Source organism: Crinia signifera, chromosome 5 (assembly GCF_055691185.1).
Source record: "Crinia signifera chromosome 5, ASM5569118v1, whole genome shotgun sequence".
NCBI lineage: Eukaryota > Metazoa > Chordata > Amphibia > Anura > Myobatrachidae > Crinia > Crinia signifera.
In genome coordinates, this window is record NC_139221.1 from 308,061,221 (window position 1) to 308,133,309 (window position 72,089).

At 44.2% G+C, this 72,089-nt stretch overlaps 1 protein-coding gene across 1 annotated transcript; it reads right to left on the bottom strand.

The window, feature by feature from the left end:
- Nucleotides 1-3,531: 3,531 nt before the first annotated feature.
- Nucleotides 3,532-44,116, bottom strand: TAC1 (tachykinin precursor 1). Its single transcript, XM_083189476.1, has 7 exons — nucleotides 43,910-44,116; nucleotides 43,445-43,703; nucleotides 18,875-18,968; nucleotides 16,789-16,812; nucleotides 13,869-13,892; nucleotides 11,048-11,101; nucleotides 3,532-4,172 (listed from the first exon to the last, which is right to left on the bottom strand). Exons 2-7 carry the CDS (start codon nucleotides 43,553-43,555, stop codon nucleotides 4,138-4,140), a joined length of 342 nt encoding a protein of 113 aa, XP_083045602.1. The 5' UTR covers nucleotides 43,556-43,703; nucleotides 43,910-44,116; the 3' UTR covers nucleotides 3,532-4,137.
- Between the last annotated feature and the right edge of the window lie 27,973 nt (nucleotides 44,117-72,089).

The window sequence follows — 72,089 nt, forward strand, 5'->3', positions numbered from 1 at the left end:
TATGGAATCAAGAGGGTGGTGCTAATTGACGCTGCAAAGCCACTTGCCATTTCTCCTCGCGACCATGCGAGGGGTTGTGTTACAGGGTACCATCACCTCGCATGTGCCCGGTGACCATCAAATGATTTCTCCTGCCTTCCCAGATACAATTCAGTGGAGACTGACTTATATTTGAAGACGCCGGGATGAAGCGGGCGGCTGTTGTCATGTGAAGGCAGCCGCCTGCCCCGGCAGACTTCGTCCCGCCCACAGTCCCGTGGGAACGCCCAGCGTTTTTATGGATACGCCCATTAAATGCTGTGCATTCCCATGGCCCAGAGTGTCGCACCTCCCCTGTCCCTCCCTCCTCGCTGTGAACGGCACATTGACATTGAAAATCGCCAAGTCCATTCGCAGTTGGGGTTTGCACATGCACAAACCCCGACCATCGTGGCAGGGGCCGAATTCAGTTCACTAAGAGGGAACCAGAATCGGCCCCAAATGAGATTTTTCTTTAGCCAGCTCCTGGCAGGATTGTTCTGTGCCACTTGAAAGGTCAGGAAATTAGACATTTGGCGGTAATTTATTAAAGGTTCTAAAAATGAATAGAGGTGATGTTGCCCGTAGCAACCAATCTGTCTGCCTATCATTTTCTAGGATGCAATATACAGTATTAACTACTATATGCTTAAAGATAGGTGGCTGTAGGGTCACCACTTCCCTTTAATTCCGGACACATATTCATTACACAGGTTCTGTGGCTGGCGGACTTCAAGATTCCATTTCAACTGTTTTTTTTTTTAAAAAGCCACAGAACCTGTGTAATTAATATGTGTCCAAAATTAAAGGAATGCAGTGGTAACCCTAGGTGGCTGGACCCATGGGGACTTTGCCATAAGCACACTGTACCCAAGATCATGCCAACCAGACACACTTGACACTTGATGTTGGCACTGATGATATCAGAGGAGCTATCGGAGTTCCAACACCTGTTGGTTGAACTAGTTCCACCTCCACCACAGCCCTGCACAGCAATTTCAACAGAAAAGCTTGTCCAACCACCCATGTCAATAGATTATGCTGGCAGCACTAGCGCCACTGATCGGCTGTAGCCAAGCTCTCCTTCCTCAGGTCCTGCCAGCTCCATGGTTCTCCTCCACCTATGGCCCACCCCTCCTAGTACTCACATGGTGTGTCTGTTAGATGACGTTTATTCCCGCCACAGATCCCAGTGGCTTCCTTATCTGGCATGGCATATGTGATGATGTTATGCCATCACTGCTGCTAAAGTTAAGAAGAGCCACTAAGAGGAGCAGACTCTGTGTATGCTGAAGACAAAATGAGATTAGGCTTGAGGGACACAGATAGTTGGGGAAGCTACTCTAGGAACACAGGGCATGATGCTGCTGGAGTAACAGGTAGTAAGCTGATGGAGTGACAGAGGCAGAGATGTGTATAAGGGGCACTACTACTTTGGTCATATTGTGCATAAGAGACACTACTATTAGCATTGTTTATTGTTTGTATAAGCGGCAATGCTGTGGGCATTATGTGTAAGAGGCACTACTATTGGTGGGATTGTGGCCAAGGAGCACTACTGGTGTTGGCATTATGTGTATAAGCAGCACTGTTACCATTGTCTATAATGGACAGTACTGTGGTATAACATGTATATGGGGTACAACAAAAAAGCATAACATGAAAAAGGTGAGATGAGTGACCCAACATGAATAAGGGGCATCACTGAGTGACATAACATGGATAAGGGGCACTACTGTTGTCTTTACTTGAATAAGGGGCACTACTTTGTGGTATAATATGAACGGGGGCACTGTGTAATGTGAATATGTACTACTGAGTGACTTCATATAAATTGGCGGTATTATGTTGTGATGACCCCCCTTCCTTGTGAGACCACTGTCCCTTTATAAAGTATGGGCGATAGGGCAAAAATTGATTTGTGGTAATGTCAAAAACCCCAGCACTGGTCCTGGCTCCACCTAATGTGAAGGGGGTATGTGGCAGGAAAAATGAGTTCCACAACTTCTCCAGGACCACTTTAAGCCCTGGGTAAGCTCACATCATTGGGTAAGGTTACATACATACAGTACTTGTGAAATCTACCTACTGGTCTTATTGTTTTTCTTGGTGCCCATTGAGCGGTTGGTTTGGAAAAGCATCAGGGCCATTTATTTCCACGTAAACATCAGTGCCAGAGAGGAAACTCCAGCTGAAGAGGTCCCAAAAAGTAAGGAATGATTGGGGCCTGTGTAAATTTGAGATAACATGTTTAAGGGTTGGAAGATTATACTATAAACCTGGGGGAAGGGTGATATGTATTTTTACAGAGATGCATCTTGGGAGAAGACTATAATCAATGTAGCCTATATAAGCCCTAGCTGTCATGTGACCGTTGGCTTCCTCTATGGACTGAGATACTGGATGCTGGTGCCTAGAGTTGACATGATAGTAGGCAGGTCCTATGAAGGTAGTGGGGCTCTCTGAGGTTACAGTTGACTCTCTAGGGTTCCCTGCAAGAAATGCTAGATGAACATCAACTGTCCAGTATCGGGGTTCATTGGACCAAGTGTTATTTCTACCTCTGTTTGAGCTATAAACTATATACATAGTACATCAATTGGGTTTTCCCCTGGATTCCATTCAGGGCCGGATTATGGTCTGTAGGGGCCCTGGACAACAAAATTGTGGGGGCCCCATGGCAGTGCTGTTATTTATATTCTCCTGAGCAGGCACAATGTAGCTCCTTATACACAACTGCTACATTCGGGTCCTGCTCTAGGCCGGCAGGCCCGCCATGCACCATTCCCCAGGAGAAGATGATAACATGGCTCTGTCTCTGAGATGCACAATAACAAAACCCCACTAGGCCTCAGTTGGAGCTGTGGACTTTCCTTATAGCTGCAACCATGCTGCATTGTGTCACCTGCGAGCGGAGCGTGGGGACCGCTAGTGAAACTCACCACTACAACACCACGAGGAGGAGGAGCCGCTGGGGAAGGCGGCAGAATCTGGAGCAATGCAGAAACTAATGGTAAGGTGGGGGCACTCCATAGCGGTGCGGAGGAATACAGCAAGGCAAGATGACGCACAGGTCCCTACAGCGGATGGGAACTAGTAGCAGTATTGCCCGACCCCACTGCAAATAGCGTGTCTATCAGGAGGGGGCAGGGCTAAAATGTAAATTCTAATGGAATCTCATCATATTGGCTTGGGGCTTTGTAGTATCATGCTTGCTTTCGGTCTTCTTTCTGGGGTGTCTGGGTACTCAGACACCCCTGTGTGCACTAGTGTACTCCCCAGCCTTGCTCTGGATGATTCCTTACTAACTCTCCTTCAGCACCTGTATGCAGTGGCGTCGAGAAGGAGGGTGAGCAGGTTACTTTTTACAGGGGAGGGAGCTGGGCAGTGGAGGCCCCACCCCCAGCAAGTGGCCACACCCCCTTCATTTTTACCAAGGCCGACCGTGCCTGTATGTACTATGAATGCATACGGACTGGTTGATTTAAAAAGAACACACTGATAACAAGGAAATGTTGCAAAATCTCAAGGTTTTCTTTTATTCAAAGTGCCACTATCAGAAAAAAAAAATCTAAACTATGAAATGGAGACTTTAGATTCACAGTCAGAAAGTAAAATAAACATGCTGCAATGATACCAATTTATTCCTGATAACAAAGGTACAAGGTCGTCTGTATTTAGTTTTATACATTGAAACATCAACTCTTTGAACTGAATTTCGGACTCTCACTAATGAATCTGGTGGATCTCCCGGGTCACGGGTGATTGGGGGGAAAGACGTCCGATGACTACAACTCTCTGCAGACTCACAGAGTGGTCGGTTACCCCTACAAATAGGGGGTGAGATCATTTTTCGACTGATGCCCTCTCAGATATTTTGCATCCTGCATTATGTTGAGGAGAGTCGTAATTGGGGAACCACAGCACAGTAAGATTACAAGTATCATTGCTACACTATTAAAAATAATAACTTTTTTGGAAAATACAAGCTAAAACAATCCATTTTAAAATTAATAAGTATTCATTGTACACTGGATATAATATATTACATTGTATCTTCTGTTTTAGTGAATGAAGTTTGACCAAGGTAACAGTTGGGGGTTTTCATTTGCATTTCCTTTAGTAATCACGTATCGTGTTCCTTTCTGAAGATCCTATGGACAAAACAGAATAGAATTGACGTTAGACATAAATACTATACACATATACTGTAATAATGACTTTTCACTCTTTTCAACAACCAAACGATAAAAGGCCAGGGCAGCCGAGAGGAATGCTGGGCCCTGGTAAAATTTTGGAGCGTGGCCTAAGTGTGGGAGGTGTGGCCACCTCCCGCACTTAGGCCATGCCCCCAAAATGTTTAGAGGGGGGGTGAAAGAAAACTCTAAAAACTCTAAACACATCATCAGCAGCACACACTTGCAACATGTGCTGTGTTATGCTGACAGCAGGCTCAGCATGAGCTCTCATGCTGTCAGTGAGACGCTCATGCTGAGCCTGCTGTCAGAACAGCACATGCTGTAGAAGTGTGTGCTGCTGTTGCAGCCGGGAGGGCCGGAGGGGGAAGGGAGGTGTTGGACCAGGGCCACTGCCGGGCCCCTCCAGCAAGTCTGGGCCTGGGTAATTAGTACCCACTCACCCCCCCCCCCCCCTCTCGGCTGCCCTGTAAAAGGCCAAAGGTATAGCGCAGGCCTGGCCAACCTGTGGCTCTCCAGATGTTGTCAAGCTACAAATCCCATCATGCCTTGCCACAGTTTTGCTATAAGGGAGTGTCAAAACGGTGGCAAAGCATGCTGGGATTTGTAGTTTCACAACATCTGGAGAGCCACAGGTTGACCTGTCCTGGTATAGCGTATCCGGGATTTCCGAGGAAAAAGCCTGTCGCTTATTTTATTATCATAAACTACATTTTCGGTGAAATGTATCAAAGTTTGGAGAGAGATAAAGTAGAGTAAAATAAAGTAAGGTATGTACTAATAAAGTGGAGAAAGATAAAATATTAAACATTTACAATAGCTCCTGTTGTTTTTGAAACACTGGGGCCTGATTCTGGTTTGCATGGGCAGGGGAACTTCCAGCATTTTATGGGTGTCCCCATAAAAAATGGTGGGTGATCCCCCTAGGAATGCAGGCGTGACGATGCCTGCGCGTGGCAGGTGGCTGACATTCCTTGACGTCAGCGTCCACCCCAAATTTGGCCATAAAGCGACTTTTATTTATTTATACGGGAAAAAAATTGCAACGAAATAAGTTAAATAAACACCATGCATCCAACATGGAGATGTGCTTCCAACTGTCCCAATTTTTGCGGGACAGTCTAGTTTTTTTAAGACTGTCCCTTGTCCCACATGGAGCCGGCAGTGTCCTGTGGCGGTGGAGCGGCAGTTGGGAGTCCCCCCTGCTGCTCAATGCTCCGTTGAGCAGATTAGCAGTGACCAGATGCTGTGCGCATGCACACAGTGTCTATTCAGTGAGACAAAGTGGCTGGGGGCATGGCCAGTAGCTCTCAGAGCGCTGACCATGTCCCACACAGTGGGGGGAATGGGGGCGTGGCCTGGTGGGAGTACCACGATTGTGAGCCACGCCCCTTGTGTTCAGGGGGCGTGCCTATGTCGCATGGAAAGGGTCCCTCCTCCAATGCCACCATTGCTGGGAGATATGGGTCTGTCCAAACTAGGACTATTACAAAATATGAGATGGATAATGAGCCACATGGGCCACAAATAATGATCCAATCAATCAAGAGCCTATTGTAGGAAGATAAATGGGTGTGGCCAGTGCCATATGCATGTGTGGGTGTGACTAAGTAACAGGAACACTCAGGGCCAGTAATAAGCTACATGTCAAAGGACAAAATGCAAGTTACTGAATTAGTCACCGGCACAAACATCTAACAGTTCTTCATTATAAAATAAAAACAAAAAATCTTCCACTTTAATTACATGGATCTTGAGGCAAAAATCCAATTATTTCTAAGCAACTATAATTAAAAAATGTTTCTTATAAGCCACACCCCTTTTAGCTTTGCATTTTGTATCTACCAACTGTTCATTTGGCCCAGTAAAATTATTTCTAACTCCACCCTAGTAGCCATAACCACTGGAGCAATTAGGCAGTCAATAGTTCGACAGTGTCTCGGTCAAGACTCAATAGGTTGACCACTAGAACTAGGTCGGCACACAATAAATGAACACAAAAAATGTGAAGTTTTTCATGATTTTTTTTTACCGACTTGTTCATACTACACCACCCCAGCGGGCATACAGCATACAGCTGGCGATATCTCATAGAAGCCTATGGGCTTCTTAACGCCACCCATGCCGCCCTGCATGGATCCCCATCGCCTCAAACTAACCACCCCTCACCTGTGTCCGGCCAGCGGCAGCACAGCGCTGTGCTGCCCGGACCAGTGACCTCCTCCAGGAGAGCCTGCCCGCAACAGCATCTGCCTGGGTAAGGGAGGGAGGGGGAGCCGCCGGGACCCGCTGTACATCTCCAGCCAGATCGCAAAGGACAACTCTTAACTCAAGAGCTGTCCTTTGCAATAATTATCACATATGTTAGGACATATGTGATAATTATCTCTGCAGTAGCCGGTAATGTGCGGCAAAGTGGGGGCGGGGCGCGGATGTTAGTGCATCCCATCCACGGCTTGTTCAGGTGTGAAACAAGTTCTACATATTCACAAACAATTTCTATATTTTCCTTAAATATTTATTGTTTTGTAAAGTGCTATTTTGTTTCAGATGTAATTTTTTTGCTGTCTTAAGCCCGATACACACTTAGCAATACATTGAACAGCGTTGCTCATTTTGACCCTTCTGAACTATATTGTTTCTAATATCGCGTAATGCCCCATACAGACAGTGTGATTCATTTTCTATTCAAGCAAAATTCAATCCGGATTGAATCACACGGTGCAGTGTACACATTGGATTTAGACGATGGGGAGTATTCAATGCCAGTGGACAAGCGGTGACAGTGAGCAGGGCTGCCTGCTCGCTGTCACCGCTCGCCCCGTCAGTATTCAACTGACACCCCGAATACGCCGATTCCCCCTCACTCTGTTTTTTGGAGCGAGGGGGAATCGGCGTATGTGGCTGCAGAAGCAGCGAAACCCGCTGCATTAGCCCCGGGTCTCGCTGTTTGGGGGAATCCTCGCCGTCCTGTGACAGCAAAGTTTTCCCTGGAACGTTGAATAAGGCGAGCAGCCAGAGAAGCTATAAATCTAGTCAGGTGATAGCGATGCCAGGGACCATGCATCACCGTCTCCAGGGGCCATACACACAGAGTAATCCATGCTTGATTTTTAAGCGATCGCTTAGAAATGGGTCTGTAATCGCCTAATGGCCCTTATTCTGGTTCACTAGCAAAGGCAAATTCCTTCTCAAATGGACAAAACCATGTGCACTACAGGTGTGGCAGATTTGGGTGGGGTTTTACTTCAAAGTGAGATCTATATTGCAGTGTAAAAAAAAAGCAGTCAATGTTTTCCCAGCACAGAAACATAATAACTCACTTAAATCTTATTATCTCTGCACATGTTACATCTGCCCCACCTGCAGTGCACATGATTTTGTCTATTTGAGAAGGTATTTGCCTTTGCGAGTGAACCAGAATAAGGGCCCATGTGTATGGCCCATTAGATGAAAATAAAAAATGTACTAAAATGTGACATTTAATTTAGTCAAATTTTAAGATTTAAGACAAAAACGTCATTGAAAATCTTTGCCAAAATGAACACGGCTACGCTCACTATCTTTATTCCCCCCCCCCACACACACACACACACACACACACACACTTGCCATCGTCCATCCCCGCCGACATTGGCAAGTGTGTATGCACTTGTCAATGCCTGTAGCTGGCCATATCCCCACCACCGCCAATATCGATGGGTACACACAGAGATGTACGATAACCTGATGGTCTGATGATGCTTCTGCGAGTCTCCCAGCCACAGCTTGATTGATAAGCTATGATGTTCGGGTGGCAGAGATGGGGTGTTCCTGCACAGCTTTCCCAGAAACAGGAAGTGTCACCATTTCTCAGCAGGGACAAGGCCAGGTTCTGTGGGGGTCTGCACACAGATTTCATGGCATTGCCAGCCTCAGCTTACGCAACCCGGCCAAACCTGCAATCATCGCATCCTACGGACGCTGCACTCCGAAATCAAATGCAATGCAGGAAGTGTCTTACATATGATGCACAGAATTGCAAACAATTGTCAACAATAGGTAACTAAAATAAAAATAATGCAATTTTATAACAATCCGGTAAGACGTCAAACATACTGACCTGGGATTAACGAACATGCTTTACGCTGAATTATGTCACTAACTGACTACCATTATGCTCCCCGACTGGACAAGTTTCTGAAGGATATTTTATTTCTTCTAAATGACTCACTGAAGCTGCCCCTGAGCCATAAGTCGTAGAAGTGAACATCAAACACCCAAACTTTAACGTCTTTACTGGCTCGTCAGCAGTAATTTCCCCTGCAGCCACTTAGCAATTTGTCATCATTTGGATTGAAGCTTTCGAAATGAGTTCTCATGGGGTAATTAATTAAGCAGCATTATATTTGTACTGTAGCGTACACTATCATATAAATAACTCAGCCTGCTTCAAGGATGACCGCCTGCAACAATGTACTTCTTGTTCCTTATATACTGTATAGTAGAAGCAGCCATGCTGCAGCTCGAACCAATTTTGCGCCTCTCTAGTGACATCATTGAAGCATAAGTCACAAAATAAGTGATATTTATCGAAGCTTGGAGAGACATAAAGTGGAAAGATAGAAAGCACTAACAGACAATGGCCCTTATTCTAGTTGACTCGGACGGATGTGTATTTTCGGACGGCCACCGAGTGTTCTTAGCCCCGCCTATCATACGGATCGCTCACACCGCCCGAATGCGGTAAGACGCCGAGCGAACGGACTGCGAGTTGATGTTTCATATGATCAACTCCTCCATCTGTGGGAACCTCCCCCTTCCTCCGATAGTCGCTGACCATCGAATGATGGACCGAGTGGTCAGACAGCTCCGAGTGCTCCAGACCACTCGGACATTTCTCCGTATGAAAGCAGGGATATGGGCAGCTGGCATCCGGCTATGTCATATGTCCGCCCCCCACACGTTTGTCACGGCCGGATTACCATACGTACGCCCAGCGTTTTCAAGGGAACGCCCATGAAATGCGGGGCGTACACATATGGTAATGAGCCCAAACAGCCCTTCACGCCCTTCTCCACCCCTTGCTAGGATTGTTCCGACCGATCAATTTCTGTACGGAATTCACGCCGTATTCGGATGTGCGCAGCGTTCACACATGCGCAGAAACGCCTCTGCACATGTGCAAACATAATACATCAGCCGTCCGACCGAACACGCAGCCGCCCGACTCAATCAGAAGAAGGGCCAATGGGGGGGTCATTCTGATCTACACGAAATAGTGCGAGGTTGGCCCCGCCCCAATGTTTTGGGGACTGCACACGAGAATGGTCTGTTATGCGCATGTGCAGCGAATGGCTTTGGCGACTTACATAGTCACCGAGCTGTTCGCAAGAATCAGGGCGGGCCGTGGGCAGATGGAGGTGGGGACGGGAATCGCCCCCATTTTATGGGCATTACCCAGAAAACAGTGGGCGTTCCCATGAGTATGCGGGCGGAAGCCATTCGCCTCGTCTTCGTCCCGGCACTTGCAAATAAAAGTCAGTTTCCACTGAATTTTATTTGGGAAGACCAGAGAAATCATTTGATGGTCGGTGACAGGCGAGGGGATGTGTTTCTGTTATACACCCCCTTGCATGTTAACAATTAGAATTGGCGTCGGTGAAGAGGCAGGCGTTTAGGCGGGTGGCGGGCGGCGTCTCTGGTGCTCGGTAAGCTGCAATCTTCGTAGCTTACAGAGTCAACCAGAATCAGGGCCATTGGGCCTAATTCAGATTTGATCGGAGGGCAAATTTGTTCTGGAAATGGGAAAAACCCTGCTGCTCTGCAGGTGAGCAGATGTAACATGTGCAGAGAGAGTTAGCACTTAGGATCGGCACTCACCATTCCTAGATTTGGGGTGCCCTATGGTTTGCGACCACATTGTTTAAATAGAAGTCACTGGGGCTCTGCACTCATTACATTAAGTAACAATAATAAACAGTGACGATATGCTACCGGCAGTGTCCCATTGTGGCAGGGGGGGGGGCAGTTTGGAGCCCCCCCTGCCGAGCGCTGCAGCATGTGCACAGCATCTATTCAGAGAAGCAGAGGGGCTAAGGGCATGGCCAGCAGCTTATGCTGTGCTGGCCATGCCACGTAGTGACAAAAAATGAGGGCGTAGCCTGCTGCCGTGGTCTACCGGCCAAGGCCACGCCCCTATGGCCCTTTTCGGGCACGCACTTGAGCATCCCGATTTTAGAAAGGAAAATTTGGGGAGGTATGAGGTAGGTGGTTGGGGTATATGTGAGTGAAATAGAGGCTAGGGCAAGGGCTGGTCTATACTTGAGTGAGATGGAGGTGGCTGTGTATATGAAAGGGAGGTGGTATTTATGTGTGCGGTTCCGATACATGTGTACGGCACTGAGGTGGAGCTGCCAAGAGGGTACTTATGTATCATATTAAGGTGGTTGTGGCAGTGCTAGTGTATCATATAATACAGGTATATTATAGATTAACTTGTTATAATAACACCCACTCCCACAGTGCAATCCCCATCGCTGCTGTACCTCCATCCACAGTATCCAGCCCATTGTGGCCCCCACAATTTCTGATTGAAGACAGGATCCATTTTTCGATGAGTTTAGCTATTTAAAACTCATTGCATATATGCTAAATGATTCTCCAGTCAATTATCTTCCAACTGTCATTTTTCAAACACATACAGTAACAAGAGATGATTGGCTGGAACACCATTTATCATACATAACAAGTTTAAAATAGCTAAAACTCATGTATAAATGGGCCCCTCCGTCTCTTAATCTTTCATTCATAAATTGTATGACCTAACAATGATGCATTTGAATGATACGTACCCGAAAATAAAGATCTTTTGCCCATAAGTCCAAAAAAGGAATCTGATTTATACCCTGAAAAAATATGCATTTGAAGGATGGTGTTTTTTTCACATTTCAACACAGATTTGTTTTTGTTTTTTCAAGTTAAAAATAATAATTTGATGAAAGACCATAGGTGATAGGAGGAGAAGTGTCCCATGGAAACCAATCAGCTGTTCTGCTTTTATATTATGCAAATTATAGATGTTACTTCAGTGCTGATTGGTTCCCATAGACCACTTCTCCTCTGGCTCACTTCTCCTCCCTTATCACTGATTCATACATCTACCGTTACTTTACCACTGGGTTGATGTATCAAGCAGTGAAAAGGGTGGAGAATGGATCAGCTGAGATCAGTTTAGGTTGGGTGATCATTTAGGATTGGGTTTGGTAATGGTGTATTTGTTTCTACGGGGTGAGATCATAGTGGGCAATCACTTTGGATAAACATCAGATTATACCAGATAGCATATTGTGATTAATTACAAAAAAAAAAAGAAGAAAAGCCAGGAAAATCACAAAAAGGTGTGTATTACGTAGACGGACAAGTGATATGTGAAAGGGAATCATGCCACTTACACACATAAATAACGTCAGCCATGCGATTCATCAAAAAGTATTTTTTTTTTTATATTAAATTACACAGACCTCACATAATACAGTAATTACTGTGTATAATTATTGTAAAGGATAATTACATCCAATACTTTAGTTGTGAAGAGAGTATCTTACATATAACCGGGTCTAAAGAGTTTTTTTTTTTCCTTTGGTCGGGTGTTCAAGTGATACAGTGGAAAATCCCAAACATTTCACACTCCCAAGACTGCTGAGCACACTCCTAATGGTGGCTCTCTCTCAGTGGACACTACAATGCCTGGATTTGCATGAACAAGATAAGCTCTGCGATGTCTGGACACTGCCCTCACTACTGCTGGACCAGTCACTGACACAGGTTAATAACTCCCCCATCCAACCTATCACACGGACAGCTCCATAGTCCCCTCTTTATAAGAGTATTCTGGATAGTAACTGCCAGACTGTAACCTAAATGTTCTATAAATTGTTTATCAAAAATAAATTAATAAAGCTTAACATCTTTTCTGCTGATGTCCCTTACTAACAGAGCTTACACATGGTGAGATATGCACTATTTTTCTATTTGATTTTGCTTATAGGATTTTGGGATTTTTTCTACATTCATAGAAACATAGAAACAGATTCGAAACAAATTCGATCCCAGTATGCGCTCCTGAGTAGTATAAATCAAAAAGAAAAATAGCAGCCAAGATATTGAAAAGGACCTCTTTCTCCTACAGGAATGTCTAGTATCCCTGTAGGAGAAAGAGGTCCTCTGAAGAAGCCCAAGTTGGTGCTATTATCTCCAGATGAACAGACATCCACCATAAGAATATTTTTTATCAAAAAATCTACTAAAAAAGCCTTTGAAAAATATAGTTTTTGCAAATTAGGATTAGGAAAAGTTTCCTTTTATCCCCTAAAGAAAGGGGATTTTATGACTTTGTTAATGGACACCATGAATCCCTATATCTGCTGAAAGATTATAACACAGTTCCCCTGATGAAGTCTGTCTAAGCGTTGGGTCGTTTCAATATTGCCATATTACCTGTGACAACTCATTGAAGGATCAAACAAACAATTATAGGATGAACTTCTCTTTCTTTCACTGAAAGTGGATCATTCTATACGGACTGTGTATTCAATATAGGCGCAATACCACTATTGGTAAATGAAATATATTGTGGTTATTTTTTCCCTAACCCTCAGGGAGAATTGTGGTTGGGCAGCCATTAGTTTATTTGTTAGCTTTACAAGCGCGTAGTGCAATATTGGGTATATACTGTATATATATATATATATATATATATATATATATATATATATATATATATTTATATACACACACACAAATATATTGTATATCACCAAGTGCAACCATTGGGGCAGATGTATTAAAGCTGGCCATACATCTACAGATTGATTGTCAGATTGGGCTGGTTGGAACAAGATCCTGTAAATGGATAAGAGCAAATGACAGTTGACCATTTGCTTTGAAATGCTGGAAAACTGCCAAAAATTGTCATTCATATACTAACCAGGCGTTTGTCTTAACCAGCCAGATCTGACAATCGATCTGTAGATGTATGGCCAGCTTAAGACTTAACAAGAGATAAATGCAATTGTGATAAAGAGAGATAAACATCCAGCCAATCACCTGCTAACTGACTTTTTTCAAACACAGCCTGTAACATAGCAGCTAGCAGGTGATTGGCTGGACGTTTATCTCTCTGTATCACCCTTACATTTATCGGTACTTATGTATTATCTGGGCTCCCATGTTAAATGCACCCCATTTTTTCATACCCCTACTATCCAACTACGCATGGATTTGATTTTATATAGTGTGGCGAGCCACCGTGCCCGAAGCGTGGCGAGCGGACGCGGTCCCATAAGAAAAACGGGAGCCCAGATATTACATAAGTACCCATTTATCTCTTGTTAAGGCTTAATACATCTGCCCCATTAGTCCAAAAAACCAGGTCCTTATCATTTGTCAGTCCAGATATAGTCTATCATATATTGATAAGTCCACGTCATTCAAGTACACTAATACATAAATAATTACCACAATTTGAAAGTGAATGATTCATTTTCATTATCACACTGGAAAGCTAATTACACAGGTAATCACACCTTCCATTTGTATAGGGGATCACAGAAACGAAATCACTGATTGTGCCGATTTTGATTTGTGTGCTAAAGAGAACATATTCTAACTTACGTTTGCGAGAAATCTGGCCAAATCCTACAGATGGAAATAAAAACAAAATCATAGTGTCCCCTTACAGGGCAGTGTCCTTTAGGGCCAGATGTATCAAGCATCAAAAAGTGATAAAATGGAGAGTGATAAACCACCAGCCACTCAGCTCCTACCCATACCCTCCAACTGTACCGTTTTAGCCGGTACAGTACCGTTTTTTAACGGTCTGTACCGGCTAAAATAGAGTGTACCGATTGTACCGATTTTTTTTTACAGCTCTGGCTGAGGGACTGTTTCTGGGAAATGTAGTTCATAACATTGCTGACTGTTCCTCAGGGAGTGTGGGGAAGCAGCCAGCCAGGACTACATCTCCCAGGGTGCACGGTGGTGGGACATGGCAGGCCCGCCTCCCCCTCAGGGAGAGACTCCGATTGGGGGGCATCACAGCTGTGGGAGGCGGCATGTTCAAGGCGCTCCCCCCTCCCGGCGCCCTCTTCCCTTAGTAGCTGCGGAACCTACCAGGATCATTGGAGCCCTGACCTGTACCTGCCTGGCCTGGCCGCCGAGCAGGGGAATCCAGGTTTGCAGGGACCGTGGGTGGGAGGACACAGTTCCCGGTGTGTGTATGTCTGACTCGTGTGCAGTGCAGCATGTTCTGTGTATATGAGGTGAGGAGCAGCGTGTGGCATGCAGTGTGTGTGTGTATATGAGGTGAGGAGCAGCGTGTGGCATGCAGTGTGTGTGTGTGATGTCAGCCCGGTTTGGGGTAGTGGAAAGTAAAAGGGTACAGATCACGCACCCTTTAAAATGGTAACACCCTCTATCTATGACCACACCCCCTGGCCTGTACTGATTTTTTATTTGGAAAAGTTGGAGGGTATGCCTACCTCTCATTTTCCAAACCCAGCCTCTAACATACTGCAGCAGCTACTTGGATTCTGTGGACAATGAAGAAGGGCGGAAGTTATCCAAGAAGCCAAATTAACTGTGGGCGGAAGTGAGGACGCCAAACTATCACACAGCCTACTTGGAACATGTTGCCGCGATTCCGGAAGTACTTTGAGTTAAGGGCAGAAGCCGCAAATGCAGATATGACAAATCATTGCATCCTATCTCAGTCTGTCACCACAATACTGGAAGTGACGCATAGTAAGGCAGAAGTGAAGGAACGCAAATAAAAGGAGATCCCGAGGACACCACAACTACTCTGTTTTTTTCCTGATGAAGCCTGTCTTACAGGTGAAACGCATTGAGCGCAGAGGCGTCGCTCTCCATGCTGTTTACACTGCGCAGTATTGCAACAGGAGAATATTCTGCCGGCAGACAAACTCAATACCTGGAAAGTTGGAATCAGGTCCATACACACTGGGCGACAATGCGCAGCGTGTATGGACAGCGATGATGACAATCATCGCTGCGAGGAAAGCCGCTCAGTACATACACACTGAGCGGCTTTCCACCTGCCCGGCGCCGATGGAGGGGGGGAGGATGTCGTTGCATAGCGGAGCGCTATGCAAAGCCGTCCAGAAAGCCACTCATCTGCTGGTATAACCAGCAGATGAACGGCTTTCCCGGCGATCTTGCGGGAGCACGCAGCAGCGCTCACCGCTCATCGCCGGGCCATACACACTGGGCGGCTTTGAGCTGAAAGCAGCTAAAACCTTCTGTGTGTATGGGCCTATACTGATGTACATTAACCCTTTCTTCTTAATTCTGGACCTCTGGACCCTTTGTTGCAGGACTATTAATTTTACCTTTATCCATACTATTGCCCTATCAAGAGAGTCATTGTCATTTGATTGGACTGCCTTGACCTATATACGGATTAAACTTATATGTTACATGTCAATTTGTTTTGTCCGTGTATACCAGTATTAGTTCACATACTATTATCATGTATGATTTTTATATGATTGTTGTTTTATACAAATAAATTAATGCTTATATATTTATAAGGTGTAATAATAATAATAATAATAATAATAATAATAATAATAATAATAATTGTAATTATATAGCGCTCTTTCTCCAATAGGACTCAAGGCGCCTAACAGATAGAATGAATGTAATACAGTACAGGAACAATGAAGTACAGAAAAGCTTTTCATAAACAATACTTAAGGGACTGAATGAAATGCTTGAGTAAATAGGAAAGTCTTGAGTCTGTTTTTGAAGCATTTTTTGCCTCACTAATATTAAACGGCGATGGTATGGTGTATCCCCCTTTTTTCTGTTTAGATAGCAGCTAGGAGCTGATTGGCTGGCTGTTTATCACTCTCCATTGTATCACTTTTTGAAACTTGATACATCTGGCCCTTAATGTGCACTGTTCTATGGGGAAAACATATTAAAATTGTAGCATGATATAAAGTTGAAGTAACTCGAGGCAACTAATAAGTTGATGATGATGAAACTGGTCATAAATAAATAATAAGTCAAATGATTTTCCAGAACAATTCAACAATGAATCTAGCACCTGATTGGTTGTTATGGATAGCAGCACCTATTACTTGGGCACCAAGTTTCAGGAATGTTGTTCATTGTATAAAATTGCAATTCTTCTTAGGCAGTCATTAGCATAATTCAAGTAAATAATAAATAATGATACAATGCAAAGGTTGCTGGATTAATTAAAAACACCTCTGATGTACTAATTGTACATCTGCTGTGTATCTCAGTTATTTCCTTGTTCAAATAAAATGCATTTGATTCAATGCAATCGGCTTCTACCTCAAACATACTGTGGGGTTGGAATGGGTTGGAAATTCAGAAGACGCATTAAAAATACATTAAAGCAGAAAAACAACACCAGGGGGTGGTAGGAGAATGTTCAAAATAAAAATGTATACAAGCATCAATAGAAGCGTAAGGTTTCTGAAGAACTACAAAAAAGGGCAATCTAAGAGAATTTTTGTAAGAGAATTTCAAATCCCCAACTTACTTTTGCGGGAAATCTGTCCGAATCCTACAATGAAATGAAAAAAAAAATTAGTTTGCAATACTTTAGTGAGTATTACCTATAAGCTGTTTTTCCTGGGTCAGTACAGTATTGTTATTCAGATCTGATCGAAGTACAAATTTGTTCTCAAAATGGGCAAAACCATGGGCAATGCAGGTGGGGCAGATGTAACATGTGCAAAGAGAGTTAAATTTAGGTGGGGTGTGTTGAAACTGAAATCTAAATTGCAGTGTAAAAATAATGCAGGCAGTATTTACCCTGCACAGAAACAAAATAACTCACACAAATCTAACTCTCTCTCTGCACAAGCTACATCTGCCCCGCCTGCAGTGCAAATGGTTATGCCCATTTTGAGAACAAATTTGTACTGTGATCAGATCTGAATAAGGGCCAAGGATTTGGTGACATCACTGAGAAATTATTTATCCATTTACTAGGAACCAATCACATCACTAGGAATGCAACCCTTCCACTCACTAGAAACTAATGACATCACTGAGAATGTAACTTACACATTCGCTAGCAACCAGTGACATCACTGGGAATGCAGACCTTCCACTCACAAGAAAGCAGTGACATCAATGAGAATATAACTTATGCATTTACTAGGAGCCAGTTACACCACTGGGAATGTAGCCCTTATATCTACAGAAAACCGGCCTGCTGCTGTGCATAGAGAGGCATCCTGGAAGGAGGGAACACCTCCCAGTGGGACGACCTTGAGTGACTGGCAGGTCGGTCTTCCAATAGGAAGCCAGTGCAGTCTCACAGACTTTTACCTGGGTGGCAGGCCTGCAGCTCATAGGTAATAACCGCCACAGTGAAGCCAGTGCAGTCTCACAGACTTTTACCTGGGCGGCAGGCCTGCAGCCCATAGGTAATAACCGCCACTGCTTGACATCACTGATTATGTAGCCCATTTATTCTCTAGAAACCTGTGACATCACTAATAATGCAGCCTATTTATTCAAGAGGTATTAGCATTAATTGGCCACCTGTTTACAACTCATAATTAAATATTAACACCTACTATATAAGAAAGAATACCCTTACAAAAGCACTAGAGGAAATTATAACTATTTTGTAACTGGAGATAATACACAGTCATTGCACCTGGTACAGGAGAGATAGTAAATGTAACCTAACTAAACATTAATCTATCTAGGCCTCCTGAATATGATATCAATTATAATCTTCAGAGGAGGGGCAGCAGCACAGTGCAAATTTCAAATAGCAGAGCCACACCCAGGGCCGCAGACAGGGGGGTGCCCTGGGTACAGCTGTCCTGGGCCCCGTGCTCTTGAGGGGCCCAGGCAGCTGCCCACAGACCCCCGCACCCAGCCACCCCCACCCAGCACCGGCGGGCAGGCACGCACAATACACAGTGCAGCCTGCAGAGCCCTGAGCCCAGGACACAGAATGGCTCGGCGCTCTGCAGGCTGCACTGTGCAGTGTGCGCGCCGGACCTGACTGTCACTGAGGACACTGAAGGAGCCGGAGGACGATGCGCCGTGGGTGATGGGAAGTAATGGGGAGGGGGTTGGGGAGGCGGGGTGCTGTCGTGCGGGGGGGCTGGGCAGAGGTATGGCGCTGTGCCGCTGGGGGCCCGGACTGTAGGGGCGGCCCTGGCCACACCCACTACTAGTGTGTCAGTTTGCAATGGCAGTTGGGGCAGTAGGTGTAGCTTCCCTATTTAATTTTTAACTGTGCTGCAGCCCCGCCTCTGGAGCACCATTGATCATGATAATTAAAAAATAAGCTAATTAATCCCACATGTAGATATAAATGATATAACATAAATAACACCACTGCCAAGATTTACCACTGTTGCACTTTCCCATTAGACCGTAAAAGTGGTCTAGTGGTGGCCCTGGCCACACCCACTACCAGTGTGTCAGTTTGCAATAGCAGTTGGGGCAGTAGGTGTGGCTTCCCTATTTGAATTTTTAACTGTGCTGCAGCCCCGCTTCTGGAGCACCATTGATCATGATAATTAAAAAATAAGCTAATTAATCCCACATTTAGCTATAAATGATATAACATAAATAACACCACTGCCAAGACTTACCACTGTTGCGCTTTCCCATTAGACCGTAAAACTGATTAGGCTTGGGTTTCCTTGCAATTCTCTGTAGGAAATTTTCAAATACTGGCAGTTCCTCCTAAAATTGAGCAGACACATATGGTCAGTACATCAGACAGATACAGTATAACCTTCAACTGTATTTTGTTTGGTTGGACTATCTTTTGCTTCACAGGTTCTCAAAGTCGGTCCTTGGGACCTCACACTGTGCTTGTTTTGCAGGTCTCCTCTCAAAGGACCTTATTCAGGTCGGTCCGCAGCGGCCGTTCGTTCGCAACGAGGACCGATGTTGTGTCACTGCAAGCCTTGAGAGTCAACCAATCCCGTAAGGCCGGGATTGGTTGACTCGCAAGGGTGCAAATTCGCATCCGAGCGAATCAACCAGAGTGACCCCCCAAATCACAAGTGAAAGAGTTAGCTCCACCTGTGGATTTTTCAATATGTGTTAATGAGTAACGAATGCACATGAAAAACGTGAACTGTGTGGGGTCCTGAGGACCGAATTTGAAAACCGCTGTTCTACCGGATGCAAATGAAACTGGTAAAAATATTGCATTTTGAGCTAGTGACATAACTGAAACACAAATACATTCAGAAGGCACCAATTATAGTATCACTATTAGCAACAGTCACATAGATAGTTAATATACTGATGGATGAATGGTCTCTCGGTTTGCTCTGACTAAATGGGCTCCTTAGTGTTTCCTACTGAGAGCTTTATATGTATATTTTATATATATGTTAGAGTGTAACACTGTATACAATTACAAATAATTGCCTTGAAATTTAATTTACAGTTACAGTTTCCCACATTACTTACATTAAATGCATTACATGGACATTCGGTGACTTACAAGTACATAGATGTGTGATAATAAGTACAAAGTGTACAATAGCAGGGTATAAATTACACACAGTAACGAAGCAATATGAGGACAGGAAGGTTCTGACCCCACCATTACTGTAAGAACGAGTTGCATTGTCCGGAAATCATTCGGAATAAGACCTAAAGTGCCATTGATTACAGATGGGTGAAATTAAAATAAAATTTGCTGCTTCCCCTATTTACAGTAGCTGAAAACTTTGCGCGTTTCGCCAGCAAAATTTGTTCTTTTGAATGGTAAAAAGTAAAAAGTACAGATGGAGCGCCTCCCGGCCAGCCTGAGGAATCGCCAGATCCCCTGAGCTAGGGATGGCCATCGTTGCAATTGCCATCGATGGTTTCCATCGATGGCAATTCTGCAACTGGCCATCGATAGTGCTAAACTATGCATTGGCTGACCATCGATTTTAACATGTCGATGGTCAGCCATTGTGTTTGGCCTGTGGGCAAATCAACATACAGGGACGGAGCTTCATGGGTGTTGGGGGTGGAGCTATGCTGTGTCCCAGCACTTTGACAAAAAAAAAAAAAGCAAAAAATTGTTTTGCTGTTCCATCGATGGAGGGAAACTATCTGGTTTCCCCCCATCGATGGCAAAAGTATTCTACATCGGCCATGAACAATCAACGATTTCGAATCATCGATGGTCGATGGCCATCCCTACCCTGAGCTGGTGCAGGCTGGCGGTCAGGCGCTCCATTTGACGGGGACACGAGAGCGTCTCACATGCTCGCGCATTCCCTTCATCACAGTGAGACAGGCAGGGTTAGTGGGGGCTGCGGACGGCAACGGGGGAGCAGTGGGGAGCCAGCGGAGGTGGGTCCTGACAGAACAGAGCACGTGGGCGTCTTGGGTATGCCCCCTTCTGGCGGATGGCGCACAGCGGCAATTGGCGAATCTATCACCTTCATCTGTAGAACCGAAATATTTGTCACTGCTGTTAATCTATAAATGAGTGTATCATTAGGTCGACACATATTAGGTTGACATGCATTGGGTCGACCACAGAAGGTCGACATGGGTTAGGTCGAACCATGACATGTGCCGACAGGAGGTACTTCATGATCTACCATCCACCAAGGCGTAGAGGTAGAATAGAATAGTGTAGTGATTCTATTGACTGGCAGTGACTTCCTATAGAAAGTCTGACCTGCCAGTCACCACGCCGTCCCATTGGGAAGTGTTCCCTCCCTCCGGGAGGCCTCCGGGACACGGGGACCATGATACCCCTTCTATGGGCTGTTGCTGAAGCAGCCCATAGAAGCTTGCCACATGCGCAGTACAGAGGTTTGTGCGCATGTGCCAGTCCCTATGCCAGTCATCATAGCACAGGCACCGGGAATGCTGCGGGGACCAGGAGGAGTGGCCGCAGCGGCAGGAGGCTGCCTGCATCAAGGTACCCCAGCGGCAACTGCGGCCAGTGGATGCCCCTTCTCACCCCAAAAGGTGTGAGCCGCCACTGACTTTGATTGGTGGAATACACCAGCCAACCATTAATCAGCATGCTAACACCCACTCACTGGGGCAGATGAATTTTCGTGCCCATAACGTTTTAGAAATAATGGTTCTCGCTTGTCCTGCATAATGAGGAGAAGTGGGCACCCATTACAGCCTGATGTATAAAGCCCCCCCACCCCCCTTGCCGATAATGAGAGCTGCTATGTTCTACCTTCATGGCTCTCCTTATCGGTGACTCCACAGCCCTGCGCATACGCTTGTAGCAATCAGCTCCCTCTCTCCCCTGGCCGGCTCTCTGGGCATGCGTGAGATCTCCCTATTATCGCAAGATCTCCAGCACAGTCCAGAACCCAGAAGCAGCGCCAGCGTTGTCCCTGCAGTGGGGATAGGACAATGCTAGCCCAGGGCTGGTGAAGCTGCCGGCATCGCACCCGGCCGCTAATTACTGGGTGGGAAATGCAGGGGATAGCCCCACCATGTACACATGGAGGGGCTCCATGTGTACATCTGCCCCACTGTCTGGCTGCAGGCTGGGAGTCAGGTAGAGAATGCTGCAGTTAGATTGGTGAAAAACTCATGAGCCGTACACCGGAAGTTGCCACAGAAGTACACGGAGCAGAAGCTGCGATCACACTGAAGCCACACAAAGGAGAAGAAGCTGATAACCCAAAAATATAAAGTAAGAGACAGATAGGGGGGCCTCCCAGCACGGGTCATTGCTGTTACAATTCTGCATAACTGCAAACTCATGAAGTTTGGCATCTGTCACTACATTACGGCAAATTACTGTAACTTAGTAAAGATTATCCAAATTTGTTTGCATGGTCACCGTAACCAACACAAAAGAGTGTAAACATTTTTTTTTTTGGTATTGCATATTTTAGTTATTTTATTTTAACTTTTTTAACTTGTGTTTGTTCTTTCTTCATTTTATCTTAGCATTTGTATTTAACTCTTACAAATTCTAAATTCTGTACACCATATAGGCGCAGGTAACAATCTATCCCCTAATCTACTTTTATTTTAATTGTAACTGCTGCCATGACGAGTATAACCCACACAACTAGGAACAAATTAAGTGACATCTTCTCTGTTAACAGCTGCCACCGGGAACCAGCGATGAAGATGAACATTTTTGTGAACACTTTTTAAAATTAGAAAAAATCTGTGTACAAGAGAACAAACAATGGTGGGAGGTTAGTACCCTAGAAGCGTACATTAAAACAGGACCTGATTCCAAGAGGTCTAAGTTTAAATAAGAACCCAACCTTTTTTTCCTTAAATGGAATGAAGCTCTGTAGAATTGCTCAAAAAAATCAATTGAATTAATTATAGAAGTTAGAAAAGCCTCTCTTCTTAAAATACATCAAAATTTAAAAAGTTTTGAAAAAAAGTGTGAAACTTTAAATCATATGACAGAATATAAAAATCTTATGGAGACTAATGTAAAAAACAAAAAACAACAACAAAAAAATTACATGGGGATTTAGGGGAAAAAAACTATTTCCCAAAATAGAAAGTAGAGAAAATGAAAATTTACAGTATACGAATAGACCAGATGGAAATAGGGTCCCCTCCTACGGGGAAACATACTGTATAGAAAACAACAACCTTTCAAAAAAGATGTATGACAGATTCAAAATAAAAGAGGCTTTAACAAACCATTAATTGAAAGAAATCCTATAGAAATCAGAGAGACACGTAAATATAGACCCTACAACTCAAGGAAGTTTGAACAAAGAAAAGACAACTGAGAATCCTTAAAAAAAAGGTATGGAAGCAACAAATATTTTGGTAAATTCGGAACACACGCAATTAATGCAAATAATAGAACAGAAGAAACAGATCAATGTGAAAGGAAAAAGACCTCAAAGAAAAAGAACCCTAGAGACTGATAACGAAAATGATGAATATGAGACCGATTTTTTAGAAGACCTCTGGGAAGAAGATGACCCACCAGACACACAAAGATATGTGAGAAAGTTATGCATAAATACATTTTTCAACAGATACACAACAAGAATAAATAGAACCAACAAATGAATATAAACATACACAATTCAAGCCAAAATCAATATTCTACCCAGCCCATGTAAAGGGAGCACACATTGAGACCTTCCAACGTTTGGTGGAGGAAGACATCAGAAATCTGCCGGAGAAGGAAAAAATTAAATACAACTTAACAAAAGGGGAAAAAGAGGCATCAAAACAACTAAAAGAAGACAAGTCACAAATTATAAAACCAGCCGATAAGGGTGGAGGACTGGTGATAATGGATATACTGTAGAACAATATCAGGCTGAATCTGAAAAACTCCTTCAAGAAAAAGAACCCTATGAAACAAACCCAACAGAGAAATATCAACGTGAACTTTTGTCAATACTAGAAGGAAAAGAACTAGGAAGGAATTCGGCTGCCTCTTCCATAAAAACCTGAAGGTTCCTACGTTCTACCATTTGCCAAAACTCCATAAGGACGAAAAAAAATATTCCAGGCCGCCCAATAGAGTCAGGGGTGGACTCAATTTAATCAAATCTGTCCAAATATATTGATTCCTTTTTGCAAGACCTAGTTTCAATACAAAAGAGTTACGTGAAAGATACTATGCACATTTTACAGTATATTGAGAACATTGAATGGACGGATACACTGATTATGTTTACTATTGACATAAAGTCACTGTCCATTTTGGGGCCAAATACCGGGATCCCGCTGATCCCGATACGTGATTGGCCACCCTATTTAGCACTTTAACATGTGCCGATTGGATGAGCTGTGGTAATATACTCTATGAATATCACCATACCTTCTAACTGTCCTGATTACAGTGGGACAATTCTGCTTATTGCAGATTGTCCCGCTGCCCCTCCCGCAGGTAGCAATGTCCAGCAGGGGAGAGAGGGCAAGTTGGGGGAATTTAGAATAGGAAGGGAGCCATGGGCTGCCCAGGGAGTGCTAGACACCCCCCCCCATCCACGCAAAATTATGCAAACAGGGGCTTCAGCACTCAGCCATGCCCCCCCTACATGAGGTGATTGGCCCCCTCCCTGTGTGGCCTCACTCCTTGTTGGCATGACAAGTTACACTCTCGCACTTACGAAGTTGGGAGGTATGGTATCGCTCATAAAGAGTAACACTGGGGGAGCTTTATATAAGTTTGGAAAGAGATAAATTGAAGAGTCAGTTCCAAACTGTCATTTTTCAAACACAGCCTATAACATGACAGAAGCTGATACTTTTGGTACTTTAAGTCTGATAAATCTCCCTCTCTGTCATCATCATTTGTAATCTATAATTGTAGCTACTTGGACAACTTTTAAAGGCAGTGGGACTGCACGGTGGAAGGTCTGCATAATTATGATATTAATATATTGGCATTAATAGGAAATATACACCTGGCGATATCAAAAACATCACTGGCCAATCAGAGGCAGCAATTAACAGACAAGTGCGTGAAACAAGTGTACACATTATGTGCTATGGTAAAGTAAAAGTGGAACTTATTAGAGGTGGGAAGAAGGACACCTATCAGCCAGTGAGGCAGAGATCACAGTGGAATATGTTTTCAATAAGTCATGATGCATGTACAGGTATGTCATGCCATGGTAGCACCCTACCTCTGGTAATGGCCATGGTACTAATAAATACATATTTGAATTTTATTCTCCACTAACCCATAATTAAATGTTCTTCTGATAAAACAACAAAGTAATTTAGGTACTTGTGTAGTTTCAAGGCGGCAGCTATGTTTCAGAATCGGCGTTGTGTTCCTGTAACCAGTGTAGTCAGTCAGAAGTAGCGTGCTGTGTTCCCGCGACCAGCATAGTCAGCGTAAACAGTACATAGTTAGCGTAGTGTCCCTGTCAGAATCGGCGTAGTGTTCCCGCGACTAGCGTAGTCATCGTAGTTAGTCAGAAGTAGCGTCCCTGTCGAAAAAAGCGTCTTCTTCTAGCGTAGTCATCAAAGTTAGTCAGAAGTAGCGTCCCTGTCAAAAAAAGCGTCTTGTTCTAGCGTAGTCATCGTAGTTAGTCAGCCGCTTAGCGTATGCAGTGTAGTGTTCCTGCAGACAGCGTAGTGTAGTCAGTCAGCTGGTAGATTGAGCGTTACACAGTTAGCGTAGTTAATCAGCTGTAATATTCTGTAAGAGTCAGACCAGCTGTTAGATTCTGTGAGAGTCAGACCCATTTCAGTCATGGCTGCTGAAAAGCTCACTCTTTTCAACCTGCCGCAAACGGAGGAAGAGTCGGTGGCTTTTCTACAAAGCCACAAATTTCTGCCTGATACCCAGACCAACCCCAATGGCCACCCTATGAGGCTAAATGTCAGGGAGCACTGCCACATCCGCAGTTGCGAAAAGAAGGTCAGCGTCAGGGCTGCGCAATGGTTCAGAGGGTGCCAGCTGACCTTTGTCACCCTGATCCGATTCATGTTCAGTTGGGCAGAGGAGCTGACCAGCATCCGCTTCTGTAAGCGACATCTGTCCATCTCGCAGAAGACCACCGTCCTCTACAAAAATTTGATGAGGGAGGCCTGCACCGTCGACCTCATGTCGAAGCCTCACCGACTGTTGGTGGCCCAGGCAAGCTTATTCGTCTAAAGAAAGAGTCATGTTGATCATATGCTTCCCCAACAATGGCTCTTTCGAGGCATTTCTAGGGAGACCGGAGAGTGCTTCGTCACAGCCGTCAAAAGACGTGATGCCAGCATCCTGATGGCCGCCACCGAGGGGCACGTCGAACCGGGGACGACAATCTTCTCGGATTGCTGGCGTCCCTACAAGACGGAGCAGCTGGAGCTAGCAGGGTATCACCAGGCTCGGCTGAACCATCGGTACAACTTTGTGGATCCGGAGACTGGGGTTCACACCCAGAACATCGAGTGGCTTTGGGGATCCTGCAAGTGGCGCAATAAATGCCAAAGATGCCCGAAGCGTGGCGAGTGCACGCGGATTACTTCACATGTATTCCGCGGCCCCTCGCCACACTTCGGGCTCGCCACACTTTATTAATTCAACTACACGCCGTCGTGGAAAGTGGGGGTATGAAAAGGTCGGGGCTCTCTGCACTCGCCACGCTTCGGGCTGGCTTGGATGGTGGAATAAACAAGGTCGACAGCTGTTACGTGGCCAAGTGTCATTGTCGACAGGTTTAATAGTGTTTTGCATGCTGCACCCCTATGTACCCCTATACCCAACTAAATTTAGACTCTAGTGTAATACACTGCCACCAATCGCCTAATGTAATACACTGCCACCAATCACCTAGTGTAATACACAACTACCAATCCTCTAGTGTAATACACTGCCACCAATCACCTAGTGTAATACACTGCCACCAATCACCTAGTGTAATACACTACTACCAATCATCTAGTGTAATACACTGCCACCAATAACCTAGTGTAATACACTGCCACCAATCACCTAGTGTAATACACTACTACCAATCCTCTAGTGTAATACACTGCCACCAATCACCTAGTGTAATACACTGCCACCAATCACCTAGTGTAATACACTACTACCAATCCTCTAGTGTAATACACTGCCACCAATCACCTAGTGTAATACACTGTCACCAATCTTCTAGTGTAATACACTGTCACCAATCACCTAGTGTGATACACTGCCACCGATCTCCTAGTGTAGTGCACTGCCACCAATCAACTAGGGCCTTATTCTAGTTCACTCTTTCTGACAAAATCCTTCTTAGATGGACAAAACCATGTACACTGCAGGGGGGCAGATGTAAAATGTACAGAGAGAATTTGATTTGGGTGGGGTGTTACTTCAAAGTGAGATCAATATTGCAGTGTAAAAATAAAGCAGTCAGTATTTACCCTGCACAGAAACAAAATAACTCACCCAAATCTAATTCTCTCTGCACATTTTACATCTGCCCCCTGCAGTGCACATGGTTGTGTCCATCTTAGAATAATTTTGTCAGAAAGAGTGAACTAGAATAAGGCCCCTAGTGTAGTGCATTGCCTCCGATATCTAGTGTAATACACTACCACCAATCACCTAGTCTAATACACTGCTACACTTTTGCAGTGGTTCTCAACCTGGGAACTCAGGGCACCACACAGGTCCTATTTTCCAGGTCACCTGGCAGGTACTTTGTGTATCACCAACTGTCACATTTTAAAAATTCACAGCTGACCTCAAAAAATGTGACCTGTCTGGGGTCTTAATGACCAAGTTTGAGAACCTGTGCCCTCTAATACACTGCAACCAGTCACCTAGCGCAATAACTCTCCAATCACTTAGTGTAGTGTACTACACTGACACCAATCTTCTTATATAATATACTGACAGTTATCCCCTAGTGCAGTGATTTTCAACTTTTTAAAACTTGCACGCCCAAAAATACTTTAAAGTTCCCAAAGCACACCATCAGTCCCCCACAGGAAAAAACATATTGGCCACAACAGTAAGTATAGTATAGTATAGTATAGTATAGTAAAATAAATAAAAAAAAAGCATACACATACAGTGCACAAACATTTACCACCACAGTAGAAACAAACACACACACATTGGCCTCCACAGGAAAAAAAAAAAAAATAGTTACATTGCTCCCAATTTAAATCATATTGCTCCCCACATAAAATTACATTGCTCCCCACAGTGAAAAATACAATAACAAATATTGTCAAAAAAGTCAGCTGTCCTCAGTGACAAGGGCGTAACTACCATAGGTGCAGGGGGTGCAGCTGCTATGGGGCCCAGAGCTGAGAGGGGCCCACTTTGCCTGTCAAAGTATCATGTGCTGTATACATTTTTCAGCATTAGGAGATACATAGGGGCCCTTACAAACTTTTGCTATGGGGCCCACATGAATCTAGTTACGCCACTGCTCAGTGACATGGGTTGCTCTCACTTCGCACATGCGCAGACTCCCAAACATTGGAACGGGGCTGAATTAGCCCCCTTATTGTAATACTCTGCCACCAATCCCCCTAGCTAGCGCAAAGCACCGCCTCTGATTACCTAGTTGAATACTCTTCCGGCGATGTCCTAGAGCAATACATTGCCTTTCATCAGTTTGTGTACAGAAACCCACTGAAAGTGACAACTACCTCACAATTGGATATATGTATATATTTATATTCTTCTAACCCACATTCCAACTTTAGAACCATTTTTTTTTGTTATTTCACTGTAAAAATTAAAACATTCATTTTTCCTTCCTCATTTCTCCCTTTAAATGATAGAACTCTGTTCATTCAGATGTATCCTGCTAATGATTTAAGTCCCTTACTGCAAGCATAAGAGCAATTCTTTCATACAAATCACCCTTCACTGCCTAATCTGTACAGGATTCATTAAGTCAAATTAAATTCAGAACTGAAATGAGTCCTGAAGGTAATTTTTTATTTAAAAGGAACCCCATGTACACAATTTAAAACAGGTCAAACATGCTGCTATGAATCAGTAATGCTATTACGTGCATATTACATAAAGGCAAAACAAGCAATTGATTATTTTTCAGATCAGTCTCTGCCACATAACAAACATACGAACAATACAAAATATAATCTTCTAAACATTTTCATAATAAAAAAAAAGCAACATCAATAAAAAAACATAGCATGGATTATATAGAACATTGAGTTAATATAACAAATTTTGAAAACATATTTTCAATTCGTATACGTTTTGTTTCTTCAAAACCAATGACATACTGTATATCGATGAGCTGTTTAAGGACCAACGTCAATATTGTGTCAAAGTAATTGATCTAGTCTCTCATTGGTGTATTTGAGCAATGATTTAAAGGTCTCTTGACATTAGTAACCGTTTTAAGATAATTGCAAAAATCTATCCAAGGTGACTTTCCGAAATCGGTAAAACGTTGGGTTTCATTCTCGGGCTGATGCTATATATCACTGGGTAAAAGCCCAGACCATTTACGCAGGAGGAATATAATTGAGTCACATTGATTTCTTAAAGTAATTAGAAAGAAAGAAAACTTTGGCAGCAGTGTCTACAGTAGTTAGCATGTAAAAGTAGCTGAGATATCATGGCAACCTCGGTGCTTAGAGCTGTCATTTAAATCCCAAGGGGAAGAACGCCAAACTGCATCTTGCACTAGATATATTTCATTAATCACAAAGGACTTACAACCTACAACAGAAATGATGACAGATGTATTTTTACATTCATAAGGTACGGCACATGGTATTTTTCTTATCAGAGGATGCTTTGAAGGAAAATAATATAATATATTCCCAACTATAATTGTATATAATTAGACATAATGCAGCTTGTAGATAGTCATTAGTTTCAATATCAGATACAGTATATTTAAGCATGTGGGGGAAAAATTATACTGTAACAGAATATAAATGGTCATTATTTAATAATGGTTATTATATTTGTGCATAATTCTTTTAGCGTTGAAACAGAGGCCGCACGGAGTGGGTGTGGGGGATGCAAGGGATAATTGGCTGACCCTAAAGAAATGTGTTGTGGTACAGTAGCTCTCTGTACAGAAGGGGTGGCCAAACCGGTCCTCGAGATCTACCAACAGTTCGAGTTTTCCAGAACACCTGTGGATCTGTAAAATGTGTCGGTTAGGAATGACTGCATCTGTGCACCAGCTAGGGGGTCTGGAAAATGTAACAGTTAGTAATGACTACACCTGTGCACTAGCTAGGTAGTCTGGAACATTTGGCAGTTATAGATGACTACAGCTGTGCACCAGCTAGGGAGTCTGGGAAATGTGACAGTTAGTATTGACTACAGCTGTGCCCCAGCTAGGACTGCACCTGTGCACCAGTTAGGTTGTCTGGAAAATGTGCCAGTAATGACTGCAGCTGTGCACCAGCTACAGGGTCTGGAAAATGTGGCAGTTAGTAATGACTACACCTGTGCCCCAGCTAGGTGGTCTGGGAAATGTGGCAGTTAGTAATCACTACACCTGTGCACCAGCTAGGAGGTCTGGAAAATGTGGCAGTTAGTAATGACTGCACCTGTGCACCAGCTAGGAGGTCTCTAAAATGTGAACTGTTGGTACAGTAGGTCTCGAGGACAAGTTTGGACAGCCATGTTCTCCAGTATTGTTAAACTGGGACCCCACACAGTTCATGTTATCCAGGTCACATGTTGAATTTTTGGGGAACGCAGTTATAGGGGACCATGCTTAGGAGTGTGGCCAGCCTCTAGATGCGATGTGGCCAGCCAAGACAGAGTATTATTATTCTAGAACTTGATCCCTATAGGAAGAGGTTGACCCGCAGACAGCAGGGCCCATCAGGGATTCCCCTGGTATTCCTGTGGGCCAGTCCAACCCTACTCTACAGTAATAGGAAAGACAGTTTGTGATGGTTGAAGCCAAGCAATGCCGCAAATCCCCATGGAGCGCTATGAAACACCATCATTTTTTTGCTGTATTGAAATGTATTCAAATAAAGTCTTAAAATCTGATTAAATTTTGCTAATAATTTTGTATATTTATAGTTTAAATTATACATAATTTAGTTACACTTGCTGCTCCACAATCATTTTAAATTAAGTAGGTCGGACTCACCGGGAATAAAGTAGCTCACTTTAATTACAAGATAAATATTTTCCCTCAAATGCAACCTGTTCCCGAAACAAGGCTAGTACTTTACCTCTCTCCAAGGCTTAGTACATCTCCCCCACAGTGTGAAAGCAAACAAGATGCCCTCCGACAGCTCAGAGGGGAGCTAGGGGGTCATGGGACCCTGGCGCTGGCTCAGGGCCGGTGCAAGGCACCAGAGCGCCTCAGGCAAGTCGGGGTGGGGGCGGCCCGGTGTCTGCCGCCCGGGTACCTGTCCTGCGGCGCTGTAAAGCTGGCGGCGGCGGCAGCGGGAGGTCCCTGCAGTCAATAAGAAATAACGAGCGCTATCCGTCGGGCTATTCGGAAGCGCTTCTGTTTTGGAAACACTGGCCACACGGCGCACGCTGATTGGCTGAATCTCAGCCAATCAGCGTGCGGCCAGTGTTTCCAAAACAGAAGCGCTTCCGCATAGCCCGGCGGATAGCGCTCGTTATTTCTTATTGACTGCAGGGACCCCCCGCTGCCGCTGCCACCAGCTTTTACGCACATATACGCCGCAGGACAGGTACCCGGGCGGCAAGGGGGGGCGAAATACCGCCCTCCAGTGGCCGGCGCCCTAGGCAAATGCCTAGATTTGCCTAGTGGTGGCGCCGGCCCTGCGCTGTCTCCTTGGTTGGGGGGGCACTAAGGGGCAAACTAAACGCGACTTTAAGGATTTCTTTCCCTACTGTGCATGAAGGCATGCTTAGGATGAGGGGGGGGGGGGTAAAGTAGCGATGCCCTGGAGTGGTCCAGCCAGACAAGCCCAAGGGGGCCCCGCACCCAGACAATTACCCCAAGAAAACTGACTATTGTCTGGGTGCGGGGCCCCCTTGGGCTTGTCTGGCTGGACCACTCCAGGGCATCGCTACTTTATACATAGACTCACATAAACATATCCTCATTTTTCTATGTATGTCTTTTTTATATGTATTTTTTCACATATTTTTTTCACAATTTTTTCTTTTACTTTTGACACACCCTTTATCACCATTAGTTGCTTACACAATACACTACATTCTATGACACTTTACACTCTATTACACTTCACAGCTATATTGTATTTATGTGATGCCCTAGGGTGGTTTTGCTGGACTGTTTTGGGGGTGCCCCGCACCCCAGACATGAACCCCATAGTGCTAGGGACCTGCTTTAAAGAGGCGACCTTAACATGGTGGACAGGTACATAGCTTTGGCCGAATGTATGCTAAAAATCTCATAAATTAATTATAAAAGGAATATATGTTAGCACTTGTTCTCACCTCTCCTGTCAGGGGCATGCTATCAAGTAACAGATCAATAGGACAGTAGGGTCTGTGCACTTTTTATAATTCAGCAAGTTCCCTACAAAAAGATATCCTGGTATGCTGAAAAACACGACGGCGCACTATAATGAACCTCGACAGCAACACAAATAGCTCAATATAACCCATTGAGTACCAAATGAATTTGTCAAAAGAGGTGTGAAAACATTTGTATTCATCATATGGACCTGTAAAGTTTACCTTATATAGAACAGCATTTTTTTAATTTGAATTTATATATCAAATGTGAGCAACGCTGGGATTTTTAGCAGATATTTTGCACATCGCCCACAGAGACGTTGGCACTCAAAGGGTCAAACAAGTAAATCAACTACATTTGTCCACTCCTCCCGACTGTCCATCAATCAAAGATTTACATTGACCAAGATCAAGGAACAGCCAGGTGTAATGGACAAGAAGGAGAATAAATGAAGAGCAGGATATTCAGTGTGTTTTAGTGTGTAGACTCCCCACCGTCACAGAAGTCTCAGGAGTTATTATTATTATTATTATAATTTTATTTATAAGGCGCCACAAGTGTTTCGCAGCGCCGTACAAAGGAACAATACAGGGAGACAAAACTTGGCATAACATTGAATAAATAGCAAAAATACAGTACAAATAAACAGCACCACAGTTCAATACACATTACAGCTTAAATGTAAGTAGTGAGGACCCAATCAACATACAACTAGAGGCTTGAGGCCAATGATGGAGATGAGTATGAAGATGGTCACTGAGTGTTGGATTAAAGGAGAGCTGTGAGTGAAATGTGAAGAGAAGTGGGCTTTGACAACAGGAGGGAAGAGGGCCCTACTCGGAGGAGCTTACAATCTAGTAGGAAGGGGAGACAGACAGATTACAAGAGGTGCAAGCGAGGGGGTGGTGGTTAGATAGCAGGATGTAAGCAGGCAAGGGGTCGGAGAACCAGCTGGTTTATGCAGTGGAAGGGTACGCTTTGATGAATAGGTGAGTTTTCAGTGCACGTTTGAAGCTTTGCAAGGTCGGGGAGAGTCTAATGGAGCGAGGGAGTGCGTTCCACTGAAGGGGTGCAGCACGGGCAAAGTCCTGGACTCTAGCATGGGAAGCAGTGATCAGGGTGGAGGAGAGACGACAGTCGTCAGCTGACCGTAGAGGGCGGGAGGGTGTATGAACGGAGATGAGGTTAGAGATATATGGAGCAATGGAATTAGAGATGGCCCTGTATGTGAGTGTGAGGTGTTTGAAGAGGATTCTGTAGGGGAATGGAAGCCAGTGCAGATTTTGTTGAGTTACAGAAGCACTCAAACCGTGCATCAAAGGTGAATTATTCAAGGCAGAAAATCAAAGCGTGAAACGCATAAAGCGGGGTTATCTAACATGTGGCCCTACAGCTGCTATGGACTACACATCCAAGCATGCCCTGCCCAAGGTTTAGCATGTCCTTATAACTAAACTGTGACAGGGCATGCTGAGATGTGTAGTGCTACAGCAGCAGCTGCTGGATCAAATATTGAATACCATGGTGGCAAACTCATCGTTCGGAATGTAGCTATGAGCATCGTTTCATCTTCAATGGAACTCCCATCTCAGTAAATAAACCCCATTGTGTATAATTCATATCACTATGTGAATACAGTACGATGCACAAGCAGACTCCTCTGATTAAAATGATAAGCGGCATTCCTATATTATTTGTGTGACCACAGTTGTATCTGCATACAAAATGCAGTGTTACACTGTTCGCTCACAGAATGTACTGTAGGCGTGCCGCACAGGAGCTGTGACACAAGGTGTGGCCATGAGTAATCTATACGTGTTCCTTTGGTGCACATCATGGACAGGGGGTGTGACTTCAGACAGAGTGGGGCTTCACATCTGAACCCCCATTTTCCGGGAGATGCAACCATGTGGTTGCGGTGTCAGTTCCTACACTGTGACAGGAGCCAGTTGCTGTCCCTGAGCAGGAGATGGCATTTTGGTGACACCTAACAAAGTACTTTTGCGGTCTGTTTGCATTGTTTTGTTAATAAGATGCATTTTAATTAATTAAGTTGCAAAAGACACTCAGCACTACTTAGTCATGAAATGGCGTATCATGACTAGAAGGGCTGTTTTACATGCAAGGAGGCTGTAAGGAGAGAATATTCTTTCTACTTCGTCTCTCTAAACCTGAGTTCAATCTGAATGGCGAGTTAGATGGTACCTTCCAAAGCATTTGGAAGATGATACAGATTCAGTAGACCAACCAAGAAACTCTTTACAGTGCTGCTCAGCAGTCTTCTACCCTTGCTTCAAGAGAGACGTACAGACTTCTGTGGCGGTGGATCAAAGGAACATGGCTTTGGACTCCATCCAAAACAAAAATTTCAGGTGTTAGGACAACACAACACTTGTTTTCACCGACGCCAATAGTGTTCATTCTAGCACCCGCTATATTTGAAAACCCATGCAGTTCCTTTTCCATACAGTGTGGTCTGTATATCAGCACTGACATGCAAACCAGACCTGTGCTAGAAACACCACAGCAGACAGCGACACCCCAGGCAGGGAAGAGGAACTGCATGGGTTTTCAAATATGGCGGGTGCTAGAATGAACACTAACCAAGCTGTATTCATTCAAGCAATAGATACTTTTTACAGTATATCTGAGTATTGCAGAGTGGAAATGATGAAAAGAACATCTAAGCAGATAGACAAATGAAGATGCACCTGCAATAGAATTGAGACAGGTAGCGTTCAACAGCTGGCAGACATTTAAAGAGAAGTGATGAATCCGACTATGGTTTAGGACAGGCAGCCAGAAAAAGCAATGCCTGGGGCAGGAATTCATTTAACATGCAGAGGTTAGGGCAGGTAGCGAGCAAGAGCAATGTCTGGGGCAGGAATCCATTCAACATGCCGAGGTCAGGGCAGGTAGCGAGCAAGAGCAAGCTCCAGAAAACTGACTAGGGCAGAAGATGGAGGTAGAGTATAATCCATAAATCAATCTAGCTCACAGCAAGTAAGGAGCAACAGAAACACAAGTACAGCATCCTTGATCAGAACAATCAACTGCACAGGTCCTATAGAGATGGAGTCTTAAAAAGTTTGAATACCAGATTGAGGTGAGATTTGGAGAACCACCTTGCTTATTCCTGCCCCCGCATACAGTACAGAAACTATACCATTGTACACTGAAGGCTTCACCAAGGCTCTACTGTGATCCCAAAAACAGAGTAATTATCTAATGCCAAAAGCCACTACAATGAAGGAGATAACAGGGCTGTTTAAAGGAGATCTCCCTATTTGCTGTACATGGGAATGGCAGGATTGAAAAACTGGACAAGCCCTTTAAACGAGACATGAGCGAGTTCTGTTTAACTCAGATTTAGGGTGGGATGTACTAAAGGGAAAATGCGGTAAAACCCCCATGTTTTACTGCATTTTCCTATGTATTAAAACCCCGCCGCCATGTTACCACATTGTAGGGTATCACCACCTTTGGGTGGCGATACCCTATAGAAGCCTACAGGCTTCTATCACCGCCCAACGCCAGCCCGACGCCTCCACCGACCCCCCTCTCCCCCTCCCCTCGGTTTACCTTAGTCCAGGTCCTCCTGGACCCGAAAGGTAAGCCCTTTCTCCCCTAGTAACACATCCGGACATCTTTCCGGCTGCAGGGGGGAGGAGGAGGCGCCGTGGACAGCCTGCTTAGCTGTCCCCGGCGTGAGGGGAGAGGCAGGCGGCAGGGATATGACAGAGACCCCCGCACACCACAGTACAGGTATCGCGGGGGGTCTCCATCACCGTGATGTCAGCCGCATATGTTAGTACATATCTGCTGCCATTGCGGCGGGCAGGCAGCTATGGGCGGTGATGTATTTTAATACATCCCGCCCTTACTTGGTTCTTATTGCCAAATTACCACCATTTATTTTTTTGCCAATTCGCTATCAGTTGTCCCGTGTTTTGGATAGCCAATAAGATCCCTCTTTGAGATCCGAGTAAATCAGAGTAAAACCGAACCTGCTCATATCTACTCTCAGAGTCCTAAAAACGAACTGTATGGCTGCTCGGAAACTATATTGGCCATGGAGCTCAGAAATGTGGACAGTCCATGTGTGTCTAAGTTCATATGGAGAAGACTGCAAAAAAAAAAAAATGATGCAAAGAAAAGCACAGCCAGGTCTGGTACGTCTTCAGGAACGAATGAAGATGTATTAGTTGATTAGGGAGAGGCAAGTCAGATGTACTGAAGGCACTGATCTGTTGGCAGCCTCTTCAAGAACAATTCATCTTGATCTATGACCCCCGGTACCCAATATGGTTCCCACTCTAATACATCAGTAAAACTGCATTTATGGAAATGACTAGATGCATCAAAGGCAAGCTGTGTAAATTCAATGTCCCCAAGCAGCAATTCTGCACATAAGGAACTGAGCATTTTACGGACAAGTAGCTTATTATAATGATCTGTATATCGTTTGTATTGCAGTTGTTGCATGTAATGAATGACTATGCCATGCGATATTAGATATACACATTCTGTTCTATCAACCGTTTCTGTCTTTCATTAAAGCATATTGTATTAATGGCTCCAGTTGATGCCAGTACGGTCTATTTCTGCCAAAAAAAACAGACGCTCTCATCACAGATGTATTGTTGAAAGATATATAATGGTTAAAAACATGTATTTGATAGTTATTTTGTATGAAGAAAACTTTTGCGGAAAAGTCTTTACAAACCGCAATCGCAAAAAGCTGTCCTTTAAGAAATGGGAGTCCTTCTTCACACGAGCAGAATTAAACGCGTATTACACTGGGGGTGCGGTGGGTGGGGGGGGGGATCTGATTGGATCCCTTTCCGATTGATCCAATCAAGAGAAGAGAAGAAAAAAAAAGTGCTCTGATAGGCAGTCTATGTTCTGGAAGGTAACACAATTCAGTACTTGGTACATAGGAAGTGTAGCCAGAATTACAAATGCTGTTTTTTCAAAATTTTGGAATTGCTGAGGGTTATGGTGCCCCACACGTTGAGAGAAAAAAAAGATGCAGGTGCAATATTATAAAGATTACAAATTAGAATTGTAATAAATTTAGCAAAAAAAAATGCAATGGATTTGGATTATAGGTTTACACACCACATTTATTTATTAACAGTTTCTTATATAGCGCACACATATTCCGCAGCGCTTTACAGAGAACATTTGAACATTCACATCAGTCCCTGCCCACAGACATTCTAGGGTTAATTAGTAGCCAATTAGCCTACGAGTATATCTTTGGATTGTGGGAGGAAACCGGAGTACCCGGAGGAAACCCACGCAAGTACAGGGAGAAGATACAAACTCCGCACAGTTAGAGCAATGGCGGGAATCAAACCCATGACCTCAGCGCTGTGAGGTAGTAATGCTAACCACTACACCATCCGTACTGCCCCACCACATCCAGGTAACCTCATCAGGTTAGTCCATAACATTCTAAGAGTTCAAGTCTAGGGCATAAGACTCCACCAAAACCAGTCCAGTTAAATGAGTATACCCCAGTTGTAGGGATTGCAGCAGATAAATCCAATATCTGACTCGATCCTCTATTTTCATCCCTCTCCATCATCCCCCAGGGCACATTGGCCAGTTGGCAGTTGTGCATGTGCTTTGGTTGCCGGGTAATTAAAATCGGGAGGCAGTTTGATAGCATTATACGTTACATATTACATATTGCTTCCAGGTCTTTCCCAGGGTGAGCTTCAATAAAAACAGATCAGCTCTCATAGAAGTCTGTCTACTGGCAAGATCGTTTTAATAATTGTGTGTAAAGGTATTCATTTTAACATTGAGAATTTGGTTGTAAATATCTATCAAATCCACATTAATGGGGTATTTAACCCTTTACAGGGGATTTCTGTGAAGTATTTAGCATTAGGCTGCTGTTAAAAAGCCAGCACACATATAATTATTCAGAAACTGTAGTTCACAGGTTCTCAAACTCAGTCCTCAGGACCTCACGCAGTGCATTTTTTGCAGGTCTCACAGCATCACAAGAGAAATAATAAACTCCACATGTTAATCTTTTAAAATGTATCCATGAGTAATGAATGCACCTGATGGGTGACCTGGAAAATGTGAACTGTGTGGGGTCCTGAGGACTGAGTTTAAGAACCCCTGCTGTAGTTTATATATACATTTATGAAAAACCATTGTGACACTTTCTAAGAAAGTTAGGCAACATGTTAAATTGTATTTATTTGTAAAAGGTCCTCTATACCCTAGTCCTCTCTATATTCCTCTACACCCTAGTCCTCTTAATAGTCCTCTACAGGCTAGTCTGTTAAATAGTCCCCTACCCCCTAGTCCTCTAAATAGTCATCCACCCCCTAGTCCTCTAAATAGTCCTCTACACCCTAGTCCTCTAATTAGTTCTCTATACCACAATGCTCTAGTTAGTCCTCTACACCCTAGTCCTCTAAATAGTTCTCTACACCCTAGTCCTCCAAATACTGTAGTCCTCTAGATATTAGTCGTCCAAATAGTCCTCTGTATCCTAGTCCTCTAAATAGTCCTCTCCACCCCAGTCATCTAAATAGTCATCTACACCCTAGTCCTCTAAAGTCTACAGATGGAGCCACAGCCATTCATAGAATTGCCAGTCGCAAGCCTCTGCCAGCTGCCAGAAGAGGGCAGGTGCGCATGAGACGCTCGTGCACCCCGTTCAGACGGAGCTCCCTGCCACTTTCCATTACCTCCCTGCCGGTCCCCGTCAGTCCCTGACGCCTCCCCACACCCCCTCTATCCCTGCCCGTTTCCCTGAAGTGGAGACAGGCAGGGTTTCCACTCCCTTCCGTCGAGTGACTGGGACACACGTGCGTGTGAGACGCGCATGGGTTTCAAGTCAGATGCAGTGCCTCTCTGCCAGCAGGGGCATTCTGGCGAGCGCTGCAGCTGCATGAGAGGCGCTCCATCTGTAGTCCTCTATATCACAGGTTCTCAAAGTTGGTCCTCAGGACCCCCCACAGTTTTGCAGGTCTCCTCACAGCACCTGTGGATCTTTTAAAATAGGTCAGTGAGTAATGAGTGCAACTGTTGGGTGACTTGGAAAACGTGAACTGAGTTTGAGAACCACTGCTCTAACTAGTCCTCTACACCCTAGTCCTCTAAATAGTCATCTACATCCTATTCATCTGCATAGCCCTCTACACCCTAGTTCAGGGGTAGCCAACTCCAGTCCTCGAGAGCTACCAACAGTTCACGTCTTCCAGCTCACCTCACAGGTACACAGGTGCACTCATTAATGACTAACACATTTTAATAGATCCGCAGGTGGAGCTAAATACTTCACTTGTCTTGTGAATCTGTGTGGAGACATGGAAAACGTTAACTGTTGGTAGCTCTCGAGGACTGGAGTTGGCTACCAATACCATAGTCCTTTAAATAGTCATCTAAATAGTTCCCTACCCACTAGACATACATTGTCTCATTAGGGATCTTACTCAAAAAATTGTATTTAAATCGACAAAAATGCTCAGTAACATCTTACATTCCTCAGGAGCACATTACACACTCTGCTATGTATTAGAAATAATGGATGCCAGCACAGAGTGATATTTTTTTTCTCTGGGGATCCTGGCTGTGGCTAATCTGTTAAATGAATGAAGCTTTTAATGGCATAGGAAGGATAATTTAGCACCGTGCACAAATGGACAGCAAATTCCACTTTACTAAGGGACAGGCTAACGGAAAACAGGATGAAGTGTTCTTGCTTTTAATCATATTGGGTTTCTGCAACTACAGTAAACTGCAAAGAAGAAAATCCAGCTGCATTATTAACTACAGTAATAACAGAGTTTAGGAGACTGACCAGTAAAATCATTCCGGAATCAGGATGCACAGTAATGTTGAATCGCTACAGCCTATGAAAGATTTATTAACTCTTAACACTGTTTAAACATTTAAATAAATCAAGTCTACGTGGAAGAATGATATGTCCAAATCACAGTTTTACAGACAGAAAAAACTTTGTATTTGTTAAAACAGAGTCATTAACTACAACCCCCCCCCCCCTGTAATTGAACAATTTAAATTAACTCTTTGAGTGCCAAGTGAATTTGTCAAAACAATTTTATTCTACATAATGACCTGTAATATTGACCTTATCTAGGAAATAGGATCTTTTTTACACAACATTTTTTTTATTTGCGTTTATATAACAAATGTGAGCAATGCTGGCATTTTTTGGCAGATGTATTTTTGTTTGTTTATTTATTTATTTATTTATTACTTATTTATTTCATTAATTGCTTACTTGAAATTAGGAAAATTGCAAAGTATATCTTAACCCATATTTTAATCATAATGTAAGAAATAATGTATAACCAAACTTGGAGATTACATGTATGAATCTGGAGTTCCGTTATAAATAAGCAGAACACACAGTGATTGGTGTAATTAATTAAGTAAATAAGTAACTTATGCTGATTTGCTCACTGAAGTCTTTCTTAATATACATTCTGTAAATCCAGTTATTTGTTTGTAGGACGAAGGATTTGATTAGTTTATACAAAATTACATCTCATTTAGGTTAACCTATAACTTCAAACTGAATTAACATATTAGCACTCATTAAATTCCGATTAGCAATTCACTGGGGGATTTAGCAAACTGCCCGGGTCATGAATATTTTACAGGTTACAGGTGCATCTACTTAAATCCGGATGGTGCAAACAGTCAAAGCAACATCCGTCAAATCTTCTCTTGACCACCACTTAAAATTAAAATATTCCTTTTGCCATTCAGGAAAGTGATTGGTTGCAGTAATAAACCCTATTAAATAAATTGCTTTACGCAAATGGGTGAAAATGGATTAACAATACAGCAACCAACATCCAACAAGAGATTTAGTAATGGAAGTTGGGATGGGATATAATAATGGATTTTTCTTACGATGGTGACTTGGTCTCTGTTCATTTTGCATTAAGAGGCAATGAGCTTAATGGGTCAATGAAATATTTATGTTTTTAAGCTATATGAACTTTTTTTTTTTTTGCATATGTATTCATTATCAACACATTTGGCCAATTTCAGAAAGGAATTACAATATTAATGCGGAAAAAGAATTCAATTCCAATCTCCCCGACTGTAGGGTGACTCTTATGCTCCTTTACTGAGCCGTGATGAATAATATTAGATGGGCATCTTGATTAAATTGCTCCTTTTTGAATATAATCCACTTGAACACCAGTCCTGCAGGATTACCACAGTAAATGATATTACATTTTATGAGATCTGATAGTATTTCTCATTTTACATTTTTTTAACTTTAAAAGACGACATTGATATCTCTAATTAGGCTTCCCGTACCATTTCCTTCAACCCGGGACACTTACGGATTACACAGGATCTGTGGCTGATTAAAACCTGGTGAGATGCAGGCTTGAAGTCAGCTAGGAACATAACCTGTTTAACCCTTAAACGTTAAAATATCCTCAAACTATCCGCTTAGAACGCCGGCATTGCTCACGGCGACTGTTCTTTTAGTATAAACAAATACACATACAGCCGAGTCAATTCATTGAAGTTTAGTTATATATTGGACCCAATAAAAGAACGGTCAATGTGAACGGCGCTGGCATTTTTAGCGGATATTTCGAGGATGTCTCACAGGAACTTTGGCTCTTAAAGGGTTTAGTAAAGAGGAATGTTTGGCAGTTTTCACACTTATTTTGAGTTTGACAGAGTGCCAAGGGAATCTAAAGTGCCAAGGGAACACTACTAAAGTAGTAGCATAGCACAAATTTCTCTGTATGTAAAACTCTGCATGTGTGTGTGTGTGTGTGTGTGTGTGTGTGTGTGTGTGTCATATTAAGCAAGCTATACACTCGGAACCCTAACATGTAAGTCTAATAAGTTATAAAACAGTGTAATTACAGTTTATTAACATGACTTTATTTTTGCCATCTTCCACTTACAGTAAGTTCCCAATGCAGCAACCGCAGCTACGGTAAGTACAGTAACTGTAAAAAAATAAGTGATTTCCGAAACACAAGTGGAAATGCAGACTATTGTGTGCAGGTAAAAGGGTCACATTGGGAGGTATTGGTGAGATCTTGGTGTATTGTGTTCAGTGACAGAGTAAACCTCTCTGAAAATGCACTTGTTAATGAATGCGGGGCAATCAGCTAGAAGTGGACTCTATTGAATGACACAGGAAACAGCGCTGTTTACTGGCAAAGCGATCCTCATCAATCATTTAAAGCCGAACATATATACTCTGTGATTCAAGTTGTGGGATTGAATACAGGTTGTTTATAACAGCCCTGCACTAACATCAATGCATATATAATATGTGTGTGTACATATATATATATATATATATATACACACACACACACACACACACACACACATATATATATATATATATATATATATATATATATATATATATATATATATATATATATATATATATATATATATAGTTCGGTCTCAAAATTCTATGGAATTCTATGGAAATTCATGTTTTCCAGATTATCCAGGTGTTTTAATTGACTAACACTAGAGATCTACAGTTGGCCCTCATTTTTACCGAGGGCATCCAGATACAACGTGCTGTTAGTGTTCCATGAAAACCGATTTCGAGAAACACTGATTTAGAGTGTAAGCTCTTTGCAACTGGAGTCACAAACTTAAATGTGTTTTCCCTACTGCATTTTGTATTATGTCTTCTTCCTTTTTATTGCAAGGAGCTGCACTTTATATGTAGTAACCTACTGTATATATAACTTTATATATTTTATATACAGTAGTAACCTACTGTATATAAAATATATAAAGTTATACATAGATATAAAAGAACAGTAAGTCTGGAATCACCTTGTACAGTAACTTTATTCCAATCGTTAGTTGGCTGTTGCAAATACACTTAGGATATATAATATATACTAATGAATCTGTTTTTTGTTAACATTATCCATCCACTTTAAATGATTAATTACATATCAAAGGTTTATTATTATATGATGTATACTTCTATACTGAGATTACGCCTCTTGCTGCTCCAGTTGTCATATAATATATGGACAATTGTATTGTACACAGTGTGAGGGTTCCACTGCTGTGACTTGCCCTATCTCGCAGCATGGAAAATAATGACTATTTACAGTAAGTAAGGAAATCGCAGCATCACCTATTACTGCTTGGGCTGTAACAAGCTCTGCAGGGTACCAGAACACATACAGTTCTTGTGTATAAATTATTAGTACTGACTTTTATGGTTAAAGAAAAGCATTCATCTAAATGACAAAGGGGATAAAAGTGTTAGCGCAGCACCGTTGCAAACTTTTCAAAGCAAGACAAATAAAACACTGGTTCAAGGATTAAGGCTCTTACCTGGATTTGGTCACTGTACGGCCAATCGGTGTCATCGTTAAGTCCCATTTCTGCCGCAAACACCTGCGCAGACACCAGCAATATTACGGCGATAGCTACAATGGTTTTCATTGTCTTCCGAAAAGAACCTGTCAGACAGCAGTAAAAGATTGTCTCGCACTGTCTCTGTGACAAGGTGGAAGGGTGATACCTTAGTGCTGGAACTGAAAAGCACTGGTGATGTCTTTAGCACAGCCCTACGTTAATGTCAGGGATGTACCTGCAACAGAAGACAAGAAGTGTCAATTAGCTAGAACAGTAATACACTGAAAAGACACACACACGTGCTAGTAATGATATCCAGTACAGTACCACAGTAAAGCAGCTCTGCAGATAACGTAGGAGAAAGAATCGAACACTTATCAGTGGAAGTTTTCCCTATTAAACTACAGTAGCTGAAGGCTGCAGAGCAGGATGATTACTTACTGTCATAGAAGGCTCAGCAGGCACTGTCTCTCCAAGCGTGTGTGTGTGAGTGCGTGGTATAGTACAGAGCACTCCTAGGAGTTCTACACTATATATAAGAGGAGATGGGCAGGACCAGAGAATGCTCCTGTTTGCTAAATCTAATTACCCAACTGTAACCAACTCTATTTACCATATGGGGACTGTGTGACGTCTCTACAGCAGCGTTCCTTATCAATATTACATTATACTCGGAGGCTTTCCCATGTCTAATTATTTTTTTTTCCAAGCCTCCCTCTCCTCTTCTTTGTACCTCAGAGATGAGAAGACAGTGCCCCAAATAATTGACCCGTGAATGGAACGTAACGACAGCACTTGCAATTAAGTCACGGTGACATCATTCTCAGAGAAACGATGCCCAAGTATGCCAATTTATTGATTGCATCCTACGGCGGTCTTTTGGTGACATGAAATGCGTCACCGTGGATAAATTACTGCAGAATTACTGCACCTCTTTATGCTAATGGAAGGCTATTTAAATATAATAGTATGAGTGAGAGTGATTCATCAAGGTCTATTAGCGATATGCAGATTGTCCAAGACTTAAGTGGGAAGCTCAATTGTGACACAAGTGTTACCCCAAAAGAGTCTGATTAATCATTATACCCAATCTAGACATGAATGGAAATCGTTAATAGAAAAAAAAAAAAAAAGACATAAATCCTGGCATAGACTTTTTTTTTCCAACCTATATATGGAATAAATGAAAACTATGAATTTATAGAGGGGTATTCAATCCCAGATTGCGATTGTTGGGATGTCCCAACAGTCAGAATCCCGGCCCTTTCCGGTGGCTTACGACAACACATCAACAGTCGGTATTTAATGTACCGACTGTCCAGTGTCGGAAACACCGTAAATTGTTGGAAACTGACGCAGATTGTTGGCAAAACGGCGATGAATTCGATAGTCCGTCAGGGATTGAACGCCGGCCACGGAATTTCAGGGAGAATCCATAATTAAGAGTGAGAACCTTTCAGTATAGAACAGGTAGTTCTCCCGAAAACTGTAAAGTCGGTGGGGCCATGATGCCAATTGCATAAGCAAGCCCCGCCCTCTTCAGTAAGTCCCAATGCGTAGGTGTGATTGATATGAATTTACACTACACAATGAATTACGCAGATACCTGATCATAGGCGTTTACAGAAATGAGGGTGTGTCATCCCGGGTGTCCAGGTGTGGCAAGGCCAGGGTCTGCTTCTCTGGACTCATGCTTCCTGGCCTCGCAAGGTGGCCTGCAATGGCCAGCTTGAGTAAGCAGAGGCTTGCTCAGCTGGTTGTCTGCGGGAAATGTTGTAACCAATGGGAGCACAGGTGCAGCAAGGAGTTGCCTGACACCTCCTTCTGTATTTACATTTTAAGTGGACAGATTTTCAAATCTGCTTTGGTGTGCCTTTGCATATCCCCCCACTGCTGGATGCGGCCCATAGTTCATGGAAGACCAGATTGCAAAATCAGATTGCATTGAATTATATGATCTGTGCGTGATACACTGTAATCAGTGCTATTTTTCAGTTCCTAAACCTCGAATTAAATATGACATCATCAGGATCTGGGTTCCAGAACTTGTTCTGGGCCAAAAGATGAATGTCCCCTGTGATTGCCTTCATTTCTAAATACACTTTGGGGGTTATTCTGATTCACTGGGAAAGGCACAATCACTCTCTAATGGACAAAACCATGTGCACTGCAGGGAGGCAGATGTAACCTGTGCAGAGAGAGTGAGATTTGGGTGTTTTATTGTTTCTGTGCAGGGTAAATACTGACTGCTTTATTTTTACACTGCAAAATAGATATCAATTTGAAGTACAAACCCCACCCAAATCTAACTCTCTCTGCACATGTTACATCAGCCCCACCTGCAGTGCATATGGTTCTGTCCATTAGAGAGTGATTGTGCCTTTCTGAGTGAATCAGAATAACCCCCTAAATCTCTCTCTCTCTCTCTCTCTCTCTCTCTCTCTCTCTCTCTCTCTCTTTCTCTCTCTCTCTCGGACTCCTGGACCTATTTTTCCAGAAATATAGTACTGACTGTAATGATTTTTAGAATTATAAAAAAAAAAATGGGGGACATTTACTAGGATGTGTATTCTACTTCACATGTGATGTGACTAATCAGAATCTAATTCTTATTTATTTAGCACCCTCTAGAAAATAGTAGACAGGATATGATTGGTTGCCCATAGCATACACATCTTAGTAAATTTCCCCCATTATGGCTAGCTCCATTCGTAACAGGTGGCTAGTCCGTGTTAAAAGAGAAAAAGATCCTAATAAGTAAATTAGATTGAACTACTTTTAAATTGAATATCTTCATTTCCCACATTTGTATCAATTCATATTTTTGCAATAATCACTTGTGAAGGCTGAGAACTTCCCTGAGCAGAAGACTCTAATCTAGGTCATTACGTGTGATGGAAAACGATTATTCTTAAACATCCTACGACCAGGGCAGCCGAGAGGGGGGGGGGAAGCGGGTACTAATTACCCGGGCCCAGGCCCAGGCCGACCCCTCCCTTCCCCCTCCGTCCCTCTCAGGTAGCAACAGTAGCACACACTTCTACAGCATGTGCTGTGCTGATAGCAGGCTCAGCATGAGTGTCTCACTGACAGCGAGTGAGCTCATACTGAGCCTACTGTCAGCACAGCACATGCTATAGGTGTGTGCTGCCTAGTTTAGCATTTTTAGAGGTTTCTTTCACCCTCCTCTAAACATTTTGGGGGTGTGGCCTAAGGCGGGAGGGGGCCACACCTCCCACACTTAGGCCACGCCTCCAAAATTTTACCGGGCCCCGACATTCCTCTCGGCTGCCCTGCCTACGACTGATGTATGACATTGAGGTTTGCATGATAATTAACACTTACTTAATTTAAACTAAAATAACGACTCAGAGACTTACAGTAGGTTTGGCAGAAATGTTATCTGTAATTTATTTAAACCTTTTTAACTTAAATGCTTGATTAATAGAATTAATATAAGACCCGAAGCCAATTAACCTGACGTTCTTTCCAGCCATACAGCCAACGCAAAGAAAAAAACACCCGACATCTTAACAAAAAGGGAGGGAGAGCTTAAAGATCTGGAAAAAGAGGGAGTCCTCCTCTTCCTGAAACCTATATGATAACTAACTGCTACTGTAACTATTGGATGCAAGCAGTACTATTTTTCTGGAAAAATAGGTCCAGGAACTCCAGGTCTGCGGGTGGATTAATTAAAAAAAAAAAAAAAAACTTATATAATAGAGAGAGGGAGGGAGAGATAGATGTATATATTGTATTTAGAAACAAAGGCACTCACAGGTGACTTTAAAATAAAACTTATCTTATAAAAAGTACATTTTCAGTTCATGATGATGTCATATTTAATTGGAGGTTCAGGAACAGAGTTCCTGCAGGTTCCTGCTGAAAAATAGCACTGGATGCAAGTCACATGCTTCCCCAAGACCATAACAGCCTCGAATGTTAAACCCACTACATGCCTATTTCAGCCATTCCTGTCACATATGAGGCATGGTTGGAACCAGAAGCCATGGGCCTAGAGGTTAACTCAAGAGAGGACTCTGAGAACTTGAAGGCATGAACCAGAATATGGGGTACTTATGTAATATCTGGGCTCCCGTTTTTCTTATGAGACCGCGTCCGCTCGCCACGCTTCGGGCACTATATAAAATCTACTCCATGCGTAGTTGGATAGTAGGGGTATGAAAAAATGGGGTGCATTTAACATGGGAGCCCAGATAATACATAAGTACCAAATATGGTAATTGGGCAGGAATGCAGAATACAGGAAGCAGGTAAGTATAATACAACGTCTTTACTAAACACGCAGAATGGTAAATGGCAGTGAAAAGACTTGCAATTGGTAACTTGAATAAATGCAGTAACGTAATAATATCACACAGTCATTGGCATGGCTTGAGATGTATATACATTGATGGTCGGAGGCAATGGGTGCAGTGTAAACACTGATGCAGTTCTTAATGCAGGTATTAACTGTGAAGCTCAATAAATCGGAGGGTTCCTTACTGTGGAGTTGGTTCAGGAACAATGATGGAACTGGAAAAAGTCCAAAGAACAGCAACAAAGCTAATAAAAGGGTTGGAGGAATTGAATTATGAAGACAGATTGGACAATTTGGGATTGTTTACACTAGAAAAGACATTTAAGGGGGGGCATGCTTAACATGTATAAATATATCAGGGGCCAATATAATGAACTGTCAGCCACCCTCTTTGCTTTGAGGAAGGACTCTAGGACATGAGGGCATGAGTTTAGACTATAGGAAAGAAGATTTCGTACCCATAAAAGAAAAACCTTTTTACGGTCAAGGGCAGTACAATTTTGGAACTCTCTTCCCGGAGAAGTGGTGTCGGCAGACACAATAATTTTTTTTTTTAAATAAGTTGGACAATAATCTATTGGGCAAAAACATTCAGGGGTAAAAATAACCATTCAAATCTGTGTATAATTAAATCAGATTTCAGTTATATAAGGGATGAAGCAAATAGATCATGCACTTTAATAATCAACGTTCAACTTGATGGACGCAAGTCTCTATTTAGCCTTAACTACTATGTAACTATAATGATGGAACATCGATGGAAGTGAGTATAAATGGTGGAACACCAATGGAGCAACAGCCTAGCTGGGAATCTATTGGGAGATTCAGGAGTTTGGTTGGAACCATTGAGGCATTGATATGGAATCAATGGTATCAATGGTGGAACACCGATGGAGCTTGGAATCAATGGTAGAACACCAATGGAGCTTGAAATCGATGGCAAAACAAGGATGGCACGGAGGTATTAATGGCGAAACACCGATGGAGCTTGTTATCGATGGCGGAACACCGATGATGTGGAGGCATCACTGGCAGAGTACTGATGGGACTTGCAATCAATGGCAGAACACCTATGTAGCTTGCAATCGATAGGGGAACAGTGATGGCATGGAGGTATCGATGACCACCGATATTGCCAGGCGAGCTGCACACTGGAATATACACAGGTCCTTGGAAGGAGCAGGGTCCACTGGAGCAGGAGCACAGCAGGGGTTTAATGCTGGTGGGTAACAGGAGTGCAATGAATCAGCTGGAGCTAAATGAGTTAATCCCAGGAACACTGGAAGGAGCCAGACTGTGCAGCTGAATATGACTAGACAGTCTTTGGAAGTAAGGCAGGGTTACCTAACTGACCCTCTCCTTCAGAGAGAACATGCTCTGCTCCTGGACTCCACTGGTAATGTAGGAATGCCATCACCGGAGGGGAGCTAGGTAATTGATAAGAAAGGTGTTTCACCACAGGTGCTGGCAATCATACATTACCAGGGAAGTCAAGGAAGAGAGCATTTTCTTCCTGAAGAAGAGTGTCAGGTAGGAAGTAAGGCTTGCAGGTAGCAGCTACGCTGCAGACATCATTGAACTGGCAATTTCCCAGGTCTCACCTCAGTATACTTATAGCAGCCAGTGTGTGGTGATTGGTTGGGCAATTAGCAAGACATGAATACACCCAGGATTGGCTATGAACAAACAGGTGACTATAATGGACATTGCTGCTCCCATGTCCAAGGAAGGCGGGAATCGGTGTTTGTACAGCACATGATTGTGGCCTATGATAATGGTAATGGCAGTGTCATGGAAGCCATAGGAGACTGGAGCTGACAGGCAAGGATTGCTGCAGCTTCACGTGATCTCTAAAGAGACACTTTAACACCCTCAGTGGTGTTTTTTTTTTTTTAGGGAGTGCTCCTCACAAAGGTCTATTTAGGAATACACCTTAGAACTTAAAATAGCAAAAGGGCAAGCTCTGACATTTTAATTCTATAAACACTATCTTTATTTTTCTTGTTTGAAACACCATGCATGTTAAATGTTGTATGTCATTTTAACCCTCTATTTCACCTGACAAATTCACTCCCTTTTGTTTCTCAAAAACGGACTGAGGGTAGACGCTGATGTTTCATCATCAGCACCTCTCCTACAAATGATTATATTGGCTGCCTAGAGGCCAATCAGGAGCCGGCTTTCTCGGCTCCTGATTGGCCGCTAGGCGGCCAATGGAATCATTCGGAGGAGAGGCGCTGAAGATGAAATATCAGTGTCTCCCCTCAGTCTGTCAGTGGGTACCGGCAGGAATAGTCTGTTTGTTTATTTAAAGAAGACCTGGACTACGTCGGAAAGAAGAGGACAAGATCTTCGACAGGTACCCCTATGGATTTATTCAGATCCTGGACCATGGAGCCCCGGACCCTGGACCATGAAGCCCCGGACCCCAGGCCCTGGAGCCCCGGACCCTTGAGCCCCGGACCCAGGGACCTACCTACAGGCTCAAGATAGGTAAGTATCTGTTTAAAAGGGCTTTGGATGTATTAAAGTTTTATTTTTCATGTGTCAGTGTGTGTGTGTTTATTTTACAATTTTTAACTAAAAGTACCAGCGGGCCCTTTAATGCCCTGCATGCTGGGAATTGTGGTTCTCCAAGTCCCAGCATGCGGGGAGGCTTGCTGGGACTCATAGTTCCACAGTATTAAACAATAGTATGTTCTATATTTTTACACCAGTTAAACAGCCCGGTGACCACAGCCCAGGGTCATCGGGGACAGCACCAGGCTTCAGCCTGGTCAGGTAAGTCCTGGAGGGGGGGCCCCTTTATTGGGAGGTCCCCACTTTCCCAGGGCCCCTGGCCAGGCTGACTGGTCGGTAGGGTGAATGTCTTTGCCTCATATAATAAGTGTCCCCCGGCTGTGACATTACCCTGCTGGCTGGTTGGGCCTGGGGCTAGTTCTTAATATAAGGGGGACCCTTAGTCATTTTGTCCCCCATATTTTGGGAACCAGCCCCGACCCTGAAGCCTGGGGCTGGTTTTTAAAATCGGGGAACCCTTATTTGGCCGGTTTCCTGATTTTTTATTACCAGCCCCGGTTCTTTCAGCCTGGTGCTGGTTACGGCTGTGGGGGGGACCCCACGCCGTTTTTATTTATTTATTTATTTTTATTTTTACACTGAAGCCAGCACGGATTTGACTGATCCGTGCAGGCTTCTGCCAAATATGACGTGTATTTTAAAGTGTATTTGTGTAAGTGTAAAGACGTATTTGCCCAGCCATTCGCGTCCGTTTTACGCCAATTAGCGGCCGTATTGAAAATAGTATACGTAATAGTAAATCCGGAAGTACCATTCTTTTGAATGGTGATTCCTGTCATAATCTATCGATGGTGTATTCATTCGTATTTGTAAATACAATTTACATTTGTATTTTCCTCTGAAAATACAATTTTTTTTCAAAGATTCATCTTAGTAAATTTCCCCCACAGTATTAGGTTGCTAATTTCTATTGACCAGTGGAAATATAATTAACTGTTTTGAAAATATTCCTTAAATCGCTTTGGCAGACTATTGAATGATTCACTGAATATGCTCCTTACAAAATTGACCCTAATTTAACTAAAGCTGAGGCAGGGGCCTTGAAAGACTTGGAATCATATATTGACATCATAGTCCTGTCTGACGACAAAGGCATTGTTATGAAGTGTATAGAAGATTATAGGGCTGAAATTCAGTTCCACCCAGCTGATTGGGAGACATATTTGAAATTGCAATTTGATTCAGATATTAGTTACAAACTGGAACTATTTGATAAACTTTAAATTCACTAAGCAAACTAATAGGACCTTACAGAAAATCTGCAATGCATTTTGGACAAAACATCCTAATGTCCTATACACACTACCGAAATGGCATAAAAATACCACCAAGCCATGTGGAAGACCTATTGCGTATGCTCGGGACTCTATCATTGAAACAACGTCTCAACTTGGATTGTGTCCTACAGTCTATTTTGTGTGAACAAGATACCTTCATAAAGGATACTGAATTTCTGAAGAAACTTATGGCTACTCAAGATATTTTGTTGGGCAGATTGTTGTGTTGCTCAGACATCTTTAGTCTTTATACTTCTATACCTGAACAAGTTAGTATGCTGGTGATGGAGAAGGTTCTCGAATCTAATCAACAAACCTTCATTTTTACTATTATGAATTGTTCCTGACATTTTTGGACCTGACTTCTTACAGGAACTATTTCCTTGTTGCCATTGGCTTCCGGGGCATACTTATAATGGGTGCAATGTGAGTGGTGCACACAGGCCCCTGATTCCCAGAGGGGGCCTACATGGCACACACTGCACTGAATCTTTAATACTTACCATCCGGAGCCCCGTGAAGAAGGCAGCAGTGCTGCTGGAACCGCCAGAAAAATGTCCGCCTCATCATTTCTCTGGCAGTTCGCACATATGCAGTAGAGTCTGAGTGCTCTAGTGCTCAGACTCTACAGCGCTAGGTGGCGGGTGCTGCTCCAAGCAGAGAGCTTCCTGTTTGGCTTTTATCTGCAGCAACGATAGTGTGCTATGGGTTTATCCCATTGATCTCTGTCTTTAAATTCTTAAAGGTCTCAGCGTTTCCAGGCCAAAGGAGGAACACATTGTCAATGTATGCGGTGTACATTAAAATGGGTTTTTATAATTGTCTGGCCATTGAAAAACATATGGGCTTCCTGGTTAAACATACAAAAAAATTTGCATACAGGGGGCTGGAGTCTACCAATAAATTCACAAATACTTACAGTACTTGTGAAACATTTTATTGGGATGTTAAGATTACAGTTGTGGTTGTCATCATTGAGACAGGTGTATGTAGCAAGCTTATTTATAGGACTTTTTTTTGATGACTTCTTTCCATCATCCCGTTGCTCTTAAAAAAGTCTGGCCCTGTCTCAAATTATTATAATTGCAGTAATTATGAGTGACCAGTGTAAAATATCTTCTGAGGTAGATAAGCTTATTCATACGTTTATCTAAAGAGGATATGACTCAATGAACATGTAGGAACAGAAACTTAAGGTATTGAACATTTCAGTATCTTACCTTTTGAGTCCTATCAGGAGAGAGTCAGATACAATTATTACTTGGACTAGTAACTTTAGTTGCTAGACCGGTCATCAGATGGACAACAACATCCATGTGGCCTATTGAGTGTATGGATAGGGCTCTTCCTTTGTTCAAAAATAAATGACTGGTGGCAGCATTTATAAGAGGGAGTAACCTTAGGAATTGGCTCTGTATTGGGGATCCCACCAGGGGTAAAAGTGGGGAAGGAATGGGGTGGAACTGGCTTACACACCTGTAATGCTAGGGGGGAATTAGTTCCACCCTCACAGAACCTTCAACAGAAAATCCCAATGGCTTCCTTTTCTGGCATGACATATGCAATGTCATGCCGCCATTGCCACTGAAGTGAAGAGCTACTAAGAGGAGCATGTACTGTGAGCATGTGTATAAGGGCACTATTGTAGGCTTTATGTGTAATAGGCACTATTACAGTGGGCATTATGCATAACGGGCACTATTACTGTGGGCATTGTGTGTATAAGCAGCATTACTACTGTGGGCATTATGTGTAAGGGGCCCTACTATTGAGTGATGTAAGGGGCACTACTATGTGTCATAATGTGAATAAAGGACATTAGTAGGTTGTGTAATATGAATCAGGGGAGCTACATCGGAATAGATTATAATGTGATTATAATTGTGCTACTGTGTGGTATTATTTGGAGGTACTGTAATGTGACCATGTCCCTCCCCTGTGAGACACCTGTGCTTTATAAATTATGGGAGGATGGAACACATTTTTAGTTTGCAGGGGTGCTGAAAACCCTGGCACTGACTCATGCTCCTCCTAATGGGTGGGGGTGGTTTATGGGGGGGGGGGGGGGGGGTGATCTGAAGAAATGAGTACCACTGCCTCCCAAGGTCCACTTTAAACCCTGTATCACTCAATAGCCTAAAGTCTACAAAAAAAGATCCTGGGTTGGTACTGCAATTGTGCAGTAATTGTGTGACCTGTGGCATTCTTGTAGCTTGAAAACTATTTAAACATCAACACTGTGACAAAAAAGGGGCATATTTTCTCACTTGTAATACCACCTTTGCTGTTCATACCATATTATTGTTTGTCCTTGCCCTGTACAGGCTGGCTTTGTATTGCTTAAGCTGCCCACCCTCCAGTGTGTACTCGGAGAGAGTGTTCAGCACTGCTGGAACCTTGTGAGTGATCGTTGTCGGAGGCTTCCTCAAAATGTTGAAAAAATTATGTTCATAAAAATGAACAACAAATTTCACAAGGAAGACCTTTCCCACCAATTCCATCGCAAAACACAGACATCGCTCATGGAGGATTCCAGCAGTGAACTTATATTTTGTGATAATGAGGACTCCAAGCATGTACACACTGATGAGAGTGAAGATTCGGATGGCGAATGATGACATCAGTCAGTCTGTACCTTATTGTGGGGGCCCAAACGACCAGTAATTTCAGTCACAGGTCTGCCAGTCCCTCTGGCTGAAGTTACTGGTTTGTCAAGTGAGCAATGTCCTATTACAACCTAAGGGTGGGTGGGCGTTCCCAGGGACAATTCCATCTTGCACCTCTTCTTTTTCTTGAGATTCTTCTTATTAAATGGTGCGCTATTTTGAGCAATGCTTCTTTATTGTGGGGCCCAAACGAACCAGTCATTTCAGTCACAGGTTTGGCAGTCCCTCTGGCTGAAATGACTGGTTTGTCAAGTGTGCAATGTCCACAAGGGTGGGTGGGCGGACCCAGGGATAATTCCCTCTTGCACCTCTTTTTTGCCATTATGTGCTTTTTGAGGACTACTTTTTCAAACTGCCATCCTGTTTGCTAATCACAGAGCTGATCAATGAGATTATTATATGGATCGCTTTTCATTATTATATGAATGATGCACTATTTTTTTGGATCATTGTTTCTTTTGTTGTGGGTGGGCCCAGTGGCAATTCCTTCTTGCACCTCTTTTGCCATTATGTGCTTTTTTGGGACCTATTTTTTTTTTTAGGCGGCTTATTGGGTATTAAACTAATAAGGTACTTGTTTCCTAGCACGGCGCCCACGATATTTAGTCGTATGGCAAAAATTGTATACCATTGTATATGGCATACAATGGCATACAATGCAATGCGATGCGGTTTTAAATTGTATAAGCACCCTAATGGGTTTTTTTCAATGTGAAATGGTACCCCTATACGATTTTTAATTGTATAAGCACCTTAATAGGTGCTTACAATGTTAAATGCACCCCCACGCCAACGCCACTATCAACGCCAACCCGAAGCGTGGCGAGCGCAGCGAACCTGTGAGGGGCGGCGGTATGCATCCTCCGACCTTTTCATACCCCCACTATCCACGCCGGCGTGGAGTTGATTTTATATAGTGTGGCAAGCGCAGCGAGCCACCGAGCCCGAAGCGTGGGTTGGAGGACGTGTACGCTTCGGGTTAGCGTTGATAGTGGGGGTGGCATGGGGGTGCTTTTAACATTGTAAGCACCTATTATTTATCTTATTAGGTGCACATTTTACATTGAAAACACCCATTAGGGTGCTTATACAATTTAAGGTTCTTGTGTAGTTTCAAGGCGCTGTGCTACTTCCGGGTTGTACGCTCGCCAAACTATCTAAAATAAAGTAACTTAACTCCATGCCAACGTGGATAGTTCATACCCCCACTATCCACGTTGGCATGGAGTTGATTTTAGATAGCGTGGCGAGCGTAGCGAGCCACCAAGCCTGCAGCGTGGGCGAGCGAAGCTGGCGCCGTGAAACTACTACAAGTACCCAATTTAAAATCGTATACCATTGTATATGCCATACAATGGCATACAATTCGATGGTATACAATTTAAAATTGTATAACATCGGCTAAAATCGCATTGCATCGCATACCATCGTATGCCTTATGGTATGCAATGCGATGGGCGCCGTGCTAAGAAACAAGTACCACTGATAAAAACAGATACGCAGAACAAGTCAGTGCTGCACGAAACGCCCACTGCTCCTCGGCTGCACATCCCAAACGCGATCAAGCCAGATAGGGTTTTGGGGGGGCCTAGTACACAGAGAAGAGGCTTTTTAAAGATGGCAATCAGCGGCTTATGATCAGCCTCCACTTTAATCACATCCTGGCCATATAGAGAATAATGAAAACGGGAAAAGCAAACACAATGCTCAAGCACTCAAGTTGTACATAATTCTGCTCAGTTGGATTCAATGCCCTTGAAGCAAAGGCAACTTCCCAGTCCAGTTTTAGCAAAATGACTCGGTATGGTGACTGACTTGGTAACATTATAATATTTCAGCACGGGTGTAACTGTGACCAAATGCTTTATTTCCTGCACTGCCTTGTCATGCTTCGGAAGCCAGTGCCATATTGTATCTCTGTCCAGAAGTCTGCGCAGGGGTTCACCTACCTCAGTAAAGCGAGGCATAAATGTGGCTTAATATGTCACAAATTCAATCAAGTGTTGTACAAACTTTACATCAGTGGCTTTGGCATTCCGAGACCGCTCTAAATTTTTCAGGATCAAATTTTAAACCTTCAGATGAACCTCTTTCAACTTAAATTGTAGCTTCTTCACACTAAGGCCCTTATTCTGATTGAGTCGGGCGGCTGCGTGTGTGGCCGTCCGGCCAATGTTTTGTGTTTGCGCATGTGCAGAGGCGTTTCTGCACATGTGCGAATGCCTCGCACGTCCAAACACGGCGTGAGTTCCGTGCAGAAAATGATCGTACAGAACCATCCGAGCAGGGGGTGGAGAGCGGCATGAAGGGCTGTTTGGGCCGCGTTTCATGGGTGTTCCCATGAAAACGCTGGGTGTACCTATGGTAATACCAGGGCCGTAACTAGGGGGGGGGGGCTAGGGGGTCACGCGCACCGGGCGCTGGAGGGGGGGGCGCAATACTGTCACCTTCACTACAGCCTGTACCCCAAGTCATCTGTCCGCCTTCCCCCCTCATCAGCGGCGAGCCGCGGGTCATCCGCAGCCCACCGCACAGCCCAGCATTGTGACCTCCCCCCCTCATCAGCGGCGAGTCGCGGGTCATCCGCAGCCCACCGCACAGCCCAGCACAGTGACCTTAACAATATCAGTGCCTGCCCGCTGCAGGGGCAAACGCAGGATTTTCAGAAGGGGGTTTCCAGAGGGGCGGAGCAAATCACGGAGATGGACACTTAGGTGACCCAGTATATGCCGGGTCAGTTAAAGTATTATAGATAGACCAAATGTATATAAATAATAATAATATATATATATATATATATATATATATATACACACATATACACACACACACATATATATATATATATATATATATATATATATATATATACAGTAGGAGCAAGTTTCATCTTTGCTCCTTTGGCCATGGCTAGCCATGGCCAGCCATGGCTATTCTATTGTTCTCAGCTGCAATACGTATTGTATTGCAGCTGAGAACAATAGAATAGCCATGGCTAGCCACGCCCAAAGGAGCAAAGATGAAACTTGCTCCTACTGTATATATATATATATATATACATACAGGGGCGTCAACAGCAGTGTAAACCCCTGGGTGTAGCAATGTATTGGGGCACCTACCAATCCTCCAGCGGTATGGGTGGGGGAAGCTTTGATGTCCCCCGGGTGGTAGGGGGTATTATATCAACTGCTCAGCATGTAGGGCCTGGATCAGTAATTTCCACTAATTACCCCTTTACTGCACAGATGGTGGGAGATGGGGTGGGAGAAGGGGGCATTGGGCTGAATGAAGGGGCCTTGATACATAACTTCCAGGGTGGTAGAGGATGTTTAATATGCAGAGGAGGGGTGTATAGTGGAGTGGGCTTATTATTCATAATTTTCTGGTGGGAGGACAGCTTGCTTGACTGCAGATATCTCCAGTTCCCAGAAATAGATTTCTTAGATTTTAATGGAATTAAAAACTAGAGAATCCCACCTACCAAATGGTATTGGGGACTAGGGGATCAGAGTTCAGGAGGCAGAGCAATCTGCCAACGAGTATATAAAACTACATACCAGGTGTGTGGAGCTGGAGCAGTAACCAGCAGCTGGAAGGCTGATATCTCTAGTTCTGGAACAGTAGAGACAAGCTGCTAGTGTCCATGAAAGGTAGAGAGTCCCAGCTTTTGGAATATACCCTCAGAAAAACTCTAAGTTAGACAGAACCTGAAATATCTGACTGGGAATAGCAATTAACAGGCTTGGATGGGGACCACTGCTTTGAAGTCAGATATCTCCGGTTCCCAAGGGCCGATTTTTTTAATTCTTGTACCCATTGAAAGAGGAGACCCTCAGCTTTCAGCCTGGGGCCCTTAGACTCCTAAGGGGGGTTTCTGGGTATTCAAAACCCCCCCCTGCGTTCGCTACTGCGCTGGGATGTTTAACTGGCAGTGCAGTGGGCAGCACGAACACCGTGAGCCCCCACAGCAGGACCTCATTGCACTCGTGACTTATTGATGTCACACCTAGGGCGCCAGAGGAAGGGGGCTGAGGAGCAAGTGCCGCCATCCTGAGCATGTACGGGTAAGCCTAAAGGAATTGTAATACATCATAGAGAGGGGAAGGGGAGCCCGGGCGTCTATCTGAGCAGGCTGTAGCCTGTGAAACAGTGACAGGCTGCTGCTGAGATCGTGCTGAGTGTTTGTGCAGATTCACGCAGCAAGGCTACAGTGTTTCAACATGCCAGCTTCTCCAACCCCTGGGCAACGAGCACAAAATGCTTCCCTTCCCCCGGCAACAGCCATAAAATGCCCCCGCCCCTTGTGGCGATCCCCCTGCACCAACCAGCATGTGACCCCTGGCATCAAGCATGTGACCCCTGGCATCAAGCATGTAACCCCTGGCATCAAGCATGTAGGCAAGCAGCACTTATGTGCTATAATATATACTGGGCATTACGGTGTGTGTTATAATGTGTACTGGGCATTATGGTTTGTGTTGTAATGTGCTCTGGGCATTACGGTGTGTTCTGGAATATGTACTGGGCATAACAGTGTGTGCTGTAATGTGTAGTGGGCATTACGGTGTGTGTTATAATGTGAATTGATACTACTATGTGACCACACCACCCCCCCCCCCCACCCCCTAAATTTTTAGCGCGCGCCTTCGGCGCGCACTGTCCCTGTTTCTAAGTTCTTATACTTTCTAGTATATATGTATCTTGATGCGAGTGGACCAATTGAGGGATAATTTATAAATATATATTTCATTTCCGAATACAGTATATATATAAACCAAATGCCAAATGTGTGCCTGCTTCCCTTTGGGGGGGGGCACTAAATGAATGTCTTGCCCCGGGCACCAGAAACCCTAGTTTCGGCCCTGGTAATACGGCTGTGACGCATGTGTGCGTGTGGGGGGGGGGGGGGGGGGGGGGCGGAAACTGACATAGCCAGATGTCAGCTGCCCGCCCATATCCCTGCTTTCACAGAGAAAAGTGTCTGAGTGGTCTGGAGCACTCGGGGCTGCCTGTAGTACCAGAGATTTGTCTTAGGCGCTAGAGACTAAAGGGGTGTAACTTGCCACCCTGCAGCCACCACGTAAGAGGATTGCCAGCCTCTAAAAACCACAGAATACAAAAGAAAAACGTGGGGCGCTCAAAGGTGAACAAGAAGAATAACAATTTATTAAAACAAACAAGCAGCACAAAACACATACAATTTCTAAAAACACATTAGTTCAATGCAGCAGGTTTTTTAACACTGGATTTGTGAACACATAAATACTGTTCCTTCTCCCCTTTTGATCAGGGAAGGAATATTAAACGAGTGGATCCAAGTCCAATTCCTTATTTAAAGCTGAAGGTGTCCGCTTATTTTAATCAAACCATATGGATTTAAGTGGAGTGGCTAGTGTGTACACTTATGACTTTGCAGCAAGGCACTTAGCTTTAATAGGCATGTAACCAAAACTTTGGGAGCAAGGACTTCTGTTTTGGGGTTAGTATAAACAGTGTCCATCCTGTCTCCGCATAAAGTTCTTACCGCTCGATCAAGAGGGCAGTTGGGATGTCAATCTCCAGAAGGGTATGCGCCGCAGTGCCCGCTCTCTCTGTATACCGCTTGGCTGTCCTGTAGTTTGCAGGGGATCAGCCAGCTGTAATGTCCCGACAGACGCCGCCTCCTCGTTGCAGCCTTCCCTAGTTGTTGATCTCACACGGCGCTCTGCCACAGCGTCTGTGATATTGCGTCGAATCTGCGGCTGGAGGAGATGATGATTCCGGCTCTGTGTGTAGTGTGGTTACGGGGGCGTCCTTTCAGATGTCCAAAAAGGACAACCAGAATAAGGCCCTAAGTCTTAATTTCACTTGTCGAAACGATTCAAAAGTGCTAGCAATTTGCCGTCATGATCAGCCTCTGCTTCCTTTTCAGTCACACCACAGCCAACTAGAAGAATATTATCTGCTATCGGCTCAATGCCGCTCAGTCCAATCAACAAGTCATGCTGTTTTCGTTGCTAAAATTCAGGTGCTACAGAAACTCCAAATGGGAGATTAAGCCATCTTTTTCCTGCCCCATGGGGTCCAAAAGGTGGTTATACTGGATAGCTGCTTTTACCCAGCTTGCATTGCAGAAATGCATCACGTGCATCAACCAGTGTGAAGATCTTTGCTTTGAGCAGCTTATAAATCACATCCTCCAATGTCGGCATTATGTAATGAGACCTCCGCAGCGCTTGATTTGAAATTTAGGATCAATACAGATTCTTAGCTTGTCAGGCTTTGCTACAATGACCATATTGCTAATCCAGTCAGTCGGTTCAGTCACAGGTGCAATATGTCCATCTACTTCATACTGATCTAGTAAAGCTTTTACTCTTGGCTTAAGGGCTATAGGCACATTGCGTGGAGCACATTGGAATGGTGGAACACTTGGATCAAGTTCAAAATGTACTTCCCCAGGAACAGATTTCACTGGTCCCTTGAACACATCATCATAGGCATCTATTAATTGCTCTTTCCCCAATGGTCCAGACAAGTCATGTTCCATCTTATGTAGCTCAGCAGGAATAGTAAACTGCATCAACCCCAAGCGCTCACACGTGGAACCTGATAATAATGTTTTTTTTAAGCATGTGGGTACGTCCACTAACAACACATTCTGTTCTGAACCGTCCCAATGATCTCATCAGCTCTCCGGAATACAGCTTCAGTTTAGTGTCACTTGGCAGTAATGGAACTCTAGGAGCCAATTTCATCTTATCTTCCAGACTCATAACATCACATGTTGCCCCTGAGTCTAACGGACATGGTTGCCTCTTATTATTAATAGTCAGATGTGCAAACCACTTCTGGCCTGCTGATCTTACAGTCCCAATGCATTCGGTTATGTAAATGCCTCAGCACTCTGTGTCTCAGCTCCAGGCGTGTCTTCTACTGTGTGCACTCTTCCTGCTGTATTCCAGCGCTTGTTTGACAGACACACTTTAGCAAAGTGATTGGTAACACCACATGAGCTGCCTATTACCACAGTATTTACAGGTTATGTATCTGGCTGCTGGTGAGCTCTGCTGCTGATTTCTATACTTTGGGGTATCAAGTACATTCCCCCTGCTGTGCTGCTGTTTGTCTGCAGCATTTGCATTATCAGCATGTCTGTCCATTGCCCTGATTCTCAGTGCTGTGCAACACATTTCTATAGCTGCTGACAGATCTAAATTCTGCTCTCTTTCACAGATTATGCCCAATAGTAATTTGGCTCGTACATGAAACCTTTTCATGTGCATACCTACCAACTTTGAAGGAGCCGGAGGCGGCACACAGTTGATGCGCGCCGTAGGCGCACCGAAATTTTTTGGGGGTGTGGCCTAATTCCGGAGGCATGGCCTATACTCGCAGCTCTTCCACGAGGCCACGCCCCCATTTTGTCCCTATGGGGGCATGATCCAGAGGCTCTGTGAGCCTCTAGCCATGCCCCCAGAAGGGCCGATGACCTTGTGGGACGATTTCTTGTAAAGACTGCAGCGGTGCAGTAGCACCGCTGATGCCTTCATTGTGCACTGCACCGCCGCGTCCCCCACCCCCAGCGTCATTAGCATATTCACGTCATGTGACGCTGCAGCGTCATGACGTCAGCTGCCGACGCACCGGTGGCAGATACAAGCAGGAAGCCGCCTGCATACAGCATGTGTTCCCGGCACCCTCTCCAGGCAGTCTCCCTCAGCAGGCAGTCACTTGGTGCTGGGGGAGCACTACTGCAGTACCCCCCCCAGCGGTGATCAGCTCCCAGGTCAGTGTAACTATTCCTTGGCACTGTGGGGCATATGTATCTGGCACTGTGGGGCATACTGTATGTATCTGGCACTGTGGGGCATATTTACCTGGCAATGTGGGGCATATTTACCTGGCACTGTGGGGCATATTTACCTGGCACTGTGGGGCATATGTATCAGGCACTGTGGGGCATATGAATCTGGCACTGTGGGGCATATGTATCTGGCACTGTGGGGCATATTTACCTGGCACTGTGGGGCATATGTATCTGGCACTGTGGGGCATATGTATCTGGCACTGTGGGGCATATGTATCTGGCACTGTGGGGCATATTTACCTGGCACTGTGGGGCATATTTACCTGGCACTGTGGGGCATACTGTATGTATCTGGCACTGTGGGGCATATTTACCTGGCAATGTGGGGCATATTTACCTGGCACTGTGGGGCATATTTACCTGGCACTGTGGGGCATATGTATCTGGCACTGTGGGGCATATGAATCTGGCACTGTGGGGCATATGTATCTGGCACTGTGGGGCATATTTACCTGGCACTGTGGGGCATATGTATCTGGCACTGTGGGGCATATGTATCTGGCACTGTGGGGCATATGTATCTGGCACTGTGGGGCATATTTACCTGGCACTGTGGGGCATATTTAACTGGCACTGTGGGGCATACTGTATGTATCTGGCACTGTGGGGCATATTTACCTGGCAATGTGGGGCATATTTACCTGGCACTGTGGGGCATATTTACCTGGCACTGTGGGGCAAATGTATCTGGCACTGTGGGGCATATGTATCTGGCACTGTGGGGCATATGTATCTGGCACTGTGGGGCATATTTATCTGGCACTGTGGGGCATATGTATCTGGCACTGTGGGACATATGTACCTGGCACTGTGGGACATATGTACCTGGCACTGTGGGGCATATGTATCTGGCACTGTTGGGCATGTGTTTCTGGCACTGTGGGGCATGTGTATCTGGCAATGTATGATGGGCATTACGGTGTGTTCAATAATGTGTAATGCCTCCTTTTTGTGATGCCACTCCCCCTTTTCATGAGGCCACGCCCCCTTTTTGCAGCGCGGCTAAGCCGCGCAAGGTCCCGCCCACGTCTGGTGGGCCTGTGTGCTCAAAATGCCAGGGCCTATTTTTGGTCACGACGTTCAAAATGCATGCAATGATCGCACCGTGTATGGGCACCTTCAGAGCTGAGTTTGAAGAGTTTTCTTTAGCCACAGGCCTTACTGATAAATCAGCTCAGGTGCAATCAGCCACACTGAGGAGAGTGACGGACAGTGAGTGTCGCCATGTGTATAAGCATGTGCAGCACATATGTGCAGCACATATGGGATGTGTGGAGGAATGCGCATCCCATCGCACCTGCAAAATGCACCATGTATGAGCACCTTAAAGTTCTCCCAATTAGTGCACAAATTGGCACTCATCTGCATCCCATAGGGCTATTTCACACGTTCCGGATCCTGCTGGGCGGCGAAGCCCCGCACGGCCAAGAAGCCGTGCTGCACTCAGGAGTTTGGAATGGTGGGGGTGGCCACAGCCCAGCAGCCGTTCCTTCCAGTGGTGGGATCCAGCTGCAACCGGGCAGCCGGGCCATGGGCGTCCCGTGTGAATGGACACAATTGTGTCCATTATTAACTACGGTGTGCAGCAAGGCTTTTCGCCTGTGAAATAGCCCATAAGGTGGAGGAATGTTGTTAGTAGATCATGGTTGCCTACCTGACCCTCTCCATGAGGGAGAAAATGCTCTATTCCTGGACTTCCCTGGTATTGTATGATTGCCATCACTTGTGGGGAGCTAGGTAATTGATAAGAAAGGTGTTTCACCACAGGTGATGGCAATCGTACATTCCTAGTTCCATGTAGCCATGTTGTAAAAGAACAGAAGTAAAAGGAAACCACACCCCCAACTCTCATGGCAACACTAGGTGTGGCCAAATACATACATAAGATCACATCACACAAACAGGTTGCTGTATAAAATAATGATGCAGTTATCTGGTTAATAACTGCATTCTCAATTTATACCACAAGAGGTCACCCTTCTACAAGTATTGCTTATTATTAACACCTTTTTGTCTGTAATGATATTTAAGTATCCACTAAATCCCTTTGTGAGATTCTTCTTGTGACCTGATTGTAATATGGATTAGTAATCGTATACGATATAAGGCGTTTTGACCAGTTACAGGATTTTACATAGTTTCATATAATTTATATCTGTTTAATGTTTTTACTATAGACCAGTGGTTCCCAAACTGTGCGCCTAGGCTCCCTGGGGTGCCTCGGAGCACTTGCAGGGGTGCCTCAGGTTGGTGGTCCAGAACCAATTCAAATTATTTATGGCCAATGAAACAGGCAAAATCAGTGCTTGGGGCTTCCAATTATAAAATATGAGGGGAAACCGAAGTGAATCGTGTTCCTCACCACATAACTGGACCTAAGGATGACATTTAAGCACAACTTATTTCCCTTAATTTTTTTTATTTTTATTCTTGGTAGCAAACTTTGAGCTAGGGGTGCCCTGAAATATATTCTGATACTCTAGGGTGCCGTGATTCAAAAAAGTTTGGGAACCTCTGCTATAGACTATTATAATAGTGACAAGTGCACTTGGTGTGACATTATACAGCTGAGATGACAATTATTTGGGTTAATTGGATACCCCCCCCCCCCCCCCCCCCCCCATACAGTATGTCCACCACCACATGAATAGCTTAAAAACAGGCATGGCCAAACCCTACCTCCCAAATGTCCAGCTTTCTGGAGATGTTCCTACATCCCGCCTGGGGCTGGCAGTGTCCCGCGGTGGGGGTGGGGGGTGTGCTGGGGTGGTGGGCAGAAGGGAGTCCCCTCTGTCACCCCCTGTGAATAAACACGTCTATTCCTGCAGCCAGAAGGGCTGCGGGTGTGACTAGAAGCTCACACAGCCTCTGGCCATGCCCCCACAGTGGAAAAACAGGGCATGGCCTTGCAAAATAATGAGATTTGTAGGCCACGCCCCCATCCACCAGGCCACCCCCCAAATTTCCTTGGGCAGCACTTCAGAAAGTTGGGAGGTATGGCCAAACTATAGCCCTCCAGCTGTTTTAAAACTACAAGTCCCATCATACCTTGCCACAGTTTTGTTATTAGGGAATGCTATGGCAAAGCATGCTGGGATGTGTAGATTCACAACAGCTGGAGGGCCACAGTTTAGCCATGCCTGGCTTAAGATGATGTATTTAATATATATCGGGGTTATATCACAATAGCACTTTTTTCTCTGCCTGGATGCTGTAAATTTGCATTGAAGTGGGATGCCTCCTTACTTGAATTGCATCAACAATTATCGGGTGTATTCTATGTGGCCGGCAAGGGGGTTTAAGGGCGGGGATCAATGAAAACAAGCGATCCTCGCCGTTTAACCCTGGCACCGGCCGCTCGGTCTATTCAACGCGTTCGGAAAATCCTCTGTGTCAGAGGACAGCGAGGATTCCCCCACACAGGGAGCCCGCTGCATTTAGCCACGAGCCTTGCTGTTTTAGTGGCCGCACACGCCGTTTTTCCGCTTGCTCCAAAAACCTAGCGAGGGGGGAAATGGCGTGTGCAGGGGGTCAGTTGTATACTGACCCCTGCGAGCTGTGACAGCGACCAGTCAACACTGCTCGCTGTCACAGCTCGCAGAAAGAATTGAACACACCCCTATGACTTGATCATGGCAAAGCAACAAAGTTTAGCATGCTGGGACTTGAAGTTCAAACACAACCAGCATTGATATAAGCTCTATCTACCATTAAATAAAACGGATTCAGTACTGAATCCCGGCGGTCGGGATCCCGGCGTTCAGAATCCCGACGCCGGAATCCCGACAGCCGAAATGCCGACAAGGGGGGGACGTGGATCGCCCCCCCCTTGCGGGCTCGCTGCGCTCGCCACGCAGCGGGCACGGTGCCTCGCTACGCTCGGCACACTAATTTATTCTCCCTCCAGGGGTGTCGTGGACACCCACGGAGGGAGAATATGTCGGTATTGCGGCGGTCGGGATTCTGGCGTCGGGATTCTGAACGCCGGGATCCCGACCGCCGGGATATTAACTGCATCCCAATAAAACACATGTAAATATAAACATCACATATAATAATGATAAGTTCTAATGCTACGGAAAACATTTCCCCATCCACAGCCTGTCTGATCTGGCAGCTCATGTACAGTAAGCTGCATTTTCTTCAGTCTCAGCCTCTGCTCTTATAAACTCCTTGGGGGTGATTAAATATGGGAAATGACTACTAACATGTTCCTTTTGAAAGCTTTTACCGCAAAATTCACTTCCCTGCCTCCTTTTTCCGCTATTTTACCACAAACACATTATTATCAGTAGTCTGTGGTAAGGGACATGAGTCCATTAGAGAGATCTCTCCTTGCTTCTCCTGCTCTAGCGCTGCCTGCATACATAAAACGCCTGAGATTACTTTCAGCCCTTATAGACATTTCTATACCTCCTAGTGTATTAAACTACATTCAGCACGCCCTAGATCATTGATTGGTTTAATTCTTTATTATGGAGGTTTTTTCCAACTTCACATAACTTTAATTTATTTTTAACATGCCCTATTGTGACATTAAGGCGCCTAGTGAATTATGCTGCTTGGCCTATACCTTTACTTGACTCTTGAGCCTAGAAATAACTCACACTGAAACCTTATACTAAAAATAAGACACGGACACCAACTGTGTAAGTTTAAAGGTCATGGAATGTTTATTGTAACTGGTATGACCCTATTTGTTAAGGGATGGCAAAGAAAAGCACATGAGACCAGCATCCCCCGCGGATGTTCCTCATGGCAGCGCCCGGGGCGCCCAATCCACTAAGATCCCTCAATTGTGGCTACAGCCTGTGCTGTGATGGACATGCCACACCCCTCATATGGCCTGACGAGGACACCTCCAGGAAGTGCCAAACGCCCCACCGCGTTGAGTCGGGACTCGCCCGCCGTCCTGGCAGAGGGGGTGGGAGCATACCGCACAGAGACCACAGGACACCCCATCTGAGTGCTGGTCGAGAGCGCCTTGTCGCCAATTTCTAATTAAAGCTATCAAATCAAATTTGGTGAAAGGCCCGTAATCAAGGTAGCACAGAGAAAGGAAGGGAGGGTGAGAATCCAGACTTAGGGCCTTATTTTGGTTCACTCTTTCTGACAAAATCCTTCTTAGATGGACAAAACCATGTGCACTGCAGGGGGGCAGATGTAAAATGTGCAGAGAGAATTAGATTTGGTTGAGTTATTTTGTTTCTGTGAAGGGAAAATCCTGGCTGCTTTATTTTTACACTGCAATATAGATCTCACTTTGAAGTAAAACCCCACCCAAATCTAATTATATCTGCACAAGTTACATCTGCCTCACCTGCAGTGCACATGGGCCCTTATTCTGATCGGTGCGGCTGGATCCGAATATGCGGCCAGGACCGTGCGTGTGTGACCCCATATTGTCAGGGTCCCAAATAGGGATCTTGAATAATACATAAAAATATGTGTATGGTGTATTTTGGAGGTGTATAAATATTGAAAAAAATAACTGTTTACAGTTTTATAATATCTACCAAACATTGGACAAGATACATGACCTCTGTGTTAGGATTTTGTACACTCTGTTACTGTACATGGTTATGCTGTTAATATGAACTTCTTTCATGGCTTGATTATTAATTATCCCTCATGAGGGAGCAAACTATAACCAGAACTTTTTACAGAAAATGATGTGAAATAGTTAGTACTTGTTGGAAAATGCATGTGGAACAAACCCCCCTCCATTATAATGAGGTGGTATTGCCCTTCCAGTATATGCATAGCAGTTGGTAAAAGGACTGTTCTATTCTTCCTGGCAGTTGGGGGAGAGACGTTGGATTGAACTTATTGTACCCCAGGTAAACAGTTAAATAAAGTTGTTGTAGATTCAAACTGAATGTATAAAAAGGGGGAGCAGGAGAGAGTGAGGGAGAAATTCTCCTGAGGAGATTGAGGAGGGCAGAAGTGTGCAGCCCTGGGAGATAGGAGAACTGACCTGTGAGGGAGAAAAGACTACTACCAGAGGCTCTACAGATGACCAGATGCTGACAGGTGGCCTAAATCTCTGGCTGGGCACATAGTGTACATTCTGGTGAGAGGTACCAGAGGTGCGGCACATCATCACTGGAGGTGGCATCTGGGAGGAGATTGGGCGGAGGCCTAAAGAGTATAGAACGGGGATTGGTGAGTGCTGTCCTAACCCCTGCACCACTCATAGCTACACAGGGAAAGATTCCTAAGTGCAGACTGACAGGTGGTATATGACACCTCACTGCAGCTGCCTTACAGCAAGGGAAAGATGCTACTACTCTAAGTTAGAGTATCATAAACATTGCACAGGTTTTCAGCACCGCTTTATATCAGCAACCCCTTAATAAAGAACTATTAACCCCTTCAGTGCTCACAGTGAAGTAATAATAAAGGCATCCTGACAGTCAATAGTCTACAAGATTATTACAGCTCCAGCAGCACAAAAGTGAGAGAAGGAGAGTGAGAGGGAAAATGAGTTTAAGTACAATACCGAGACATTGTATTTGGGTATAAAGAGAGCAGCTAATTATACTTCAGCAGCAGAGAAATTGTGAATGACAGACTAAGGGTTAAGCTGTATACAGGGAAAATTTGAGAAAGTACAGAAGTCCTATTTGTAAGGAGCACAAAGTGATAAGATATAGAGATAAAGGATACCACTAGGGTGGCCAATCCCGGGATCGGCGGGATCCCGGGATTTGGCCCCCAAAACGCCGGGATTTCAATCCCGGGATTGGAGTTTCCAATCCCGGGATTTTCGGGATTAGACTGCGCATGCGCAGTCTAATGCCGGGCAGCGTCTGAGCGCTCGCTCAGCCGCTGCCCGGATACTCCCATACCCGGCAGAGCAACCCTGCGCAGCGTGACCTCTCAGCGTGACGTGAGGTCACGCTGCGCAGGCAGGCAGAGATGAAGCCGGCCGTCCACCTAGCCAGCCCACCCAGCAAGCAAGCAACTCCGCATTATGAAGTCGCCCGCCCGCCCGCCCACCTAGCCAGCCAGCCGACCCAGCAACCCGGCTCCCGAAGTAGGAAGCTGCCCACCCGGTATCCCGGCTCCCACCCTGCCGCCGGCCGGATGAAGCTGCCCACCCGGCATCCCGGCTCCCACCCATCAACCCGGCCGCCGGCTGCCCCTGCAAATGTAAGTAAATGCGGAGCGGCCAGGGCGTTTTTTTATTAGGAAAGCCAATCCCGGGATCCCGGGAATCCCGGGATTGAGCATTTTTCAATCTTGAATCCCGGGATTGAAAAAATGCCCCGGGATTGGCTTCCCTAGATACCACTGTGGGCTTTTATACAGAAAGACTACACTACAGATGATCTTGGGGAAAACCTGACTGCAGATAAATTACATCCGGAATAAAAATGGTGTATTTAATAATAGACAGCTGCATACAGTAGATATTTGGGAACCTAACAGTGCATTATTACTAGCAGGATACAAAAGTTTCTTCGTAGAGCATTATTAAAGTTTTCACTCCAAACAGCTATGAAACTGACACTTTGTGGACTGGAAAAGTGTCTGACATTGTTATTACACTAGTATCAGCTGATATTGTTTCATTAACAGAACATAATTCTCTCTAGCATCTAAGAGAATATACTCCTTTTTGCATACAGCAGCAACAGTTCATCCAAACCAATATAGTAGAACTATATAACATTGAATACAAGTGTGGATTGGTTAGTAACACAAATTACATTCAGGAAAGTACAGCCTGTTAGGAGAGAACGGATCCTTCATAGCGGGAACTCATTTCTTGAATCCTTCAGTAAATATCTTGCAGTCTAATTCTAGATTGGATTACAAACACTTCATATAAGTTCAACTCCTATTACTTACAAACTCACCTTACAGGACTCAGGTGGGAACTTTAGATTGCTCAGGAACTGCAGTATATGGTTAACAAAGGAACCCGGCACAAAATACAAAAGTGCTTATAGTAACACCAAGACTAGTGTACACTAACTAAAATACATATTATTGCGCAATAATAGTTTAAGGTTTATTACTATATGTTTTTTTTTATTGTTGATTGAAATTGTTGTTTAAACGGTGAAGATATTAATTCACTTGCATGTGACGTATAATATAAGTTCAATCCAACGTCTCTCCCCCAACTGCCAGGAAGAATAGAACAGTCCTTTTACCAACTGCTATGCATATACTGGAAGGGCAATACCACCTCATTATAATGGAGGGGGGTTTGTTCCACATGCATTTTCCAACAAGTACTAACTATTTCACATCATTTTCTGTGAAAAGTTCTGGTTATAGTTTGCTCCCTCATGATAGTTAATAATCAAGCCATGAAAGAAGTTCATATTAACAGCATAACCATGTACAGTAACAGAGTGCACAAAATCCTAACACAGAGGTCATGTATCTTGTCCAATGTTTGGTAGATATTATAAAACTGTAAACAGTTATTTTTTTCAATATTTATACACCTCCAAAATACACCATACACATATTTTTATGTATTATTCAATATCCCTATTTGGGACCCTGACAATATGGGGTCACACTTGCGAAACCCCGCCTTCCATACGGATCGCCAACTCCGTCCGTACGCGGTAAGAAGCTGGACGAACGGACCGCTCGTGTATTTTTCCACGGAATACGCCTCCTCCATCTCAGGGAACCTCCCCCATCATTCGATGGTCGCAGACCATCGAATGCTGGACCGAGTGTTCCACCAGCTCCCGCAACCTCAGACCACACGGACATTTTTCCGTGCAAAAGCAGTGATCTGGGCGGGCAACTGACATCCGGCGATGTCATAAGTCCGCCCCCTACACGTGCTTCACGCCTGCATTACCATACGTACGCCCAGCATTTGCATGGGAACGCCCATGAAATGCGGGGCGTATGCATATGGTAATGAGCCCAAATAGCCCTTCACGCCCCTCTCCACCCCCTGTTCGTAGTGTCCACATTTCATGCGGGATTTGGCCGTACGCCCCGCTCGCACATGCGCAGAGACGCCTCTGCACATGCGCAGACACAAAACATCGGCGGCACGAACGCACGCGGTTATTACCCCACCAACCAGAATAAGGCCCATGGTTTTGCCCATCTAAGAAGGATTTTGTCAGAAAGAGTGAACTAAAATAAGGCCCTTAAAGAGAAAGTCCTTCCTATCCAACTTGCCTATATGTACCCCTCTCTAAGCTGACGCCCCTATGCTACCAAATGGAACTGTATAGAAAAAGGTTTATGGAGAGGGACTATCCGGAACATGTTCTTAAGGAAGCTGTGGAAAAAACTTAGAGGATGGATAGAAAGGATCTCCTTAAATATAAAAGTAAAAGTGCAAGAGAGGATCGAGTTAAATGTATCACCACTTTTAATTTTTAAGAACAAAAAATTAGGAAAATTTGGGTGAAACACTGTGGCCTTTTACACACAGATCCCGTCTTAAGTAAATTTCTTCCAACAAGGCCGGATTTCATTTTTAAAAAGGCCAGAAACCTTAAGGGCACCCTAGCACCCAGCATGCTTTCACAAAAGAAAACAAAAGTAAGTAACCCCTGGGACCAAGCAAAAGGTTTTTTTAAATGTAATAAGTGCAATATCTGCAGATTTGCAAACTCAGATTTTAGAAGTTTTAGCAATTTTAGTGGATCAAAAACATATAAAATGAAGTCTAGTCAACTGTAATACCAGCTGGGTGGTCTACATGCTTGGCCTCAAGTACATTGGTAAGATGAAACATCATTTGAAGTTAAGAATCCAAGAACATGTGAGAGGAATTAAAATTAAAATGGAATGTCACATGGTACCAATACATTTTAAGCAACATCATAATGGTAATGTGAAAGAGTTAAAATTTAAAGTCTTGGAACATGTGACTCTGGGCCCTAGGGGAGGGGACAGGGAAAATCTTCTGTCAAGAGGGGAGATATTCTGG

What these genes read in the sequence shown, in the direction of transcription:
- TAC1 (XM_083189476.1), bottom strand. Translation starts at nt 43,555, where the DNA reads ATGAAAACCATTGTAGCTATCGCCGTAATATTGCTGGTGTCTGCGCAG. An exon ending in TGGCCAGATTTCTCGCAAAC is followed by an intron (nt 11,102 to 13,868) that starts GTAAGTTAGAAT and finishes ATATTTTTTCAG; the next exon opens with GGTATAAATCAGATTCCTTT. An exon ending in CAAAAGATCTTTATTTTCGG is followed by an intron (nt 4,173 to 11,047) that starts GTACGTATCATT and finishes TTTTGTCCATAG; the next exon opens with GATCTTCAGAAAGGAACACG.